Source organism: Nicotiana tomentosiformis, chromosome 6 (genome assembly GCF_000390325.3).
Source record: "Nicotiana tomentosiformis chromosome 6, ASM39032v3, whole genome shotgun sequence".
Lineage (NCBI taxonomy): Eukaryota > Viridiplantae > Streptophyta > Magnoliopsida > Solanales > Solanaceae > Nicotiana > Nicotiana tomentosiformis.
Window position 1 is genome coordinate 146,397,471 of NC_090817.1, and position 68,436 is coordinate 146,465,906.

Here is a 68,436-nt window from a genome sequence, read left to right on the forward strand (position 1 = left end):
AGAATATGATAGATTAAAGTCCGACCTCGAGTCATATCAAACCGAGATGTGAAGTTATATCGCCAAGTTCGAGACCCCGGGACCGAACAAAGTCGAGATCAGGCGAGATCGAGAGAAACTTGCTGAGTCGGATAACAGAAACATGAAATATCCGCGATCGAGCGTAGATCACGGCAAAAATCTTGGCATGTATCAAGGATAGGCCGATTAATTAGCCAATCAAGAGATTTCTTGCTTCATTTAGAACTGTATCAATAGTAGGACTCCCCTACTATATAAAGAGGGTATGATCATTTGTAAAGGGGGCACTTTTACGCAACACAAAGCAATACATTGTCTTTTTCTAGCTTTCATTATCTTGTTACTCTGTTCTTATATCAAGTTGAAACTTCTCTTGGTTCAAATGTGATCTAACTCGAGTGCCAAGGATATTCGATTCGTTTGGTTTGTATTTATTTCTTGTATCGTCAAATTCAATATTAATATATTCTCTTAATTTGTGCCAAGTTATATCACGTATCCTTAAAACCGCATATAAATTCAATTGTAATCCGTTTTAGGGTAGACAGTTTGGCGCCCACCATGGGGATAAGGATAATAGTGATTGCCTGGTACTAACTTTCATAACACACACTATTTTTCACTTGTTCTTGTGAGTATCTTTAATTCCAGGATCAAAATGTCAAACTCTCATGCAACACCCGTACACGTGGACAATGACTTCGGCCACCATGACGAAAATGACAACATAGCACCAGGGAACAACGTACCTCCAATTGGCCTCGATGGCGTTCCGCCTGTAGATCTAATCGACGTCAGCTCGCATGTAGCCGTCAATGCAAATTTGGTCATCGATCCCGAGAGTAGCGTCCGTAGGGATGTTCGATCGGACGCTCAGAGCGCACATGGCGGCGAAGAAGGCGGAATCAGCCTTCGAGTGATCTTCGAGATGTTGTTGGCTCAACAAGCTGCGATAGCCCAGCTCCAAAACCAGAATCATGCACCAAGCAGGATCGAGCCCGAGCCGTCCCAGGAAGTTGTTCACATGGTCGAATAGGTGTCAAGGAAATCGAATGGTAATGAATCGGGGACCGATCCCGCAATCATAAAGATGCTCAAAGAACTAACAAAACGAGTTGAGTCGGGGGAAAAGAAGATCGAAGCAAACGACATGAAGGTGGAAACCTATAACTCCAGAGTTTATCAAATCCCAAGGGCACCACCAATATTGAAGGGTTTGGATTCCAAAAAGTTTGTACAAAAGCCCGTCCCCAGGAGCGCGACTCCCAAACTGATCGCCAAGAAGTTTTGCATGCCCGAGATTCCTAAATATAATGGAACAACTGACCCAAACGAGCATGTCACCTCTTACACATGTGCAATTAAAGGGAATGATCTAGAGGACGACGAGATCGAATCCGTGTTACTAGAGAAATTCAATGAGACCCTGTCAGAGGGAGCTATGATATGGTACCACAATTTACCACCTAACTCTATTGATTCTTTTGCTATGCTTGCAGATTCCTTTGTAAAGGCACATGCCGGAGACATAAAGGCCGAGACTAGGAAGTCAGACTTTTTCAAGGTAAGACAGAAAGATAACGAGATGCTTAGAGAGTTTGTGTCTCGGTTCCAAATGGAACGAATGGAACTATCACCGGTCGCCGATGATTGGGCCGTTTAAGCTTTCACTCAAGGACTCAATGTACGAAGCTCAGTGGCTTCACAACAGTTGAAGCAAAACTTGATTGAATACCCGGCTGTTACCTGGGCTGATGTACATAATCGGTATCAATCAAATATTAGAGTCGAAGATGACTAGCTGGGGGCTCCTTCCGGGTCCATTTATCCTATCAGGCATGTCGACAGAATCAAGAGGGACATTGATCGAGAACCAAGGTTGAACAGGGATCGATACCAGCCATATAATGGAGATCGTAGGAACAACGAATCTAGGCAAAACCCTGTACGAAGTGAGAGGAGATATGACCGAGGTCAGAGCTCTTGAGGGCTCATGAGCAAGAATGGCTTCGACGGGCATACCGGACCTAAAGAAGCACCACGATTGTCAAAATATAACTTCAATGTTGACGCAGCCGCCATCATATCGGCTATTGGACGCATCAAAGATACTAAATAGCCTCGACCTCTGTAGACTGATCCAGCACAGAGAAATCTCAATCAAATGTATAAATATCATGGCACCCATATTCATAGAATGAAAGATTGTAGACAGTTGAGAGAAGAAGTAGCCCGGTTATTCAACGACGGGCACCTTCGGGAGTTTCTGAGTGATCGAGCTAAGAATCATTTTAGAGACAGAGATTCCAACAAACAAAATGAACAAGAAGAATCTCAACACGTCATTCACATGATTGTCGGAGGGGTCGATGTTCCCCAAGGGCCAGTGTTAAAACACAAGGGAGAAACGAACTCGGGATTATGTACCAGAAGGAACCTTGTCCTTCAACGACAAGGACGCAGAAGGAATCATGAAACCCCATAACGATGCACTGGTAATATCTGTACTCATAAATAAGACTCGATTTAAACGTGTGTTAATTGATCCAGTTAGTTCGGCCAACATCGTTCGATCAAGGGTCGTAGAATAGCTCGGCCTACAGGACCAAGTTGTGCTCGCAGTCCGAGTGCTAAACGAATTCAACATGGCTTGTTAGACTACTAAGGGCAAAACATCTTTGCTAGTGAACGTGGTCGGGACCATCCAGGAGACCAAGTTCCATGTGATCAAGGGCGATATGAGGTATAACGCCCTGTTCGGGAGACCATGGATCCACAACATGAGGGCAGTGCCCTCGACCCTTCACCAGGTTCTAAAATTCCCGACACTAGAGAGAATCAAAAATATTTACGGGGAGAAACCCGCCGCAATGGAAATGTTTTCCATTAACGAAGTGATTCCAGTATCGGCACTCTCATCGACGAAGGGGTCAAATTCGAAGGAAAATAGGAGGCCAAATAGCAATCACAGACGTAGGCCTCGACCAAACTAGAGAAGTAGGGGACTGGCGAAGATGATAATTATGGGATCCCTCGATCCTTCATAGTCCCCGATGACTCCGACGCTACCAAATCAATGGTCGAAGAGCTGAATCAAGTCATACTAATCGAACATCTGCTCGAACAAAAGGTATACCTGGGCACGGGGTTAACTCCCGAGCTCAGGAAAAAACTTATTCAATTTCATATAGCTAACATGGATTGTTTTGCTTGGTCCCATCTCGACATAATAGGGATCCCACCGAAAATCACCACCCATAAACTAAGCTTGGAACTGAAGTTCCATTCGGTGAAGCAGAAAATGAGACCCCAGTCCGAGATCAAGCATGCCTTCATCGAAGATGAGGTAACCAAGCTTCTTAAAATAGGGTTCATCTGGGAAGTAAAATACCCCGAATGGTTAGCAAACATAGTAGTAGTCCCTAAGAAAGGGAACAAACTTAGGATGTATGTAGATTACAAAGATTTAAATAAAGCATGCCCCAAGGATTCTTTTCCCTTGCCTAATATCGATCGCACACGGCCGACCACAAGACCCCTCAGTTTTCTCGATGCCTATTCCTGGTACAACTAAATACAAATGAACCCGGATGATCAGGAAAAGACCTCGTTCATCACTAAATATGGTACCTACTGCTATAACGTAATGCCATTTGGACTAAAAAATGCCGGTGCCACTTAACAATGCCTAGTAAATCGGATGTTCGAAGAACAAATAGGGAAATCTATGGAAGTTTACATTTATGATATGTTAATTAAGTCCCTGCGAACAGAGGACCATTTAAAACATTTGCAGGAAACCTTCAGTATATTGAGGAAATACAACATGAAGTTGAACGCGGACAAATACGCATTCGGGGTCGGGTCAGGAAAATTTCTCGAATTCATGGTATCCAATCGAGGAATAGAGATCAACCCCAACAAGATCAAAGATATCGAGGATATGTAACGACCCTACTTGTTATTTTAAGAATTTAAGTCCGTTCGGTGGCATAAGGCCCTTAGCAACTTCGTATTATGTGTATTGACTTGTGTGCGTGATTGAATTCAGTTATTGGATGATTCAGAGTGATTTGGGACACTTGGTCCTTAAAACGAAAGCTTAACTTTTAGGATTTTGACTGTAATCTGAACTGTGTGAAAACGACTCCGAAATAGAGTTTTGTCGGTTCCATTAGCTCACTTGGGTGATTTTGAACTTAGGAGCGTGTCCGGATTGTGAATTTGAGGTCTGTAGCTGATTTAGGCTTCAATTGGCGAAAGTCGAATTTTTGGAGTTTTGGACCGGAAGTGGACTTTTTGATATCATGGTCGGAATACGATTCCGAGAGTTAGAATAGCTCTGTTATGTTATTTGGGACTTGCCTGCAAAATTTGACGTCATTCCGGGTTATTTAGATTGGTTTCGGCACAAGTTTTCGAAGTTGGAAGTTTTGGAAGTTCATAAGTTCGATTCGTGGTGCAATTTATATTTTCGGCATTGTTTGATGTGATTTGAGACCTCTAACGAGTCCGTGTTAGGTTATAGAACTTGTTTGTGTGTTTAGATGGGGTCCCGGGGGACTCGGGTGTGTTCCGGGTGAGCTACGGGTCCTTTTCCCTATTTTTGAACTGCTGTTTCTGTCTTCTGGTGTTCTTCTTCGCGATCGCGAAGCGCCTCTCGCGTTCGCGAAGTGTTACTGCTAACCACTTCATAACTCTTCTTCGCGTTCGCGAAGGTTTGCCTTTTTCTTAATCGTGTTCGCACCCCTATCTTCGCGTTCGCGTAGCTATGCCATTTCACTCTTCGCGTTCGCATACTGCTTCATGCGTTCGCGAAGAGCAGTCGTTGGGCCATCAGACTTTTCCTCTACGCATTCGCGGACTTGTTGTCGCATTCGCGAAGCACAACTGGGCAGCTTTCATTTTTTTTCTTCTTCACGAACGCGATACTTTTTGCGCGTTCGCGATGCACAATCACCTGGGAAGAATATAAGATTTCCAAATCGAGGGTTAGGCCATTTTTATCACATTTTGACTTGTAGAGCTCGGTTTTGAGCGATTTCTTGTGGGTTTTTCAAGAAAATCGATTGGGTAAGTGTTCTTCACCTAGAATTTATTTATTTCCATGATTCTATCTTTATTTTTATCATTTAATTTGTGTTTTGAGTTGAGGAAAAGGGTGGTTTTTGAAGAAACCTTTCAAAATGAAAAATCACGATTTGAGGGATGAAATGGTATCGGAATTTGATGATTTTAGTATGGTTAGACTCGTAAGTGAATGGGTGTTCGCATTTCGTAACTTTTGCCGGATTCCGAGACGTGGGCCGCACAAGTGATTTTTGGGTTAATTTCGGATTTGTTTATTGAAAAATATAGTATTTTCTTATGGAATTGATTCTATAAATTTTGTTGACTGTATTGAATTAATTGTGACTAGATACAAGGATTTCGGAGGCCAATTCATGTTGCAAAGGCACAACAGAGTAAATAATTTCACGGTTAGAGGTAAGTGTCTTGCCTAACCTCGAGTGGGGGAGTTACCTCTTAGGCATCGATTCTTATGTTCCATTTGTGAAATATGAAAAGCCGTGTAAGCGAGGTGACGAGTACGTACTCGAACTTATATGTATAAATTTTACTGGGTTAAAGTCTTAGGCATTATTGTGTAGTAAATTGGATAATTGTTGGCATTTATTTAATCATCTATTTGCCATGCCTAAAAATCATAATTTATTGAATTTGTTTTTATATGACGATTTGATGTGAATGTTACTTGTATATTTATGTGAATTCCTTGAGTTTGTTAGTTTGATATTTCTTGGAATTTGATTCCATTATGGATTTTCCCTATGCAAATAATTCATTAATTAAGTTTAAGAAGAAGTGTTAATATAATTATCAAAATTTAGATTTATGAAGGCATTGCCCTATACTGATTATTTTCTATCTCGGTTGATTATTTTTGAGGTTTTATATATATTGTGTGGAGCATTGGGCTATTTATTGTGAAATTAATTGATTTTGTTATATCCTTGGAATTGGTTGTGGCCATTGGACAAATTGTGGTATGAATTGATTTTGTTTCGTTGTTGTGATAATATTCCGTGTTAATTGAGTTATTATTTTGAGGATATAAGGGTTGAATTTCACTGTTGATATTATGTTGGCATAAGTGAGGCATTTTACTGTTGTTATGTGTGTTGGGATATTATTTGGGCGGAGCGATTAGGGTGGCTATATGAGTGATAATGGTGGCTATTGATATTGTCAGGGTGGAGGGATAAGGGAGGCTATTATAGGAGTGATAATGGTGGCTATAGGAGAGATAAGGGTGGCTATTGTCAGGGATGATATGTGATGATGTGGGGTGATTACATTGGTGATTTTTATGTGATGTTGTGATTTTTCTTATGTTTATTTTTATACCTTGTGCAATTTATCTTGCTATTGGTAAATTGATAATAGTCTGATTTATGTTGAAATTGGGAGCCTGTGGCTATTGCCAAGCGGATTATGAAAAAAAATATGGGCACGAGGTGCCGTGAGTAAATATGATGGTTTTATTATTGGCACGTGAATTGTCCGTACAATTGAGATATGAAATGTGGGCACGAAGCATCGGAGAAAATATGATGGTTTTATTATTGGCATGTGAACTATCCATGCAGATGTGATAAGAAAAGTGGGCACGAGGTGCTGGAGAAATATGATGATTTAATTATGGGCACGAAGTGCTGTGGAAATATGGAAGTGGGCTGAGACCCGTATTTTTATGATTATGAAATGAGGTGTCGCATGGTGACTTTTAATTGAAAGAATTATATTCAAAATATTTATTTGGAAGGATTTTTATTCAAAAAGTAGTATTTGAAGGAAACTATATTTGAAAACGATTTATTGAAAGATATTTCCTTGAGGAAATTATATTTGAAAGAGAGTTATTTGGAAGAATATATGTGAAAGATATTTATTTGAAGGACTTGATTTAGTTGAGTGTAATTGTATTTATTATTTGTTGAGCGATATTAATAGTGTTTTAGTTGCCCCGCTATGCATATCATTGGTTGATTTGTATTGCCCTTATTGTTATCTGTTTCCTATTATTTTGTATATCATATTGCACATGTTATTAAACTAGTGAGTTTCTTGACTGTACCTCGTCTCTACTCCACTGAGGTTGGTCTTGATATTTACTAAGTACCGACCGTGGTGTATCCATACTACACTTCTGCACAGTTTTGTGTAGAGCCAGGTATTGGAGATATCGAAATCGGACAGAGTCAGAGCGGGATCGCAAGGATTCAAGGTAGAGCTGCTTGGACATTGCAGTTCCTTGGAGTCTTTCTATGTTATTGTACTGTTAATTATTATTCAAACAGTATTGAGTATTCGATCCTTGATATCATTTCATGTATTCAGTTAGAGTTCGTGACTCAGTACTACTAGTCTTGGGAGGTTGTTATATTTGTAATTATTTCCGCTGTTAGTTTCTATAAAATAAATGGCTTGAAATGTAATTGTAATCGACTTACTTAGTCTTAGAGACTAAGTGCCATCACACGCCTGTGGTGGGATTTTGGGTCGTGACATGACATCATGGTAGTAGATAATGTAAAGGTCGTACAGAGGTTAACTAGCGCATAGCCTCCCTGGGGCGATTCATCTCGAGGTCCTCAGATAAGAGCCATCGATTTTTCGCATTGCTGAAGAAGAAAGCTAACTTTACATGGACGTCGGAATGCCATCAAGCCTTGGAAGAACTTAAACGATACTTATCGAGCCCGCCGCTGCTTCACACGCCGAGGGCAGACGAATATTTATACTTATATTTGGGAGTATCAGAAATATCGGTAAGTGGAGTCCTAGTCCGGGAAGAAAAAGGTATGCAATTTTCGATTTATTATGTTAGCCGGACCTTGGGCGAGGCCGAAACTAGATATCCCCACCTAGAAATATTGGCGCTCGCTTTGATAAGCGCCTCTAGGAAACTAAAACTGTACTTTTAATGTCACCCCATATGTGTTGTAACAACTTATCCATTGCGAAAACTTATCCATTGCGAAATATTATGCACAAAAGCTTTCTGGATGGTTGGCCAAATGGGCCGTAGAAATCAACGGATATGATATTGAATATCGACCCCGAACAACCATTAAGTCTCAAATTTTGGCAGACTTCATGGCTGACTTCACGCCGAACCTAGTACCCGAGGTCGAAAGAGAGTTGTTAGTGAAGTAGGGTACATCCTCAAGAATCTGGACCCTTTTTACAGATGGCGCATCGAACGCAAAGGGGCCCGGACTCGGCATCGTACTAAAATCGCCCACAGGCAACGTGGTTAGACAATCTATTAGAATTGTGAAATTGACTAACAACGAGGCCGAATATGAGGCCATGATTGTAGGTCTCGAACTAGCCAAAGGCTTGGGAGCGGAGGTAATCGAAGCCAAATGCGACTCCCTCCTTGTGGTGAATCAGGTTAATGGAACCTTCAAAGTGAGAGAAGAATGAATGAAAAGATACCTAGATAAGTTACAAGTAACTTTGCATCGATTCAAAGATTGGACTTCGCAACACGTGCCTCGAGATCAAAATAGTGAAGCTGATGCCCTCGCGAACTTAGGGTCATCGGTCGAGGACAACGAGCTCAATTCGGGGGCCGTCGTGCAACTCATGAGGTTAGTAGTCGAAAAAGGCCACGCCGAGATAAACTCCATAAGCTTGACCTGGGATTAGAGAAATAAATACATACAATAATTTAAGACCGTAAAACTTCCCTCAGATCCAAAAAAATCTAGGGCCCTATGCACGAAGGCAACACGATTCACCTTGTCCGAAGACGGAACCTTGTTCAAAAGAACGTTCGATGGTCCACTAGCGATATGTCTGGGACCGGGAGATACCGAGTATGTTTTGAGGGAAGTTCACGAGGGCACTTGCAGAAATCATTCCGGTGTCGAATCATTGGTTCAAAAGGTAATCAGAGCCGGCTATTACTGGATCGTCATGCAACAAGATACGAAAGAGTTTGTTCGAAAATATGACAAATGCCAAAGACATACACCAATGATTCACCAACCCGAGGAACTACTCCATTCAGTCTTGTCACCATGGCCATTCATGAAGTGAGAAATGGACATCATTGGCCCTCTTCCATGGGCACCAAGTAAAGCTCAATTTATTTTATTTATGACTGACTATTTTTCTAAGTGGGTTGAAGCACATGCCTTTGAGAAGGTTAAGGAGAAGGAAGTCATCGACTTCATTTGGGACCACATCATATGTCGGTTCGGGATGCCATTCGAAATTGTGTGTGACAACGGGAAATAGTTCATCGGCAACAAAGTGACCAAATTTCTCAAAAATCATAAGATCAAAAGAATCCTATCAACACCTTATCATCCTAGCGGGAACGGGCAAGCCGAATCGACCAACAAAACCATCATTCATCCAAAATATTAAGAAGAGGCTAACCGACGCCAAAGGAAAGTGGAAGGGAATTCTGCCCGAAATTCTTTGGGCTTACCGCTCAGCCTCGATATCTAGTACCAGGGCTACCCCATTCTTATTGGTTTATGGCACTGAAGCTCTAATACCGGTCAAAGTCGGAGAGCCGAGTATCAGGTTCCGATATGCAACAAAGGAATTAAATTACGAGGCCATGAATAGGAGCCTAGAACTATTGGATGAAAGGCGTGAAGCCGCCCTCATCAAATTGGCCGCCCAAAATCAACGGATCGAGAGATAGTACAATCGAAGATCCAATCTTCGATATTTTAATGTCAGGGACTTAGTACCAAGGAAAGTCACCCTCAACACCCGAAATCCGAACGAAGAGAAATTGGGTCCTAATTGGGAAGGACCATATCAGATTCTCGAGGTCACCGGGAAAGGGTCCTACAAGCTCGGAATGATGAATGGAGAACAACTACCGAAAAAATGGAATATATCTCACCTAAAATGGTATTACTGCTAAGGTACGACCCCATTTCATTTCCTTTTTTCAGAGTAACACTTGCAGGAGGTCAACGAGAAACGGCAATGGATTTTTCGGTGAACGACACGAAATCTTTAGGTCTGAAAGCACGTGTTGCACTCTTTTTTCCTTAGACCGGTTTTGTCCCAAATGGGCTTTTTGGCGAGGTTTATAACAAGGCAATAATGAATCGTGCTAACTTAGAATCAAGCCCGATTACGAATCGACACCGAAGATCAATTCAACAATATCCGAGGTTCCTTTGCAATCAACCTCGAATACTGGGGGGCTACCCTCGGATATGCATTATCTCCGAATATCAACTCTAGCGATGAAACTACTTCATAAAGGAAGGGTCTCGATGGATAGGATTTATTGTAAGGGCCAAATAGTCAAAACAAACCGTGCCCATGCAGATTGCTCAAGCCCTGGCATAAAACATGTACGCATGTATGACTGTTTTGATCGAGAATAAAGAGAAGTACTTTCCCTGCAATTATCTTATGTCTTAGAAAAATTTCCTCTTTACAATTTCGTACTTTCGATCTCTTAAGGAAATGAGCTCAAGGGGAGAATAAAAATAGAGTTCGGATGATCACTCCCTTACTCGGGGACTGCCGTCCGAAAAACAAAATCGAACAGGTTGAATTATTAAACATCGGGGGCAAAAGACCTCTAAGGCAACCCCCGAATTTTAAAGGCCATGACCACATCCACTCGGGGACTGTTATCTTAGGCAAGCCTGGATAACTTGGAAAAGCAAGCTCGCTGGTCTACACCCGAATTAAAAGGCTACGACCATATTAACACGGCTCGGAGACGTCCGAGAACGATAACATAAAGTAGGCCTTCAAAATTTTCATAACCGATTTTAGAGGCTACCCTCGGCAAACTGTAGTATGAGAGAAGGTTTCCGGTAATACCGAACCTCCAAGATAACTCAAAAATAAAAATAATGTAAAGGCAAGGTTTTGTTCGAACTTACACAACCTAAGCTATTTTATTCTAAGGCATTCCGACCTTTGTGAATACAAGTAATAAAGCAGAGAAAAATATAAAGGCCTAAGTGGCCGAAACGGCCCCAAAAAGATACAAAAGAAAGAGAAAAATATATAGGCCTAAGTGGCCAGGTCTTCATCGGAGGCAGCATCTCCTTCCTCGGGATCTTCCCCGCCTTCAGACTCACTTTCGGAATCTTCCTCAGGAAAGGCCAGCTTCCAGGCCCTGGTTTCTTCTGCTTTGGCATTCTCGATTTCAGCCAGTATATCGAAGCCCTGAGAATGGACTCCCTCGAGGGCTTCTCTTCGAGCTTGCCACCTTGCATGATCCATCATGCTCTTGGCCTGCGCCTGGATGGCCTCGATGTCCACCTTGAACTGGGACACTTTAGCATAGACTTTGGTATTGGACACGACCACCTCAGATTTGGCCGCCTCGAGTTCATTGGCCAAGTTTGCCTTATCAGAAATTTCCAAGTCCAATTTGGATTGAAGCCCCTCGATTTTCTTGACCAGCACAGAGGCCTTCTCTTTTGCAGTTCGAAGCTGGGTCTCGGTCGACTATAGTTACGCTTGGGAAGCTTCCCTTTTCGAGGCTAAGATGTCCATATTTTTCTTGAACTCCTCAGCCTCGGCTTCAAATTGTATTTACATGTGCCTGAAGCTTCCCGATCTGTTCAAGCCTTTAACGGACCTGCAAGAACGGATCATTAGTCACTATCTCCAATTCGTCTTCACTATCGTGAAGCACTCGAAATACCTGCTCGGCTATCTCGACATATTCATCCCTAGCCATTACTAAATCGGCTTGAAGCTTCTCAGTGAGAAGCTTATATGTGTCACTCTTCTCAGTCAGGTCCCTAACCTCGGCCTCGTGGTGAGTTAATTCCTCCCGGTATCGGAGGAAAATCTCATGATGTAGCACCGAAGTTTGCAAGCATAAGGGAAGGTGTTATGGTTATTTAAAACATTAAATTTAGAATATATGAGAAGAAAGATACACAAAGTTACACAATTTAATGCTTGTTGGGCTTCATTGAATAGGCAGGAGGTTTCCACCTTGTCCATCACTGCCTGATCTTCTTCGGTTACCAAGTACCGAAGGTAGCTAGCAACCCCCGCATGGGCAGAGAAAACCCGGGCATCCTCCGGGATAGAGAAAGCTATTGACCGTCTTCGGTCAGGATCGACACTCGGGGCCGGGAACCGGTTCACCAATTTTGTACTCAAGGAAGACCCACTGGCTCCCGGCGATGGTACCTTATTTGGCATCGGTAAGTCTCCAAGCCTAGTGACATCCTCAAAGGCAGTGGACTCAAATCCGTCCAAAAAGTGGTGGATGTCAATCGGACCCTAAGGCCCCTTATAAGAACATCTTTCTAACATACCGGCCTCGCAAATCATGGCATCTGAAATATGAGGGGACCCGGTAATGTCGATCTCCCCAAGATCGTCTCTCGGGATACCTTCATCTACTCGAGAAACATCGCCCTCAGTCTCTCTCTCGACCCTCTTAGCTGGGGGTGGAGTGGCCTCAACTCCTTCTGGTTCGGGAGCTTCGACTAAGACTCCCTCATTGACCTCCTTATGACGGGACGGTCCGATTTCGGCATCCGTCGGTTCATCTGCCCGCACACGGGACACTAAATGGGATTTCTCTTCTTCTTCTTCTTCTTCTTTTTCTTCTTCTTCTTCTTCTTCTTCTTCTTCTTCTTCTTCTTCTTCTTCTTCTTCTTCGGACTCATCCCTTAATCAGAAGATTGAGTCCGCGGATAGAGCACCAGTGCTTCCCTTGGGCTTGCGCGACCTCTTCTTTGGTTTCTTCTTTTCCGAGTTCGGGGAACTCAGGCCTTTTTTCCTCTTCTTTTCATCACTCTGTTTCGGATCAGGAGACTTGAGAGGAACATACTTCTCACCGGATGGAAGCCTCATGGAAACATCTTTGGGGGGGCCTATAAAAGAAAATAGAACAATAAGAATTCGACTGTACGAGGAGGGAATTAAACATTATTACATCAAAAGAGAAAACTTACCATGATTACGGGCCTCCCATTGACCCTTCGATAATTCCATCCAATCACGCTCGGAATATGGTCTATGTGACACAAGGCCCTCGACCCATTCCTTGAGTTCAAGAACTACAACCGGTACCTGGGCCACAGCTGCAACACCGAAAATATTGATAAGGAAGGAGATAAGAGGTAAAACAATAAGATTGAACATTCAAGGCGAAGTACTACTTACTATTCATGTTCCATTTCTCAGAAAATGGCATGTGTTCGGTGGGGATTAGGTCCGAAGTCTTTATTCGAACAAATCTGCCCATCCAACCTTGGTCCCGAACCTCATCTATACTCGAGAACGGGGCCTTGATGGTCCAGCAAGCAAGCTTAATCAGCCCTCCTCGATATGGTCGGGGACAGTAGAGGCGCATAAGGTGTTTGAGGGTAAAGAGACATCCCTCGATTTTGCTTACGAAGAATCAAAGGAGAATCACTATTCTCCAGAAGGAAGGGTGGATCTGGCCAAGAGTCACGTCGTACCTCTTATAGAAATCAATGATGATAGGGTCTAAAGGACCCAACGTGAAGGGGTAAGTGTAAACACTTAGAAAACCCTACACGTGGGTAGTGATCGATTCCTCGGGCGAAGGTACTACCACATGCTTATCAACCCAATTGCAATCCTCTTTAACCTTGGTAAGGGGATCATCGGTAATTGTACAGATGTACCTTAAAATCGGCTCACAACGACCCAATACCAAGGAGGTCTTTTCAATCTTAAAATCGACGATAGTAGGACACCCTGACGGAACGAATTCCTCCTGATGAGGTTCCTCTGCAGCCCCATCACCGACGGGACGTGATGAAGAAGTGACCTCCTTTTGCGGTACGGTCTTAGAAGTTTTCGCCATTTAAGAACAAAAGAAAAGAGAATTAAGATGGTATGTCGTTTGATGAAAGTTCAAGGAATTTGGGTGCAAGAGTTGCAGAGCAAAGGGATTTTTCAAGAAAAAACAAGAATAGGATAGTGCTTTGAACGTAAAGTTTAAACGAAGAAAAATTGGATACTTATAGCTTGCTGGTGACGGTTCAGAGCCGGTAGTGGCCGACCAGCGACTGACAGGAATTTAATGCCTTGATAACTGGACCGATGGGGCATTTCGATATATATTATCGCTTACGTCATAGTCGGGGTCCTCGCTTACGTCATGGCCCATCAAGATGGGATTCGGAAATTCATGTCGTTTCTCATCATTTTCTCTCCCAGAAATGAGGGGGCTATCTGTATACAGCCAAAACCGGGCTCGCCTTTTGCTTGACTAATCGAGACTGGAATATGATAGATTAAGGTCCGACCTCGAGTCATATCAAACTGAGATGTGAAGTTATATCGCCAAGCTCGAGACCCCGAGACCGATCTTGCTGAGTCAGATAATAGAAAGACGAAATATTCGCAAGCGAGCATAGATCACGAAAATCTCGGTATGTATCAAGGATAGGCCGATTAATTAGCCAATCAGGATATTTATTACTTCATTTAGAACTGTATTAAGAGTTGGAATCCCTTACTATATAAACGGGGTATGATCATTTGTAAAGGGGGCACTTTTACGCAACACAAAGCAATACATTATCTTTTTCTAGCTTTCATTATCTTGTTACTCTGTTCTTATATCAAGTTGAAACTTCTCTTGGTTCAAAGGTGATCAAACTCGAGGGCCAAGGCTATTTGATTCGTTTGGTTTGCATTTTTTTCTTATATCGTCAAATTTAATATTAATATATTCTCTTATTTTGTGCTAAGTTATATCACGTATCTTTAAAACCGCGTATAAATTCAATTGTTATCCGTTTTTTGGGTAAACACTCAGATTTGTATTTTCATATTGTATATTTGGAATAGCAAAGGTCATTACCAAGTTTGGGACCAAGCAATGGTACTAATTGGAGATGATGAATTAAGAGGTGCCTTTGATGTGCTTGAAGATGCAAACATTCCCGTATTTTGGGGTATTATGTATCTATCTTTTAAGTATGGTTCAACTAAATAGTAGTAGGGCTTTAAGTACAATGTACTTATGTCCTCTTTCGCATATATACATAAAACTACCTTATTAGCACATGTTGTACATATAAATCTTTTGGTTATGGTTATCTATTTTGATTTCAATATGGATCAGTGTTTATGTTTCTTCTTGATATGGTCCATCTCATTCAAAAGCCAAAGTAATAGGCATGTGCCTTGATATGGTCCATCTCATTCAAAAGCCAAAGTAATAGGCATGTGCCTAAGGAAAATTTCTTTGGTTTGGTAGCCAACTTTGTTGAATTTCTTTGGTTTGGTAGCCAACTTTGTTAAATTGTCAACATTGAAGAAAAAGAAGGAAAGGTGTGTGCAAATTGTCAAATATAGTAGGCTTTAGAGAGTGAAGCTTCGGCTATAAAAGGAGAGCTTCAGCTCTCATTTTTGCACACTAACAAAGAGAAAAAGAAAGAGTGAGGTTTCACAGACAAGGTATAAGAAAATAGTCAATGAGAAAAATAGAGAGTTAGCGATGTTGTAGTGAGGCAGGAATATCAAAAGAGGGTTATTTCTTTCGAATGTTGTAGTGGTCTTTGGAGTATTTGACTCGGACCTACAAAGAGTACAATTCCTTGCTATAGTGATATGGTTGAAATGGTTCCTTCAAGAGCTTGGATTGTATCAAAAAGAGTATGTCGTCTATTGTGCCAGTCAAAGTGCAATAGACCTTAGCAAGAAATCTATGTACCATGTAAGAACAAAGCATATAGATGTGAGATGGAAATGGAAATGTGAGCAGGTGGAGAACGAATCTTTACAGGTCAAAAAGATTCACACGAGTGAAAATCCTGCTGATATGTTGACCAAGGTGGTACCAAGAGACAAGTTCGAGCTATGCAAAGAACTTGTCGGCATGCATTTAAACTAGAAGACAGTGCTACCCCCTTTAGATGAATGAGACTGGAAGGGAAGATTGATGGGGTCCATCTCATTCAAAAGCCAAAGTAATAGGCATGTGCCTAAGGAAAATATTTTTGATTTGGTAGCCAACTTTGTTGAATTTTTTTGGTTTTGGTAGCCAACTTTATTGAATTTCTTTGGTTTGGTAGCCAACTTTTTTGAATTGTCAACATTGAAGAAAAATTAGGAAAGGTGTGTGCAAATTGTCAAATATAGTAGGCTTTAGAGAGTGAAGCTTCGGCTATAAAAGGAGAGCTTCAGCTCTCATTTCTGCACACTAACAAAGAGAAAAAGAAAGAGTGAGGTTTCACAGAAAAGGTATAAGAAAATAGACTATGAGAAAAATAGAGAGTGAGCGATGTTGTAATGAGGTAGGAATATCAAAAGAGGGTTATTTCTTTTGAGTGTTTTAGTGGTCTTTGGAGTATTTGACTCGGACCTACAAAGTGTACAATTCCTTGCTATAGTGATATCAGTCGCTCGTCTCGGGGTCGTGGTCTATTCAAAAGGGTTTTCCACGTAAAAATCTTGGTGTCGTAGAAACTCTTTTATTCTTGTTAATTACCGTATCTAGGTGCTACGTTATTATTCCGCTTTTATTACGGTGAATATTATTTCTGTAGGGGGTTTATTCCCAATAACTGGTATCAGAGCACAGGTTCTACTCGTTCATAAAAATACTGTTCACTATCGGTAGTACTATACTCGGTGAAAAATAAAAATGTCTGGAGTAATGTACGAGGTAGCAAAATTTAACGGAGATAGCAGTTTCTCAACATGGCAAAGAAGGATGAGGGATCTGCTCATCCAACAAGGATTACACAAGGTACTAGATGCTGATGCCAAAAAGCATGATACCATAAAAGCTAAGGATTGGGCTGACTTGGATGAAAGGGCTGCTAGTGCAATCAGGCTGCACTTATCAGATGATGTGGTAAATAACATCATTGATGAAGACACCGCATGTGGCATTTGGACAAGGATGGAAATCCTATACATGTCCAAAATGCTGACAAATAAATTGTACCTGAACAAGCAGCTATACGCTCTACACATGGGTGAAGGTACGAATTTTTTTGTCACATTTAAATGTGTTTAATGGACTAATCACATAGCTATCCAATCTCGGAGTGAAAATCGAGGAAGAAGATAAAGCCATCTTGCCGCTAAACTCATTGCCATCTTTGTACAATAATTTGGCAACAACCATCTTGCACAGTAAGACTACCATTGAGTTGAAAGACGTCACATCGGATCTTCTACTCAATGAGAAGATGAGAAAGAAGCCTAAAAATCTAGGACATGCTCTCATCACATAAGGTAGAGGCAGGAGCTATCAAAGGAGTTCGAGCAACTATGGTAGATCTGGAGCTCGTGGGAAGTCTAAGAACCGATCCAAATCAAGAGCTAGAAATTGCTACAATTGTGATCAACCAGGTCACTTCAAAAGAGATTGCCCAAATCCAAGGAAGGGCAAAGGTGAAACCAGTGGCCAGAAGAATGACGACAACACAACCGCCATGGTGCAAAATAATGATAATGTTGTCCTCTTTATAAATGAGGAAGAGGAATGCATGCACCTGTCAGGTCCAGAGTCGAAATGGGTGGTTGATATAACAACATCTTACCATGCCACACCAGCAAGAGATCTTTTTTGTAGATATGTAGCAGGTGATTTCGACACTGTGAGAATGGATAACACAAGTCACTCAAAGATTACGGGGATCGGTGACATTTGTATCAAGACAACTGTCGGATGCACATTGGTTCTAAAGGACGTGCGACATGTACCTGATTTGTGGATGTACTTGATCTCGGGAATTGTTTTGACCGAGATGGATACGAGAACTATTTTGCAAATCAAAAGTGGAGACTCACTAAGGGATCATTGTCGATTGCAAAGGGAGTTGCTCGTGGCACGTTGTACAGGACAAATGCAGAAATATGCCAAGGTGAATTGAACGCGACACAAGATGAGATTTCTGCAAATTTGTGGCATAAAAGAATGGGTCATATGAGCGAGAATGGATTGTAGATTCTTGCCAAGAAATCACTCATTTCTTATGCCAAAGGTACAACGGTAAAACCTTGTGACTTCTATTTATTTGGTAAGCAGCATAAAGTCTCATTTCAGACATCTCCTGAAAGAAATTAAATATACTTGATTTAGTATATTCTCATGTTTGTGGTCCAATAGAAATTGAATCGATGGGTGGTAACATATATTTTGTTACTTTTATTGATGATGCTTCATGAAAATTATGGGTTTATATTTTGAAAATCAAAGATCAGGTATTTCAAGTTTTCCAGAAGTTTCATGCTATGGTGGAAAGGGAGAGAGGCCAAAAGTTAAAGCATCTCCGAAGTGACAATGGAGGTGAGTATACTTCAAGGGAATTTGAAGAGTACTGTTTGATCCATGGGATCAGACATGAAAAGATAATTCCTGGAACCTCACAACATAATGGCGTAGCCGAAAGGATGAACTGCACCATTGTGGAGAAGGAGAGAAGCATGCTCAGAATGGCTAAACTGCCTAAGTCATTCTGGGGTGAAGTAGTTCAGACAGCCTGTTACCTGATCAATAGGAGTCCATCAGTTTCGTTGGCCTTTGATATCCCAGAGAGAGTTTGGACCAATAAGGAGGTGTCCTACTCGCATCTGAAGGTGTTCGGTTGCAGAGCTTTTGCACATGTACCAAAGGAGCAAAGAACAAAGCTTGATGGTAAATATGTTCCCTGCATATTCATCGGATATGGAGATGAAGAGTTTGGATATAGATTATGGGATCTTGTAAAGAAGAACCGTCATCAGAAGCAGAGATGTAGTCTTCAGAAAGTGAAGTTGGAATTGCTGATGATATGCCAGAGAAGGCCAAGAATGGTATAATTCCTAACCTTGTTACTATTCCTTCTACTTCTAATAATCCCACAAGTGCAGAAAGTAGGACCGACGAGGTTGCCAAGCAGGGGGAGTAACCTGATGAGGTTATTGAGCAGGATAAGCAATTTGATGATGGTGTCGAGCAAGCAGAGCACCCCACTCAGAAAGAAGAACAACCTCAACCTCTGAGGAGATCAGAGAGGCCAAGGGTAGAGTCATGTAGGTACCCTTCCACAGAGTATGTCCTCATCAGTGATGAAGGGGAGCTAGAAAGTCTTAAGGAGGTGTTGTCCCATCCAGAAAATAACCAATGGATGAAAGCCATTCAAGAAGAGATAGAATCTCTACAGAAATGGTTTTTTAAACTCAAGAAAGATGGAAATGGCAAGTTGGTCAGACACAAAGCTCGATTGGTGGTAAAAGGCTTCGAGCAGAAGCAAGGTATTGATTTTGACAAAATTTCCTCACATGTTGTCAAAATAACTTCTATTCGAACAATCTTGAACTTAACAGTTAGCCTAGATCTTGAAGTGGAGCAGTTCGACGTGAAAACTGTATTTCTTCACGGAGATTTGGAAGAGGAGATCAATATGGAGCAGCCAGAAGGATTTGAAGTAGCTGAAAGGAAACACATGGTGTGCAAATTGAATAAGAGTCTTTATAGATTGAATCAGGCACCAAGGCAGTGATACATGAAGTTTGACTCATTCATGAAAAGTCAAACTACATAAAGACCTATTCTGATCCATGTGTATACTTCAAAAGATTTTATGAGAATAACTTTATTATTATATTGTTGTTGTATGTGGATGACGTGTTAATTGTAGGAAAAGACAGGGGGTTGATCGCAAAGTTGAAGGGAGATTTGTCCAGATCATTTGATATGAAGGACTTGGGCCCAGCACAACAAATTATGAGTATGAAGATAGTTCGAGAGCGAACAAGCAGAAAGTTGTGGCTGTCTCAGGTGAAGTACGTTGGACGTGTACTCGAACGCCTCAACATGAAGAATGCTAAGCCAGTCAGCACACCTCTTGCTAGTCATCTAAAGTTGAGCAAGAAGATGTGTCCTACAATAGTGGAGGAGAAAGGGAACATGGCTAGAGTTCCTTATTCTTCAGCAGTCGGAAGCTTGATGTATGCAATGGTATGCACCAGACCTGATATTGCTCATGCAGTTGGTGTTGTTAGCAGATTTCTTAAAAATCCTAGAAAGGAACATTCGAAAGCAGTCAAGTGGATACTCAGGTACTTGAGAGGTACCGCGAGAGATTGTTTGTGCTTTGAAGGATCTGATCCAATCTTGAAGGGCTATACAAATACTCATATGGCAGGTGACATTGATAATAGAAAATCCACTATTGTATATTTGTTCACATTTTCAGGGGGAGCTATATCATAGTAGTCGAAGTTGCAGAAGTGTGTCGCACTCTCTACAACTGAAGCGGGGTATTTTGCCGCTACTGAAGTTGGCAAGGAGATGATATGGTTGAAACGGTTCCTTCAAGAGCTTGGATTGCATCAGAAGGAGTATGTCGTCTATTGTAACAGTCAAAGTGCAATAGACCTTAGCAAGAACTCCATGTACCATGCAAGAACAAAGCATATAGATGTGAGATGGAAATGGCAATGTGAGCAGGTGGAGAACGAATCTTTACATGTCAGAAAGATTCACACGAGTGAAAATCTTGTTGATATGTTGACCAAGGTGGTACCAAGAGACAAGTTCGAGCTATGCAAAGAACTTGTCGGCATGCACTCAAACTAGAAGACAGTGCTACCTCCTCTAGATGAATGAGACTGGAAGGGGAGATTGATGGGGTCCATCTCATTCAAAAGCCAAAGTAATAGGCATGTGCCTAAGGAAAATATTTTTGGTTTGGTAGCCAACTTTGTTGAATTTCTTTGGTTTTGGTAGCCAACTTTGTTGAATTTCTTTGGTTTGGTAGCCAACTTTTTTGAATTATCAACCTTGAAGAAAAATAAGGAAAGGTGTGTGCAAATTGTCAAATATAGTAGGCTTTAGAGAGTGAAGCTTCGGCTATAAAAGGAGAGCTTCAGCTCTAATTTCTACACAACAAAGAGAAAAAGAAAGAGTGAGGTTTCAAAGACAAGGTATAAGAAAATAGTCTGTGAGAAAAATAGAGAGTGAGCGATGTTGTAGTGAGGTGAGAATTTTTAAAGAGGGTGATTTCTTTTGAGTGTTGTAGTGGTCTTTAGAGTATTTGACTCGGACCTACAAAGTGTAAAATTCCTTACTATAGTGATATTATTTGTTCGTCTCGGCCGTGGCTTTTTTCCTTATTCAAAAGGGTTTTCCACGTAAAAATCTTGGTGTCGTAATCACTCTTTTATTCTTGTTAATTACCGTATCTTGGTGCTACGTTAATATTCCGCTTTTATTTCTGTGAATATTATTTAGGTAGGGGGTTTATTCCCAACACTTATGCCTTAACACTATTGCTGAATTGACCTTCTCCATGAAACTATTTTCAGAAATTTGCCCAGATTAGTGTAAGGATCCAATGTTTATGTCTATCCATGTGAAAGGTAGATGGCTTATGTCTATCTATGATTCTGTCATTTTCATACAGAAGATTTAGTTATAGTTTCCTGTTTTGATTTCAATTTAGAGGGGTTCTCTATTGGCACAATAACATAAAGTCGAATCAAAAGTTTTCCTGTATTACTACCTCAAAAAACCTACGGAAGAAATTACATGAAACTTCTCGTGATAAATCCAGCATTATCTCGCAACAATGCTAGCTTCGATTGTGGCATAGTTGGCGAAACATATGACGAAATACTAAGAATTATTGTTGCTTCCACTTCAACAGGTACGGATTGAACTAAACCATCCATACCTTGTGTATTTTTCACATAAATAAGAGAAATTTCAATATTAAGTTTGCGATAAACTTTTTCAAGTGTTTAATTTTCACACTTTCTCTTTGTGAGTGAGTTTGCCTGAGGATTTACCATCTCATTTCCGATGAGACTGTGATATAAATACACCTACTTATCTTGATTTCCAAAACTAATTTCTCAAGAAATATTATTCTCCGATTACGTGCATATACTTATTTTTGGTACTGAGGTCCTTTCTTACTTTTACTTTTTCTGTTAACTTTAACATATAAGAAGTAGTGGTTTCCACTAACTAAGCCTATCTCTGATCTTGCTTGTGTCGAAACATATACTTAGTGGAAGTATATTACTCATTTTAACACAACTGTTAGGTGCTCATTCATGAACTACTCTTCTTCTTTGCTGAGGAAAGCAAGCAATTTAAAATCGACTTCTTTGCTGCAGCTCAGTTTTGGTTAAGATTTCTTCTTTTTATGTGTCTTGACTTTGGAACAACTAAGATTACTTCTCATGGGTACAAGAGAACAACTTGCAGAAGTTTAAGCTGCCCGAACCTGTTCTTTGCATTGGTGGAATCCTACAAATAGAGCTCTTAGGCAGAGTTCAAAGACAAGAAATTAATGGTCCATATTATATATCGCCGGCAGGAGCGGCCTCACCCTAAAGCAAGTGAAACACTTTTTAGGCCCCAAAAATTTAAGGGTCCCAAAATTATTATTTTTTTATATATAGTAGTATATTATTTATATAATTATCTCTTATTATTGATAGATTTATTTCTTTATTGTCATATTAATTTTTAATAACTCGATTTCTTCCTCTAATTAATATAACTAGAATAGTTTTCTATCAATCTTATTTTACTTTTTTACTTAATTATATTTCTCTATTCATTAGTTGGTCACGTAACTATATCTAATCTAACTTATTATTTATTTTCCTTACATAAATTATACTCTCTCCGTCTCAATTTATATGAAAGTGTTTGACTGGACATGGAGTTTATAAAATAAAGAAAGGCTTTTGAAACTTATAATCTTAAATAAATCATAAAAATTTGTGGGCTAGAAATCATCTCATTAATGGTAAAAAGAAAAATCTAAAGTTGAATTGTTACCAAATATAGAAAGGGACTTACTAAAAAAAAGGAGTCACTTAAGTTGGGACGAAGGAAGTATGTTTTCTGGGTTCTCCCATTTCAGTTGTGATGCAATCAACGTTAAATTCATTTAATTTTTTGTACTTTATAAAACTAAGTTCTCATTTTTATTAATTCCACATTCTCACTTGTCTAATTTTTTAAAAAACGATGTTTATTAAATTATATATATATATATATATATATATATATATATATATTAAGGCCTTTTATTAAGATTTTGCTTTAGTTCTCTGATGATGTTGGGCCGCCCCTGATCGTCAGTTCCCTCTTTAGATTAAGTTTTTAGTTGTTGGGTGACTATACTGATCTTTGCTTCCAAGTGCAGCGACCAGTTGGTTTATGTTTTGATTCGGATTTGTTTATTATGTCTTCTCTATTGTGGAGAAACTGTTAGAGATGCTATTTTATTATATTAGTTATTGCTAGCTCAACTTGTATGTCCATATAAGACTATGAAATCTAGAGTACCCTTATACAAAGATTCAGTATTGTAATAGAGACGGGCCAAAATAGAGTAGAGTGGTAAAGAGGCTTCATATAGCCAACCTCAAACTTGTGTGGGGTTGAGGTGATAATAGGGATAGTAGTAGTTGTTATATATTTGTTGCTAGATTACTTTCCTTGATAATTTTTTTTGTATTCTTTTTATGTTTAAGTTATTCTTCTGAATGGTTACTGGTTTTTTACGGATTAGAGGGAGTTGTGGTGTCTCCAACTTCCCCGAATCACCTGTCTTTCTGCAGAGCGAAATACCAAGTTGTTTTTTTTAAATTTCATTTTCTTTTGGTATTTTATCCCAAGTTTCTTAGAGCCTTGCTTTAACTTTCAAGGCCATTCAACCCTTGGAGCTTAAGATTCAGGGGCGGCCCGTCCGTAAAGCGGGTAAAATAATTGCTTTAGGCCCCACAATACTATAAAGTGAAACAATACGTGGGAAGTTTGCAGAACACAAATTTGAGATAGTGGACCACAACTTTCTCGAGCACAACTTTGTCTAGCAAAGTGAAAACAACGTGTGCACTAATAGCAATATGCCACTATATTATATTTTTATACATTGTTCTTCAATTAATCAATTCATGACTCCATTCTTCAATAGCCAAAGATCAAGCATTATTGTGGAGTTTCAAACTTCAGAGTTCAGTGTATTGATTCAAGAAATAGTGGGGTATTTTTTGTTTGTTATATTTTCATAATGCAAGTCTTACGACAAGCATACTCGAGCAGAAATTTTAATTTGATATCAAGCTATCCGTTCTTGAACCAGGTTCTATCATTCTATCTTTTTATTATTTTCTCATCTAAAATTTAATATTTTGCTATTTAGTGCATTTTTAGATTATTTATTAGAAGATAAGTATGTCAAATAGAAAGTGTGAATCTGGTTATAAAAATAGAAGATAAAATCTTACCTAAGATCAACAATGTCTCAAGAGAGATTAAATGAGTTAGCTATATTGTCAATTGAGAAAGACTTATTAGGAGAAATTGATTATAAGAAAATTATTAGTAACTTTGCATCTAAAAAAGCTAGAAAAATTGACTTCAAATAATAATAAAAAATTAAAACATTAAGGCCCCTCATTAAAGTTTGGCTTTATGCCCTAAAATACGTAGGGCCGCCCCTGTTAAGATTGTGTCAATACAACTTTAACTTTCAAGGCCATTCAACCCTTGGAACTTAAGATTGTGTCACTACAAGTTTACGCTAACGCTCCTTTATTTCTGTTTCTCTCTTAGATGAGAATGTGCACCGTTCAAGAAAAGCCTGATAGCTCTAACATGCGCGGGGAAATGAAAAAAACCAAAGTTGTTTAGTAGCTGGCTTGACACATAGAGAGAAACTTCAGGCAGTTCTATGATATATAGGAACTAAGATTTTGTTGGTGATCTCTTGTGCAAAGTTAAGGTTTAGATTCAGTATAGAATTGCCCTTTCTAAAATTCTTGGAATACTTTGTGATATACTTTGAGCATAAGATTGACCGGAAGGGACCTTCACAATTTTCATAATTCCTATTTCGTTCTTCTGTGAAGTTCATGAATTGAGCTTACCAAATAACTTCAGAGTTACAATATATGTTAAGGAGTACAATAACATTAAACGTTATGCTTTTGCAGAATACTTTAAATCACATGTCTTGACAAATACTTGATTCAGAAGAAAAATAAAACACCTATACTTCATTTCATAGTAGCTGAAATTAAAAAACTTTACAAGCTCTTTGCAATTTGAAATATGTGTTAAGTGCACAAATACCTCTTAATAGATTTTAATGTTGTCACGTTTTGGTTTAAACTCCGTTAAAAGTGGAGCAAACAGTTTATATTTTCTTTAGCAAAAACAGTAACAGAAATGTTAGATGTAGTTGCTGCTTTTGCTATTCGTTTTGATAATTTCAACTTAAATAAAATGTTAATGGATCTGCTAATGTGGAGTTTCATCTAGCCGTTGGGCCCGGGCTTAGCCCACGCATAACCTCACTAGTAATCACATACAAGTCAGGTACCCTGTATACTAAAAAGGGTACAGGACAGTCGGGTGCACTAAGCTCCCGCTATGCGCGGGGTCCGTGGAAGGACCAGACCACAATGGTTTATTGTACGCAATCTTACCTTACATTTCTGCAAGAGGTTGTTTCTATGGCCAAGGACCCTGTATACTATTCATTATTGTATATACAGAAATTCCAGTAAGCTTAGAGCTTGAAAAACTGAAGTACAGCTTCAAAATCGCCATTATTTGATGTATAGATGTTCAAGAACTCCTTATACTGGTAAGCTTTGTACCACCAGAAACTCGAGAATGACCCTTTTTAGCTGATTATTACTGATAATCTGCAACATGTAACAAAATATGAAGGGAAATCAATACTTCTATTCAATTACGATAATTATTAACTAATTTAAACTAATGGCATATAAAGAATCTTTACACTATTAGTAGTATTTTAACATGTGGTGATAGATAACATATCTTATTTTTAGGGTTACAAATGTTACTTTTATGGATGAATGGTTAATAACTTATAATTACCTTTTTAGTTTAAGTTTTGCATATTTATAGTGTATAGTTTTATTACACCACAAATTTAAGCTGACAGCCTGACATACAACAAGAGGTAACTTTTTCTAGTAAGTTTGAGAGTAACATGAAAATAGAGTAATAACCTGTTATACCGAGTTAGATTACACCAAGTATAAAAATTCTTTACTGTATATATAACTTAAATCTTTTTCTGAATTTCTGAGAGTTCATTGTTAGGGGAATGCCTGTAATTGGCAGCCAATAAGGACAACAAAAGCATTAGGAAGAGGTTTAACACCAACCATTTTAAATCCTTTAGAATTTGACGACCATAAACATTGCCTTGATGTAGAATGGTGAACAAGTTTGGGTACAGTGGCTTGCTATTTGGACCAACAGAGTAGTGCTCTCTCCGTTTCAATTCAGATGATGTAATTTGACTTGACACAAAGTTTAAGAAAAAAATAGAAGACTTTTAAAACATGTGGTCCTAAAAGTTTAAAGTTAAATTGTTTCCAAATATAGAAATATGTCATTCTTTTTAGAACGGATTAATAAGAAAAATATGTCATTTAAACCGAAACGGAGGGAGTAGCTTGCTTTCTCTTCAGCTGGCATGTCAAAGAAATTTTTGAAAACACCTACTGTCAATCTGTCACCTCCAGTAATGCTTCTGAAATTCCATGGTCGATCACCTGTTTTTCACAAAATTACAGTAAGTGACCTAAAAAATTCTATTTAACAGAAGTTAAACTCAGAATGGAAACTCAAAGAAAAGGGAAAAGAAAACCTGAAAATGCCTAAATTCTTGACTGGCTTTAATTATTTGCTGTATTAGTGCAGATTGGTCATTTCCTCGAGCTCAGAGACGGAGCCATTATTTAAAGCTTATGGGTTCGATGTTCTAATCCTTTTAAGTTACTAGGTTCTAAACTAATACTCCATCCGTTTCAATTTAGATGAGGTATTTTGACTCGGCACGGAGTTTAAGAAAAAAAAGAAAAAGACTTTTGAAACTTGTGACCTTAAAAGCTTAAGGGGTAAATGCTTTGTGGGGCCATGATATTTTTGTGGTTATAAAAGCTTCTCATTAAGGGTAAAATGAAGAGTTTAAAATTGAATTATTTCCAAATTTAGATATGTGTCATTCATTTTGAAACAAACTAAAAAGGAAAATATCTCATCTAATTTGAAACGGAAGGAGTAACTTTTTTGCATATTCAATAAAATTTTTAAGATAAATATAAGGTTTGAACCAAAGCTATAGTGTTCTACGGACCCGTATGCGACATTGTGGCTCCTCCCCTGCTCGAGCTTCACTGATGTCTATAATTGGACTGTTACCTCGTAAAGGAACAATAGATTTTCCAGGTCTTTGATCAGGTGGGAATAAGTAATTTTCAGGCAAAGATTGGACACTGTTGCACCAGCTTGACACAAGTTTACTTTCCATATGGAAAGTTGTACACTTTCTAATTTGCCAAAGTCTAATGTTAAAATCATGGTACTACAAACTAAAAAATGTTATAAGAAAAATCAAATTATGGTGGATGTCTACTCTTCTTTCATGATCTTCTTAAATGCTTAATGACATATTTAATGACATATTTCTATGCCTAATGACATATTCAATGACATATTTTTCTTCACTTTTCATGCCTATATAAAAGCCTTGTAATAGATAGGAAAATACACACAATTGAAGAGGAAATAAGAATCTCTCCTCTCTTTCTCTCTATATCTCTTAGCTTGTTTTTCCTTGTTCTATATTGTTACTTTGAGGTATATTTTATAACACGTTATCAGCACGAAGTCTCTAACCTCAAGGTTGAATTCCACTTCTGGTAAGGTATATCTCGATGATCTATTGTCAAAATTATCCAGATTTTATTCAGAAAGGTATGTAGTGTTACAGACATATCTTTCTGCTACAGCAACAAGTCCGAGCTTTAAACCAGATAAGTTTGTACCACTATTTAGAATAAGCAATGGTCTGGTTCTTAGAAAATCAGTATTTATGTGGCTACTAAGGATGTCATCTTGTTAAATTTTCATGAACTATAAATAATAGGTGGCATGCGGTATACTAAATAATCTACAAAATAAAAATTATACTTTATTATGTATGCTTATGGTTTTACCTTATAATACGATTTTAGTATGCCTAGTATAATGATTATACATTAGTTTACTGTCAAATATAATAATAATAATAATAATAATAATAATAATAATAATAATAATAATAATAATAATAATAATAATAATATTCGTAACTATTTTACTTTTAATAAGATAAAATATTAGTACAAGAAGTATGTACTACACCAAATTTTTGAGTTTCAAATGTATAAATCAAAGTGGTTGGCATATTCAGACTATAAATGAAAGGAATATTGAATATCTTCATATTTCTATAATCATAACGGGTAAATATGAAAGGTTACCCGATTTTATTTTCTATTTGTACTACCCAAATATAAGCATGATGATGGAATCATATGTCACAAGTAAACTACAGGTTTACTGAAACAAATATTAGTTGGCATGACCGGTTGACCATCCCGGCTCAATTATGATGCGAAAAATTAATTGAGAATTACATTAACATGTATTGAAGAAATAGAAGATTCTTCAAGAATTCTCTTGTGCTGCTTATTCTCATGATATACCAATTAAGGTTGGGATTGAATCCCTTAATTTCTGGAATAATTAAAAGGTGATAAATATATGAGCCCAGTCACCTGCCATGTTGACCGTTTACTATTATATGATTTTAATAGATGCATCTATTCTATGGTCACATGTGTATTTGTTATCAACTCGCAGTTTCGCTTTTGCAAGATTGATTGCTCAAATTATTAGAGCACAGTTCTAGAATATAAATTATGATGATTTATCTTGATAATAGTGGTTTAAATCCAAGTTGGTTTAGCAGAAATTGTATGCCTCCAATTATATCTAAATCATTGGTTATGAGAACAAAACTGCCAAAATAAAATTTAGTATGTGATGTATTATTTAATATACAACAATACGTATACGCATCTAGCCAAGTTATGATAAGTTCTCCCTATCACAATCGGTTCAGGGTCAGGAACCAAATAATTTTCATCTAGAAATATGAATGTGCTATATGATTTAATTGTTCCCCGACAATGCACAAAGAAAAAGTAGGGGAGAAAATGGGCAACTGAAAAAGTAATGCATGTAATGAATTATTATGAGTACATCTAGATTCTCGTACGAGAAAATGTGAACTTGAAACTCAAGTGATAATTCTTTTACAAAATATTCCTAGGCGCATTTGCTGATCCAAAGCTAAATATCATATTCAGCTGCTAATGCTCCAAATAAAATAAAATTCATAATGAATAGAGTCTATGGAATGCATGAAGCATAATAGACTAATTGGTTCCAAAGATAAAACTCCTTGAACAAGGAGAGGAGCAAATGTTCAAGATGGTCATAATAAGGAGGCAAGTGCTCTAGAAGTGCACCACGACATAACACTTCATAAGACCTCATGGGAGAGGCTCGGGTACCTGAAAATAATAAGATAAAGAGATATCAATAAGTTATATCTTTATTGGGTAATAGTAGAACCGATATAAAATGATCGTCGACGATATTGTTAATATAATGTAACGCTCCATATTATTAATATTGACGAGGATCTTTAGCTCAAATCTGTCATGAATTTTGGACAGATAAATGATTGGCCAAATGAAAATGACGCAATAAAAATTGATTTAACCTGAAAAATATGAAGTTGGACGGATAGTCCCAATACCTGGAAGTATAAAGCCAGTGGAGGTATAAATGTGTTCTTGTGCGAAAAAAAAAAGGTCAAGTTGATAGACATAAAGATGACTTGTGTCACAAAAAAATTTATAAATATCCTGGCATTGATTATATAGAGACATGTTCTCCTGTGGTGGATGCCGTCATTTCAGGTTTTAATCTAGCAATACAAGAAAAACGTGATATGCGTATAATGGAAATCATTGAAGGATTTAAATTATTCTGAAGCAAATTAAGGTTTCCAAGAAATTTATTAAATAAAGGTTCAAAAATCCTTATACGGATTGAAACAATCAGGGCGCATATGGTATAATCGCCTGAGTGAGTACCTGTTGAAAGAAGGGTACAAGAATGATTCAATTTGTCCTTGTATCTTTATAAAAAGATATGGATCTAAATTTGTTGTAATCGCCATGTATGTTGATGATTTAAATATCATTGGAACTCCTAGGGAGCTTCCTAAAGCAGTAGACTATTTAAAGAAAGAATTTGAAATGAAAGATCTTGGAAAGGCAAAATTTTGTCTTGGTCTACAAATTGAGTATATGAAAGATGGAATTTTTGTCCATCAATCAGCATACACTAAAAAGATTTTAAAGCGATTCTATATGGATAAAGCACATCCATTGAGTACCCCGATGGTGGTGAGATCACTCGATATAAATAAATATTCATTCCGACCTCATGAAAATAATAAAGAGTCTCTTAGTTCCGAAGTACCATATCTTAGTGCAATTGGTGCACTAATGTATCTTTCTAACATTACAAGATCTGACATAACTTTTTCAGTTAAGATCTTAACAAGATATAGCTCTGCTCCTACAAGGAGACATTGGGATGGAATCAAACATATATTATAGTATTTAAAAGGGACTACCGATATGGGATTATTTTATGGTAATGATTGCAGTCCCGATCTTGTTGGTTATGCCGATGCTGGGTATTTATCTAACCCACACAAGGCTCGATCTCAAACAGGCTATGTGTTTACATATGGAGGCACTGCCATATCTTGGCGATCGACTAAGCAATCAATCGTGGCTATTTTATCTAATCATGCTGAGATAATTACTATTCATGAAGCAAGTCGAGAATGCATATGGTTGAGATCTATAATACACCTTATTTGAGACAAATGTGATTTCAAGTGTGACAAACTACCCACAATTTTGTATGAAGACAATGCAGCATGCATAGCCCAATTGAAGGGAGGATTCATAAAAAGGGATAGGACAAAGCACATTTTACTAAAGTTATTTTTCACACATGATCTTCAAAAGAATGGTGATATTAATGTGCAACAGATCCGTTCAAGTTATAATATGGCTGATTTGTTCACCAAATCTCTACCGACGTCAACCTTCAAGAAACTAGTGTACAAGATTGGGATGCGAAGGCTCAAGGATGTGAATTGATACTCTCATCAGGGGGAGTTAATATGCGTTGTACTCTTTTTTCCTTACAAGGTTTTGTCTTACTAGGTTTTTCTTGCAAGGTTTTAACGAAGCAACCAAAAGGCGTATTTCTAAACATGTGTACTCTTTTTCCTTCACTAGGAATTTTTTTTCGATAGGGTTTTTTCTTAATAAGGTTTTAACGAGGCACATTATCTATGGACATCCAAGGGGGAGTGTTATTAGAAAAATCAAATTATGGTGGATGTCTACTCTTCCTCCATGATCTTCTCAAATGCTTAATGACATATTCAATGGCATATTTCTATGCTTAATGACATATTCAATTACATATGATTCTTCACTTTTCATGCCTATATAAAAGCCTTGTAATAGATAGAAAAATACACATAATTGAAGAAGAAATAAGAATCTCTCCTCTTTTTCTCTGTATATCTCTTAGCTTGTTTTTCCTTGTTCTATATTGTTACTTTGAACTATATTTTATAACCAAAAAAAAAAATTCTTTTCTAGTACTGTGAGGAATATTATTAGTTATTACGTTCTTTTATTCTGCGGACTCAACTTCAGGATGACGAATTGATTTGATTCCCATAATGATTTTGGAAAGAAAAAAAGAAAAGTTAACAATATAGTACTTCTTCTGGTCCCAAATATATTTTTTTGGTTTAAAAGGCTACTTTATATTATAATCAAAATGGTATTACGGGGAGCGGCTGCTCTTGGGCAGCATTACAAAAAGTGCTAGGAAGGAAGGTAACTGCATTGTGGTGCGTTGCTACACTAGGTCTAGTAGTACTAGTAGTACTACTATTATTATGGAGTGAGTGATATTGGAAAACTCTGTTGGGGACATTGCTTATAGACGGTATGTCCAACAGGTTACAAAAATTGTTCAGTGGTTCATAGACGGCGGTATTTGTTGTGCTAGCCATTCTAGGTGTTGTATGGCCCTTCTTGTCTTGCCTGAGATGGTTGAGGATGAATGGAGGAGGATCTGCCAAAAAAGTGATGTTGCTGCCCGATAATTCCATTCCAAAATGTGCTAGTCGATCTGCTACCTTATTTTGCTCCCTATTGGGGATCCATCTGCATTGCCAGTGGAGTTAGATTGTGCTCGACTACTATTTACAAACCACGTAGTAATGCCATAAGTTCTATATCTATGACATTGGATATTTGGTGTCGACCCGCATATCCCATTACCCAGTCACCGTTGTGATTTCAGAATACCCCCCTAAAGCCTGCTTGTGATTTGTTGGAATTGAATGCCCCATCTGTATTTAATGTGATGATCCCCCTTGGAGGTGGTTTCCATTTGACATACATAGGCATTTTTATACTTTTATGGATGTATGTGTTAAGTTAAAAAAAGATGTTCAGTAGTTAATTGAATAATTGTGTTGGTTGAGGGCTGGATCAGTACATTTTCAAAACAATTTTTGTTTCGAATATTCCATAAGTGACATAACGTGAAAGGAATCAACTTTTTTTAGAGGTATGTCATTTTTATGGAAAGTGCCCTTTTGAAGAATGAGTTTTTGATCCAGACATGATTGGGAGTTCTATAAGTGGTTAACGATCGTGCAAGGTGTTCTAACTTTAGATTTTTCCAACATTGATTTGCATGCATACAATGTAGTAGTATGTGTGGGATAGTCTCTTCCTCTATTTGGAAAATTGTGCGCATGTTAGATGAGGTGATTCCCAATTTATGAAGGTAGTCCTTGGTAGGCAATCTATTGTGGGTTATCAACCACAAGAAGTGTCTAATTTTTGGCAGCATTCTTAAATGCCAAATCCAATCGTGGTTATTGTCATTATGGGTTGACTTAATGATAGCTCTATAGCAAGAGCTGACTGAAAAGTTGCCCGTGGGTGTAAAGGCCCATATGATATGATCATGGTTTGTCCCATAAGCAGTGATGTGAGTATTATGAATTATGTGGGTTATTTTATAAGGTAATTCGAAGGATAGAGTGGATCCAGGGCAGTTGTTGAGTTGTAGCACATTAGCTACTGAAAAGTTCTGTTCATTTTTATTGAAAGGCCCATGTATAAGGCTTCTAATATTCATATTTGGAGCAAGCCAATTGTCATTCCAAAAATTAACAGGGGTACCCTCACGACTTGCCATTTTAATCCAATTTGGCAAATCTTCTATCCATAAGATTGAGGTACATTTAGTAGGGGGTCCAGGGGAGGTAATGTATTTAGCGATTAAAAATGATGCCCAAGGTGTGTGGGGCTGATGAAACAGCCTCCAAGCCGTACTGGCTAATATGGCATCATTTTTAGCTCGTAGTCTTTGAATACCTAGTCCACATTGTTCTTTTGTAGCAGTGATTGTTTTCCGGTTTATAAGGTGAAGCCTCTTTTTTTGCGAGGTAGAACCCCATAAAAAAAAGTTTGATAGCTTTCTAGTCTATTGTTGACATGAGTTGGGAGAGACATAATTTGCATTATGTGGTTGGGAATGGTATTCAATGTTGCTTTGATTAAAGTAGTACTACCTGCCATTGTGAGGTGATTTGTTTTCCAGTCTGCTAACCTATTTTTGAAATTGTCTATTATGAATTGGAAGTCCGTTTTTGAAGGTTTTGAGTTTGAAAATAGGAAAACCTAGATATTTACCAAAAGATCTCCCTTCCTCCATGTTGAAGGATGATAAGATGAAATTCTTGTCATTTGTTGAGCAATATTTGGAGAAGTAAACCTTCAATTTTTCAAAATTAATTTTTTTGCCCTGAGTGCTTAGTGAATTGGTTTAGTAAGTCTATAATTTTATGACAACTGGAGGTTGTTATTTTGGATGCCAATATAATATCATCTGCAAAGAAGAGATGAGATATTTGAGGTGCTTTAGCATTCAAGGAAATAGGTTTCCATTGATTGTAATCTACTGCGTTGTTTATTTTTTAAGACAATATTTCCATACAAATAATAAAGAGGTATGGTGAGAGCGGGTCACCTTGCCTAATACCTGTGGATGGTGTGAAGAAATTCATGGGTGATCCGTTGAAAAGGATAGCAGTAGAGGTGATGGACACACATGATATAATGAGAGATATTAATTGAGGAGGGAAATTGAAGAAGGTTAAAGAATGTCGTATAAAGCTCCATTCCATTCTGTCAAAAGCTTTTTCGAGGTCTATTTTTAGCAGCATGCTCGGGCATTTTGATTTATAATTCCTTAAATGATTTAGTAATTCTTGAACAATTATAGCATTATCCGATGCCCTTCACTCTTTTTGAAAAGCAGATTGAGTAGGGTTAATTAGTTTTTGGAGAAAAGGTTTAATACAATTAACAATAATTTTTGTTATTATTTTGTAAAAAGTGTTGCATTAACTAATCGGTCTAAAGTGGTTCATAGTGGAAGGGCACTTTATTTTAGGTATCAAGCAAAGGTATGTTTTGTTGAGTTCTAAGGGTATATGCCCTTGTTGGAAAATATTGTTGCAAAAGTGAATTAGAGAATTCTTTATTTAAGGCCAAAATTTTTGGTAAAATAAAGGATGTAGTCCATCTGGTCCAGAAGATTTAAGAGGTTGGAAAGATTGCACAGCTTTGAAAATGTCTTGCTCAATGAGCGGTGTTGATAGCGTAGTAGCTTCAGCTTGTGAGAGTACATTATAAATAGCGGGAGTATAAGTCTTATATGAATTTGTATGAGAGGTTGTATAAAGAGTTTGATAATAGTTAGTAACTAGGTCCTGGAGTTGTTCATTGTCAGAAATCCAATTACCCATAAAATCTATTAAAGTGATTATTCTGTTACGGTGCCTTCTTTTTATAGTAAACAGATGAAAAAATCTCGTGTTAGCGTCCCCTTGGTTAAGCCAATTTACGCGAGATTTTAATTTCCAAAACTCCTCTTCAAGGGTTAGAATATGATTATACTAGGCTATAAGGTCCTTTTCCAAATTTTGTAGAAAATTTCTAGTGGGGTAATTTTGTGACTTTTGAATACCTACTAGCCTAGCTTGAATATTATTTTTTTTATAAAAAATATTACTAAAAGAATTTTGGTTCCAAGTCTTGACTAGTGATGTAAAATTATCGATAGCCTGAAGCATAGGAGGGTTATGTTGCCAGATTTGATTAACCAATTTTGGGAACTCTTGGTGTGATAGCCAAATTGTATCAAATTTGAATATATTACTCTTTTGGTAATGCTTTTTATTGAGGGTTAACAATAACGGGTAATGATCAGAATGAGTTCTAGGTAGGTGATGAACATGGGCTTCCGGATAAAGATCTATCCATTCATAATTTGCCACGATACGATCTAGTCTTTCTAGTATCATAGCGCCCCTCTTACGTTTATTTGTCCAAGAGTATTTGCTTTCCCTAAATTCTAAATCTATTAGGTTACGGTAGTTAAAATAATTAGGCATCAAATCTGCTCTAGTGTTGTTTAATGTACATCCTCCAAAATTTTCATTGGAATATATAATATCATTGAAATCACCTCCTACTAGCCAAGGTCCTTTGTATGTGTTAGCTATATGCATTAGATTTTGCCATAAGATTTTCCTTGATGATAGAACAATGCTTGCATATATAGCCGTAAATAAAAAGGGGGGTCTTGTGGACAAACCTGGACTATGCAGTGTATTTCGTGATTTGTGACAACAATTTCAGTGACACGAACTAAATTATCATTCCATAGTACCGCTATGCCTCCTGCATGTTCCTCAGCTGGTGCTTGTGAGAGATTGGTAAAATCAAAATCTGCCTTAAGATTGTTGTGGTCCATTATGTGTGTTTCTAGAAGCACTATTAATTGTGGTTGATAATAATTTAGCATGGAACGAAAATTCCTTCGAAAATCTGGTGATTGTGCACCTCTGCAATTCTATATCACAAAATTCATGAATCTAGTGTGTGGAGGTGGTAGTGGTGGTGATGTGTCCTGCTCCACCGGTACTTGATTCACCTGGGTTGCTTGCTGAGGCGTCTCCCTGAGAGTTGGTGTGATCACCACTGCAAACTTTCCTGCTTCTGGGTTGACTGTTGGCCTCAGCTTGATCAAACACTTGGTCACTTCTGGTGGACAATTGAGCAATATTTGTTTTTTGTATTGCTACTTGAGGACGGAGATGTGGCATGCTCCGAGCCATACTGGCTCTGTTCGCATTTCTCTCATTTCTTCCATGACTGCTGCTATTTCCTGAGGAGTTAGTATTTCTTGATCTCCTGTACTTGAGGGTTGGGGACTCATTGAAGTGGAGGGTGTTAGTGGTTCGAAGGGGCTCATTGGAGACAGTGGGAGTGTTTGGGGTATGTGTATGTACTCGTGGATCCAAGGGATTTGAGACTGGGCTTGTGGGTAAAATGGTAGCTCTGCATAAGGTGTGGGATGGTAGTGGTGCTAGTATTGAGGGAAAGGGTTCCACCATGTGTTGGTGGCATGCATGGGTGTGCTCGTCTAGTTGTACTGACCGTAAAAGGTCATCGCTGCTGTCATTCCCTCTGTGACTATCTGTGCTAAGTCTTGAGGGTTTTGGAGGTGTACTATGACCTCCTGATTGTCCACTATCATGGAGAACGTTAGTGCATGGTTTTGCAATCCCATCTCCAACCATGATTGAGGAGGTTGAAACGGGTTTGGTACTTATGATGTGTATATCACTGGGTAAGTTTTGGGTGGGGGTGTGTTGTGTTGCATGGCTTCTGGGTTGAGGAAGTGTATGTTGAGTTTCCTGAATGGCATCAGAGAGGGTCGTTGGTGTTGAGTTCTCAGTGGGAAAGTTGGAGTATTGTGCTTGTGCATGGTTATAAGATGTTTGGGATGCTGAAGTATTTGCAGTAGTAGGTGTAGGAAGTTGGATTGTTGAAGATTGTTGCGTAGTTGTATTATTTGTTTTATTGGTTGGTTGAGGCGATTGTGTTTGAGTAGGAGGGGAGGTTTCATGTGTATTGGGCTTGTCACGTGGGCTGGGGTTGAGGGATGTGGTTTGCATGAAAAGAGAACTGGCATTATTTTGTGGTGAGTTGGGCTTAGGAAAGGATTGTAATGGATCATGATGGTTGTTTGTAGTAGTGTGTGGGCTTGGAACAAGGTTTGTAGCGTGCATGTCAGGTGTTTCCTGATTGGGTGTTAGAGGTGGTGGTGCCAACGTGGATGTGGTAGAAGGAGGATGAGTGTCAGCAGGGATACTATTTGCTCTAGAAGGGAGTGAAGTAGGGTAATTATTAGGGTTATTTTGTAGAGGTGGGTCGGGTAATTCAGTAGGTAAGCGGGTAGACCCCTTTTTTGAATCCATTTCCTGTAACTGGGCCAATATTTGTCTTATTGGGCTAGTAGATCGGTCCGCTAAGTTATGGGTAGAAGGTTGGCCTACTAGTTCATTAGAATAAGTTAATGAATCAAAACTATTTTTTATTGTTAATAAGTATTTAGAAGGTAGTTGCTTAGGTACACCATTAGTTAATTGATTAGTAATAGGATTAGACGAGTTCGTACCTGTGTGATAGTCGGCAGTCCTTTGCACAAATGGGTGGCATAGTCCTTTCAATGTAATTGCTGAAGCTGATGGAGTGATGTCATTGGTGCTGTGAATTGGTGCATGTTGTATAATAAATTTGGGATGCCTTTTGGAAAAGTAACCGTCTTCCATTCAGAATCTAGGTGTTATGACCCCTTGGCGTCCAGGTCGTCAGACAAAGAAATGGTGTTGGGTGGTGGTTGTATAGCTGGTGTTGCTGTTTCATAGGGCAGTAGGTCGTAATATGGCCAATTCTACCACAACGAACACATAGTATATTATGTCCTTCATAAAGGATTTGCTAGCGATGATTCCCTATAAATACATGCGATTTTAAAGGGTGTTCAAGGGGAACTTCAATACATATTCGAGCATATCTTTCTCTGGATGTAGATGACGTACATGTATCGATTTTTAGCAGTTTTTCTAGTTTATTTCCTAATTGTTGTAGGATATGAACATCATAGAATTCAGTGGGTAGTTTCGGTAGTCTAGACCAAATGGAAGTGTAAGTAAGTTTGGTCATAGATGCTAGGAACGTTGGTTCCCACCGTCTAACTGATAGGAAATTGCTTAACACAAACCACGGCCCCTCATGTAGAGCTTTATTTATATTTTCTTCCTTTTGATATTTGATTAGGAAAAAGTCGTTACCCAGATCAATGAGGGCTAGAGGTTCAGTTGGTTTCCATAAGTTTTGCAATTTTTGTTTAACGGTTAAATGACCCACTTTCCGTCCAAAAACCTTAATTATAATTGAATATTTCTAAGGAGAGTAAAGCCTCGTTTTGTCTTCTGTGGAAAGTGGAATGAAGTTATCTGAATGGTTGGCTGCCAATGTTTATTCCGACATGTCAATATGGTATTGGGTATTAGTGATGGTTAGAATTGAGGCATCATTACTGTTGAATAGTGTTTGGAGGAAAGGAGTTTGCTGGTTAGGGATTGGTTCATCAATATTCATGGAGCTTAAGTCAGGTGGATCAGTGTTGGGAATTGGAGTATTGTTTGTCATTGTGTCGTTGATTACAAGGGAGAAGAAGATAGAGTGGAGGAACGTTTAGGGAGAAGTTGGAGTTTCTCTCTCAACATCTCTTACAAGAGGCATCAAGCATGATGTCCCAAATATTAGTCGTTTTGGAAGGCTTCATTTTGTTGGAAAAAATAATAATCCCGCCCATGAATAATATTCACGACAAATAATAATAACACAAGAGAGTAACAACGACTCCAACTTTTTTAATGGGTAAAATTCAATACCCGAGCGGAGCAATATAACTACTATAATATTACAACTTAGCAGTGTCAAGAGACTACTACAATCTTGAAAGAAATAACACTCTTTATTTAAAACACTTCACTATAATATTACTCACACTCACTATTTATCTCACATACTATAGTATGTGGATTACTCTCTCTAACTTCTATTGCTTCTCTCTTATTTTGGTGTGATTGAAATAAAGAATGGAGGCCTCTATTTATAGTAAGAGATGCCATTCAACTACTACAAAGAAGATGTCTTATTGTTGATTTAGTCCTTTAATTTTTCAACAAAGTTAGGCACCTCCCATTTTCTTCAACAAAGTTAGGCACCTTCCATTTTCTTCAACAAAGTTGTCAACAAAATTAGGCAATTCCCATTTTTTTCAACAAAGTTGTCAAAAAAGTTAGGTACCTCCCATTTTCTTCTTTGTTTTTCTTTAATATGAGCCCCACAAATCTCTCCCTTAATTTTGATTTTTCTTTTTCATTCCAAGACTTGATCTCAATCTCTGAAAATCCTCAAACTTAAGAGGTTTTGTAAAGATATCTGCATCCTGATCATGAGACTTCACATATTTGAGCTTGACTTCCTTCTTGGCAATGCACTCTCTGATGAAGTGATATCTTGTATCTATATGCTTGCTTAGATCATGATACATCGGATTCTTGGCGAGTGCCTGTGCAGATTTGTTATCAATACAAATCGTTGTAGCTTCAATTTGTGGCAAATTGAGCTCCTTCAATAATTGATCACGCCCAACTATGCCTTATAAAAAGGACTAAGCGGTCGTTGCAAATATAATCCGATTTACAAGTTCGGAGTCGAATCCCACAGAGAACTAAGGCTTAGCTACAGTTGTTCAATATTATAAAGAAATACAAGTTCAAATAATTTTCTAGTTATAAAGATTATAATATTTATTTTTTTACCTAATTAACTAACAAATACTAGAAAGCAGTAAAACTATCAATTAACAAGGATAAGGATTGGAGACAAGATTAAGGAGGTATAGAGTTATGATTTTTCCAATTGTTGGAATACTTTCCGCTACGTTTTCTATAAATTTGCCTAAGTCTTCTCTACCGATCATAAGCACTCTAACTGTCGTAACTCTCTTCCGAGTAATTACCACAATTTACTAGTCATATTCTCCTGAATTACGCTAGCTGGCATTAAGTACAGCTCACTCAGATCGCACCAAGATTTCGTTATCCCTAATCCCATCTTTAAACCTCCGTATTGATCCCGCATATACGTTTAGGAGTGATGTTGTTCAACAACTACCTAAATATGCACTCTCTCCCGAGTAATACATACTAAATAGGCACAGCTAATTGAGGGTCATTCAATCAACCACAAGAATAATATAGTTGAAGAAATAGAGAAAATACTACGACAAATCTATATTAACGTAACAAAAAAATAATCCTCCAATACGTTCCATCAAAACCCTAGATAACAAATTAGCTATTCATAATCATAGTAACAATATCCCAGATATTTTTCATAATTAAAATACAGAGTAAAGATGAAAAGATATAAAAATTGATGATTCTCACTCCCAAGGGGTGATTTCACCAGCTCCTCTTGCCTCTGGCTGCCCAAGTCCTCCAAGTGATATTTTTAGGTCTATTTATATGTGTAAAAGAAACCCTAAACGTGTGGGTTGAGTCCTAGTCAAACCCGAAACGAATTAAGTCTTCAAAACTTGGATTGGACCTGGCCTCAGGCCTGGCGTCGCCAGCCTAACGCTTGGAAATTGCCTGGCCTCGCCAGGCTAAAGCCTGGTTCAACCTGGCCTTAGGCTGGCCTCGCCAGACTAAAGCCAGGTTCAGCCTGACCTTTGGGTGGCCTCGCCAGGCTAAAGCCAGGTTCAGCCTGGCCTTTGGCTGGCCTCGCCAGGTCTCTCTTTTTCACTGTTCTCGAGTACACTTTCAACGTTTAAGTATCCCTTTTGCTCTACTTTCATCTCCAATTTACCTACACATAAAATAGACTCCATTATGCACAAATAAAGTATAATTTATCATTAAAGCATGTAAAATGCAAGGCACATAATGTACAAAACTATGGAATTATAGCCACACATTAATACCCTACACTTAAACATTGCTCGTCCTCGAGCAATCAAACTACACTTATAGATACGACATTTTAAAGCAATTCTCCTAACTCATTACACCAAGAATTTTTAAAATAGTTTAAGCACACAAGTATGACATCCTCGCCTCAAGATTCGACTCACAAATACTATGCCTTATTCACAATTCACTTACTTACTCTGACATAGATGTCAACAACATTACCTTTCCTTTATGAATCACGTGCCCTCACACAACAAAAGAGATTAGTTCCACACACAATAAATTTTAAGATCGTAGGAACTCAAGATAGGAAGAATTCACTCGCTCTCATAAATAACATTCTTATGCTACAAAAGATGCACCATAGGCTTGCCCGTAGTGTAATACTCTACTAATCGAGTTCATTCAGTCTAAGATCAAGTAGGACTTTCATTGGTTGTAATGTAGGTTGCGGGTCGGGTAGGATACATTTGGTATGAGTGACTACACCTCCCTTAAGCACTTTAATACATATACTTTAACACACATCCCATACTTATGTCAAACCATAACTCCACCTTCACCTCAATATATATTAACTCCATATTTCTTTAAGCACAATTACATCAAGAGTTACCACTATCAAGGAATATATATTTTTTTCAGCAATACAACTATATATATATATATTTCTTTTTCAATTCAAGTGGCTCTTACTTTTTCAAAACAATGCACCTTTCTCCTTATTTCATTAGTTCCACGCCAAAGCCGAACCAACCACCCCACACTTTAACTTTTACAAAGTTCATAACAATTCAAGTGCTCATGAGAGGTGAAAAGGTTCAAATATATGGTCGATTAAAACAAAGGGGTACGACTTGTAATGTGGTTACCAAAGAAACATGATTATAGGCTCAACGGGGTTAACTACGGTACATAATATTTAGGTGGGCAAATTTTATATATCTGGCTTAACAAAGGAACGCCTATATCACTTCCTAGACTGAACAATACTACTATTTCGCTTTGCAAACACACGGGGCAAGTTCTAGATATCAAATGCAATGCATAGAATACATACAAAACCTCACACACACATGGCACATAACTCACTCAGGATTGGTTTCATCGCGACACTTCAGTCAAAGCAGTTAAGCAAAATTAGGATACTACGATTTAAGGTACTTATGCGAGAGTCAAAAACCGAGCCTAAGCGTCACAACCATAGTACTAACTATTCTCAAGGCATAACAAAGCTAAGAGATATTGCTTCAATTCAATTTATGGCACAATGGTTCCTATTCCTAAAAAAATAAAACTAACTACACCCGGTTCAAACAAAACCCTTGGAAAAGAACCGCGGCACAAAGAAAAACCAAGGGGGAATTGCTACACTACCTAACAAAAGAAAATCTTTTTGTATTTTTCCTTTCGACTTAAATCCCTCAAGAAAATTGTCTAATAGATCCATAATCGGGAAAAGTCCAATCTTTTCTATTTTTGTTCTCTAAAAAAAATAAATATTCAATTAAACTAATACAATTAAAATAGCATAGAAAGTCACCTAGACAATCTCCTCATCCCACACTTAAAATTATGCATTATCCCCAATGCACACCATAAATAATAAGAGGGTAAAAGAAACTCCCTGGTAGGCCAAAGGCCGAAGCACTAGCAACTCATGGGGTACTCAGACTTCTCCTAGGCTTGGTCTTTCGTGTGGGTACCTCATACTTAGTTCCAACCATCTGGTTTGTTGTTTCATCCTTCCAATAGCTTTGCTTTCCATGCTCCTAGAAATCAAAAATCGACACTACAAAAATAATTAAAAAAAATAAAAAATAAAATAAAGCAGTAAAGCTGGGTTTCCTCCCAACAAGCACTTGATTTAACGTCGCGGCACGACACGAATCACTTTCTACCTCCACTTTGAACTTATGAATTGGACCCCCAAGTTTTGATTCTGCTCTATGATCATGCTCCTGGGTGGTGGAATAAATCTGACTGGCCCAATAAAATAATGTAGTATTCTGCACTTCTTGGCCTTTAGATGAGATGTGTATTCCCGACTTTCTGGCAAGAAGAATTTCAGAATGTAGGCACCTTGTTGCTCATTCCTTGACTCCTCAAGTGGATCGGATGACTCTATTTCTATATCATCATCCAAACAAAATGTAAAAAAATGCTTGGAGTGTGGATCAATGTGTTCAACTATATGAACATTGGGATTGTCTACATCCTCAACACTAATGACACTAGAGTCAACTAAATATGTTTCATCAATGTCCTTGCTTGACTCTAGTATCTCTTCTACCACATCGGCTTCCTCAAATTCTAGTTTGATTGATTGTTGGTGTTCTACTATGGACCCCTCTATTGTTACCTCAATTTCTGCATCTAATTCATGCTCTTCTTGGATACTATTCACAATATTGGCTTGTTGAGCATTAAGATCTTCAACCAGTTGATTCACTTGAACTTTCAAGTTGTGAATAGTTTCCTCTTGCCTCTCTATGTGCAGTTGTCTTTTACTATTTTGTTCCACAAGGCACTTTAACATATCATATTGTTCCACAAGGCATTTTGCATATTCTTGATCTCTTTCAGGTCATCATCTCTGAGTTCTTTGTTCCTATTAACTTCATAAGAAAAAGAAGAACTATCAAAGTAAGGGGTTGGGGGAACATAATAAATATAAGCACAACCATGAAAGTGACCATCTTTACCACCACACATATCACACACATTCCACACATAAGATTGAGTTGGTGCACATAACTCGCTCTCAGGAATATTTTGATAATTTTGCCCAGGGCGGTTTCCTCCACTATATGCATATGGAGGATCAAAAGTAGAATTACCAACATCAAAACTCACATAATTCCAAGATTCCATGTTTTTAACATTAACAAGTAAAACAAAAATTAAAAAAAATCAAATACAAGAAAGCAAAAATAAAAGTTCAAACTTGGAACCTAGCAATATATACACCTACAGCTATAAGTATTTCTTTATCAACCTAGAAATGTATTTCTTTGCAATATAAACATCTACAACTTATGTTGCTGCTATATATTCGGCTTCATAAGTCGAGAGAGTAACTATGGGCTATTTCTTTGAACTCCAAAAAATAACAGAATCACCCAAGAAAACCACAAAACCAATTGTGCTTTTTATATCATCAATATCTCCCGCATAATCACTATCACAAAATCCCATAAGGTTGAAATCATTAGAAGAAGAATAAAATAACCCAAAGTCGATCGTACCTTTTAGGTAACGAAATATTCTTCTAGTGACTTTCAAAATAGGTGGAGGTTGGAGCTTCCATGAAGCGGCTTACTACTCCAACTGCAAAGAGTATATCTGGCCTGGTACAAGTCAAGTACCTCAAACTTCCCACAAGACTTTTGAAAAATGTGAGATCCGCATTTTCTCCTTCATCAAACTTGGACAATTTTGTCCCACTCTCCATCAGTGTGTTCACGGGGTTGCAATCGAACATGTTGAACTTCTTCAAGATCTCCTTTGTATAGCTTTCTTGAGAGATGAAAATTCCATCCTCCATCTGCTTTACTTCTAGGCCCAAGTAGTAGGACATGAGCCCTACATCTGTCATCTCGAACTCACGAGACATATCTTTCTTAAAAGTTTCAAACAAACTTGAGTTATTACCCGTGAAAATAAGATCATCAACATAAAGAAAAACAAGTAAGATATCTCCATTAGTATGAACTTTAAGGTAAAGAGCATATTCATGGAGACAACGAGTAAACCCATTGTCTTGAAAATACTTGTCGATGCAACTATTCCATGCTAGTGGGGCTTGCTTTAATCCATATAAAGCTTTCTTCAATCGCAACACTTTATCTCTATGGTTTTTGACAACAAAGCCCAATGGTTGTTCAACATAGACTTCTTCTTTAAGATAGTCATTCAAAAAGGCTGACTTGACATCTAGTTGATGGATCTTCCACTTCATTTGCGCCGCCAAAGAGATAAGCAAACGAATCGTCTTCATGCGGGCAACAGGTGCATAGACTTCTTCATAGTCAATGCCTTGCCTTTGCTTGTAGCCTTTAGCCACAAGTCGTGCCTTGTATCTCTCCACATCTCCATCAACATTCTTCTTTGCCTTGTATACCCATTTAACTCCAATTGCTCGATGACCCTTGGGAAGTGTTGTTAACTCCCAAGTTTTGTTCTTCTCTATTAACTCGATCTCCTCCTGCATGGCTTGTCTCTACCTTTTGTCTTCAACAGCTTCATCAAAGTTCATTGGTTCACTATCAGCAAAGAGACAATATAAAAAATCAAAATTAGTAACTTCTCTATGTCCTCATAGAGCTCTTGAATACTCATTGTCATTTATGGTTGTTCATTTGAACTTTCTTGAGAAGAGGGAGATGCAACATTTGTTGGAGAAGGAGATGGAGTTGTATCCTGCATAGGTTCCACGGTCTCTGGTTCTTCTTCATCATCAAAGTATGGAAGAAAATCATATGAAGTTTCTTCCTGAGCTTCCTAGTTCTATGTCAATTCTTCATCAAATTCAACATCGCGACTTACCACCATCTTGCCGCTACTTGGGTTGTATAGCTTGTAGCCTTTTGAACTCGTATCATAGCCAACAAACACATGCTTGACACTTCGATCGTCAAGCTTCGCTCTCCCTTGATGTGGCACATGAGCATAGGCTATGCTCCCAAAGATTCTCAAGTGCTTGACATTTGGCTTTCTTCCACTCTATGCTTCTTGAGGGGTTTTGTCACGCCCCAAAATCGAGGAGCGTGACTAGCGCTCAACCGAGTGAACCCGACCGAGCAAGCCTGTTAGATTCCTTCTACCCAAAACTCATTCATGAATAAAGAGAACATATGTTTTCCTTAATTAAACAATAAAGTGGTCATGTCTGCAATTACCAATTTCTTACCATAAGTTTCACCATTTTTAAAGTCTCAAATGGACAAGTAATACAACCACAACATAGCATAATTTGTCTTTCCCAGCACCAATACACAATATACATTATGTCTACGGAGCCTCTATAGATGAAGAAGAGTACAATGATAATGCCGACAACAAGGCCCCGGCTATACCTCAAACCGAATACACAAAGTACAAAAAATATACATGACCCCAGGATGAAGTTTAGGCTCATCAAATTAGCTGGGAAGAAGGTGTACTGCTATCACTGATTAATGTCTCCTGCTGTGGAACTACCTACATCCATTTAAAGATGCAGCGCCCCCGGCAAAAGGGACGTTAGTACCGTCGAATAGTACTAGTATGAAAACTAAACACCAATTTAAGAATTTAAAAATACAAGATAATTATGATGAACCAGTGTGACAATAGAATAATATAGATAACTGTCTCAACCATAGCAAGCTTATTAAAAGCTATCAACAACATTTATAGGATTTAAGATGAGATCCTCTATAACCATCTTCACACAAAGCGGCCCCGCCGCCTCACCCGATGTATGCAGGTGGAGGTTTACGTACAATACCACAACTATAATCAAGCGGCCCTGCCGCCTCACCTCAATGTATGCGGGTGGATGTATAACCACAGTACCAAGAACCTATACAAAGCGGCTATGCCGCCTCACCACAATGTATATGGGTGGTGGTGCCACAACAATACCAAAACCATACACAAAGCGGTCGTACCGCCTCACCCCACTGTAAGCGGGTGGAGGTGCAATCCCACAATATCATAATCCCTACACAAAGCGGTCATGCCGCCTCACCCCAATATATATATATATATATATATATATATATATATATATATATATATATATATATATATATATGCGGGTGGAGGTGTATCACAATCACAATATCTATACCATAATCCCCACACAAAGCGGTCATACCGCCTCACCCCAATGTATGCGGGTGGAGGTGTATCACAATTACAATCTCTACACAACTTGGCATAATAATTTTCACATAAATCACGACTAGAAATTATAACACGTGGATACGTAATCCATAGTTTGGGACACATCCTTAATTTATAATGCAATATGATAAGTGCATTTGAAATACGAATTGAACATATATCTTCATCACAAAGCTTATCGGAATACTCGATTTATAATCAACATCTCGGAACTTACAAGGATAATGAGAATTCCAATTCTTAAAGAAGAGTTTAGCCAACATACTTCAATTGAGCTTCCTTAAAGTCTAAAACGTTCCGGAATTCTTAGCAACTTCAATCTATTTTATAAATATAACAAATTAAACTAAAATTAGAAAGATGATCATGGTTCTAGCTCATTTGAGCATTTTATCAAACACTAGGTGTGCATAAGATTTCAAGATCTTTTTATGGAGGATTCCAACATCCCACAACCCAATCTTTACCATGCTTAGTTCAACAATCTTCCTACACCCCTTGATATCACATGCATGTAAAATAATCAACTCTCATGCCCAAACATTATCTTGCTAATTACCCATTTTCAGATGATTTCGAAATTAGGGTTTAGGGTGTAGAATCTTACCTCTAGGATGAAGACCTAGTGAGCTTGCCTTCATAATCTTTCAAAACTTGAGCAAGAATTGAAGAACAATTATTGAAGAACACCTTCTCACTCTAGGACACTCTGTCTCACTCTAAAATGTCAGATTATCTCTCAAAAATGGCCCAAAACATATATTTAACAAAGTAGGGTCGTATTTTAAAAACTCAAAAATGAAGGTTCGGAACAGGTTTTGCGGTCGCATATGCGACCACATAATGGTTACGCGGACCGCATATCGGTCGCATAATTGGTTGCAAAATAGCCAAAAAAATTGCCTGTGTATGCGGTCGCATAATGCACCGCATAACAGTTATGAGGTCGCATAGTCGACCGCATAGCTGCTTCCAGAATAGCCCTCTAATGCTCACTTCTGCGGCCCGCAAAGTGATTATGCGGTCGCATAATGGATCACATACGCACTTTTCCGGCAAAATTTTTCCTTTACTTTTTTGTGCATTGTTCAACCCAAAAAGTCCAAGCCGCGGCTCACAAGCTCGCAACGAAGAATTTCTATAATCCTCAAACACGTAAGCCTAGTACGACACCATGAAACATTATTTTCTTTGCAAATTTTACCAGGCCTTACACTTACGTACTTTGAATTTTCCGGGGTGTTACAGGTTTGATCTCTAATATTCTTTGTTGGAGACCTGTTGTTCAAATAAACTGCACAAGATACAGCTTCTGCCCAAAATTCCTTGGGTATATTTTTAGCTTTTAACATACAATTAGCTATATTAAGAATCGTTCGATTCTTTCTCTCTGCAACTCCATTTTGTTGGGGTGAATAAGGTATCGTTAGAGGGCAATGAATTCCATGAGATTTACAAAAGTCATTAAATTCTTTTGAAGTGAATTCGCCTCCTCTATCGGACCTTAAAACTTTTATTTCATAGCCACTTTCTTTTTCTATAAGTACTTTAAAAATTTTAAAAGTAGCAAAAGCTTCAGATTTTTGGTTCAAGAAATAAACCCAAGTCTTTCTATTAAAGTCATCAATGAAAAGTAGAAAGTATTTACTTTACCAAAGGAAGGTGGATTTATTGGTCCACACACATCAGTGTGAACAAGCTGAAGCGGCTTGGTTGATCTTGACATGGCCTCCTTTGGAAAACTCCTCCTTGCATGTTTTCCAAGAAGACGAGCTTCACACAATTAATTGGGATGGCTTATTGAAGGTATCCCATGCACCATATTCTTTTCTCCCATTGATTTGAGCGCTTCAAAATTTAAGTGCCCAAATCGCATGTGCCAACACCATGATTCATCTTGCACATTAGCCTTCACACACTTTGTATCAATTGTCTTAAAATTCAGAGAGAATAATCTATTCTTAGCCATATGCACTTTATCAATTAGAATTCCACTTGAATCTCTAAGCCAAAGATGCATATTTTTCATGTGGATGTCATATTCCTTTTCAAGAAGTTCGCCCAAACTCAAAATATTACTTTTAATTTTGGGACATAATAAACATCTTGAATAAACTTATGACTATCATCTTTACAGGAGATCAGAATCGTACATATCCCTTCAATTTGATTCTTTGAGGTATCTCCAAAGGACACATTACCTCTCAACTATTTTATTGATCTCCACAAATTTCTCTTTGCATCCACACATATGATTGCTTGCTCCATTGTCCAAATACCACGAGCTGCAATCATCCATGTCTTCTTCCTTGAGTGTCATCAACAACATTGACTCAACTTCTTCTTTCTTGTCGTTAGCAAGGTTAGCTTTTTCTTCAACATTGCTACGACATTCCCAAGAGTAATGGCCAAATTTATGACAATTATAATACTCAATTTTGGATTTGTCATACCTTTGTCCATTATTTTCTTGGTAGTAGCCACGTCCTCTTCCTCCTCTATGTCCACAACCACGACCTCTGAATGTCTGGTGGATTTTAACTTCATTGTTAAAGTTGTTAGCGTTGCTTCTTCCTCTTCCATGACTTCCACGACCTCGTCCCCGTCCATTCCCTCGATAGCTCTTTTCACCACCATAATCTTTGAAGGATGTCTGAGTTTTAAGAAGTTCCTTCAATGGCACTTCTTGTCTTCTCTTGATCTTTTCTTCATGGGCCTGTAAAGAAACCCTCCAATTGCTCTACCATCATAGAGTCTAAATCTTTAGACCCCTCAATAGCACACACCACAAAATTAAATTTAGGTGTTAAAGTGCGAAGGATCTTTTCTACCACACGGACATCTTTTATGTCCTCCCCATATCTTTTTAATTGATTTACAACAGCCTTCACTTTTGAATAATAATCTGAAATGCATTCGGATTCTTTCATTTTTAAAACTTCAAAATCAACCCTTAGAGTTTGAAGTTTTACCTTCCTCGCCTTGTCAACTCCTTGAAGAGAATTTTGTAAAATCTCCCAAGCTTCCTTTGAGGTGGTAGCATCTGCCACCTTCTCGAACATGGCATCATTCAGACATTGATGGATGAGCGTGAGGGCTTGTTGATCCTTCTTCCTTGTCTTTGCCAAGACATCTTTTTCATTTTGAGGCAGAGCTTCCTCATTATGGGATTTTGCATACCCTCTATCTGCGATTTTCCACACATCCTGAGAGCCAAGAATGGCTTTCATACATAGACACAATTTCTCATAATTATCTTTTGTGAGACGGGGGTACTGAAAAGACAGTGTACCATTATTTTCTATGGCTCTGATACCACGTTGTTGGAAAAAATAATAATCCCGCCCAGAAATAATATCCACGACAAATAATAATAACACAAGAGAGTAACAACGATATCAACTCTTTTAATGTGTAAAATACAATACCCGAGCAGAGCAATATAACTACTATAATATTATAACTTAGTAGTGTCAAGAGACTACTACAATCTTGAAAGAAATAACACTCTTTATTTAAAACACTTCACTATAATATTACTCACACTCACTATTTATCTCACATACTACAATATGTGGATTACTCTCTCTAACTTCTATTGCTTCTCTCTTATTTTGGTGTGATTGAAATGAAGAATGGGGGCCTCTATTTATAATAAGAGATGCCATTCAACTACTACAAATAAGATGTCTTGTTGTTGATTTAGTCCTATAATTTTTCAACAAAGTTAGGCACATCCCATTTTCTTCAACAAAGTTGTCAACAAAGTTAAGCACCTCCCATTTTCTTCAACAAAGTTAGGCACCTCCCATTTTCTTCTTTGTTTTTCTTTAATATGAGCTCCACACATTTCGCTCTCAATCAGTCAATTTTTGCCATATATTTATTTTTGTCTATTTGTTCTCTTGGAAGGGGAGCCTTGGCGTTAGGGGTGTTCGTCGGTCGGTACGGTATTTAGATATTTCGGTTCGGTATTTTCGGTATTCGATTTCGTAAAATGCTATACCAATACCGTAACTAATTAAATTCGGTATGGTTCGATTTTTCTCCTTTCGATTTCGATTTATTCTGTTCGGTAATTTCGGTTTATTCGATTTGAATACTAACTAATGCATAGAGTCATAGACGGTAATATTCTTAATTAAATTACTCAAAAGTACAAAACTAAAAACGTTTGTTAACAAAAATTTTGTCCAAAACCAACATATAACAACCTAGAGAGAAAACTTAGAGAAATATCTTTTTACTTGCTTAGAGTTAATTGATGAACTTAGAAAATAAAGAAAAATAAAATTTTAGATTTCTTATACTTATGTTATAATTAATAAAATGTGTATTGTGTAATATGATATATATTTCGGTACGGTATCGGTATTTCGGTATTTCATTTTAAATTACCAAATATCATACCTAACACCAATTTATTTTTAAAACTTAAACCAAATACCATACCGAATACCAAAATATCGAATAATGAATACCAAAAGTTCCGTTTTCGATACAGTAATTCGGTATTTACCAAATTATGCACAGCCCTACTTGGCGTAACTGGTAAAGTTATTGCCATGTGACCAGAAGGTCACGAGTTCAAGTTGTGAAAATAACCTCTTGCAGAAATGCAGGGTAAGGCTGCTTACAATAGACCCTTGTGGTCCGGCCCTTCCCCGAGCTGCCCCCTTTGTTTGATCTCTGTTTTCTAGTATCAAACTAATCCTTCTTAATCATGCATTTTCTTCTTTTGCTTTCTTATCAAGCAATATTTCTATTGTGTCCTTGTCTGTCCATAGCTTCAGCTACTGTTAATGAGATTAGCTTAAACATAAGCGTTTTTGCTGAGCATAATGAAATGGAAAAACATCAATGAAAACTTTAAGAAGTCACACTAGTGAAAGTGTTTAAGATTTCTTCAACCGTACAGTAAATTTAACAAAAGTATCCTCACACAATAAGAGAGAACTTCAAGCTTACCGAGCCAAATTAGCAACTACTTTATACATAAAACAGTACTCTTAACTCACAGCTTAAAATGAGGAAGAGCTGAATTACATTCTCGTACGTTCTTCTGGTAATAGGCCATATATTCAAGATTCGAGACTGACTTGTATAACAGAGGATCTTTCTCTGATAAGAGCTCTTTGATCGGTCCGTATGACTTTAACATACATTCAGAACTGGGGAAGAAGAAACATACTGCTGATACCCTTGATCCAACAGGTCTAGCTAATACTCTATGCTCCACGCTCTTGAATTTGTCGTTAGTAATAAGCTGCAAAGTACATTTTGAAATCTTGTCACTAAGTAAAAAGCTATGAAATATTTACAAACTGAAAAAAAAGTTGCAGACTTGAGAATACTCTCAAAGAATTACCTGCATAAGATCTCCAATGTTTACGACTAGAGCACCAGGAATAGGTGGCACGTCAACCCAATGATTTTGATAAAGAACCTGAAGGCCACCACTAGAATCCTGAACTACCATAGTTAGAAAGGTGGAATCGGAGTGGTTGATTGTGCCTAATGCCAGTTCTGGCTCGGGACAAGGTGGATAGTAAAGGCATGTCAAGTATTCACTTTTTAGACAATTTATCTGTGCAAGATAGTCACTGCTTAGACCTAAGGCTTCTGAAAGTATCTCTGAGATGGTTTCTCTGACCTTGATCATGTATTCCATGTAGTCTGTTATTTCCTTTCTGCAAAAGCATTTAGATTATACATCGATATGATGGCCTATCGTGTTTGGAAATAAACAAGATAACTAGAAAGTCTATTTGTGATAAAAGAAAATCGAAGCATGTGATACTTAGGAGCACTGAAAGAAAGAGCCTGACATTCATTCCGTCATGAATATTCATAACTTAACCTACTAGAAGAGGCGCATGCCATGTTGCGGAGATTAGATGACACTTCCAATCATTCACCTCGATTGTGATACATTCACTTCTAGTTATATGATCAATGAACTGATTTACAAGGCAAAGAGACAAGAAAGGGTTGTTCAGATGGTCAGCACCCCCCACCTACAATTCCAGGGTCTTGGGTTCGAGTCACCAAAGGGCCAATAGCTCCAATGTAGGGGATCAAAGGTGAATCAAAAGGGGAGGGAAATCACACACAAAAAAAGGGCAAAGATAACTCGGGTGTGTAAGACAGTATGATTTGGCCGTTTAGGTGTACAGTCGAAACTCTGGACCAAAGACACTTCAACTGAAAACCACTTAGGATATACCATGTCTCAAATTCCAAGCAAGTTGGGTCGGTTATATATGAATCCTTACCAACCATATAGCTTCATTTAAACTCATCTCAGATTAATATAACACAAAATAAGAGGTTATCTTTATTCTCTACTGGCATTATAAAAGACTCCTAGAAAACATACGACCTAATGTAAATGTACAAACTTCATCCAAACTAGGATGTTCCATATAAATCATTTATATCTATTCAATTCTGTACAGATCAATTTCATTCTAATACTGGTAAATTAGATAAAAAAATTTACCTGCAGATGAGAGGAATAGCTTCTGGGTCCAGTTTTCCATCTAGAAAAGTACAAGCTAAGGCATCTCTCCAACTGGCTACATGGGTTTCACTGAAAGATCCATTGATAGTAAAGACCCTAACTTTATGCCTATTATCAGAAGAATATAGATCCATTTTAGCTTCCTTTGGCTGTTCATGAAAATTTCTGGTGCTATCAAGAATTGCATCCAAAATACTAACAGGAACCCCATGATTAACAATCTGGAAAAAGCCCCAATCTTGAGCTGCCTTTTTAATTTCCTCAACAATTTCCTCTCTCCCACCACTAACACTTTCAATTCTTTGCAAGTCTATGACAGGGATTTTCAGCTGAATTTGGCCATTCTTGCAAAGTGATGGGGTTTTGGTCAAATTATCTGATGATGGGTAAATGAAAAATCTTGGTATTTTTGTGATGCCAGAATCTACAAGACCTTTTACACCAGCTTTTGTGGCTTCAAATTCCTCTACTTCTTTAGCCCAATCATAATTATAATCACTAGGGGTTGACATGATAAAAGCTGATTTATTTAGCAATATCTGTGTTAAGGCTCAAGATTTTGACTGCAGGAATATGCAAGAATGAAGTTGACTAAAGATAGCTTCTTCACTTTAATTAATTACTGTACTAACTTCAGATTTGAAAAAAATACGTCCCATGTGGAAGGTTGACTTGCCATTTATATTCAATGTATAACATTTTTATTAAGCAGAATTATTCATAAATTTTCGCGTAACTTAATTCGTATATTATTTAACATCATCAATCAAAGTTCATGTTAATTAATTTGGCGACTATTTCTTTTCTTATGTGTTCATACTATATTATTTTATGCGGAAACTAATATGGGCATTAATGTGTCAATTGCTCATGCGACGATTATTGATAATGAAAAATCCTTTTGATTAAAAATAGGTAGTTTAGTATACATGAATTATTAACATCAATAATATTTTTTTTATAAGCGGAATTATTCATAAATTTTGGCATAACTTAACGCGTATATTATTTAATATCATCAATCAAAATTTGCATTAATTAATTTGGCGACTATTACTTTTCTTATGCGCTCAATTAAATACTATATTATTTTACGCAGAGACTAATATGGGTATTATAATGTATGAATTGTTCATGCGATTATTATTAATAATGAAAAATCCTTTTGATTAATAAATAGTTTAGTATATATGAATTACTAACTTCAATAATATTTTAAGCAAAAATTATTCAAAAATTTTGGCATAATAAGTATAATATTTAATGAAACAAAAACCTATTTAGTCGCCACCAAAAGTATCCAAGTGGCGTCGCATATTTAGTCGCCACAAAAGCTTAATAAAGAAAAATTAAGCTTCGTGGCGAACCATTTAGTTGTCAGCAAAGGTTCCCGTAATACGTGCCACTAATTCAAGTGGCGTCCCTCCATTAAATGTATTTGTGACGCACTTGATACTTTTGTGGCAAGCAAATAAGCTTTTGTGGTGACCTTTTGAATCGCCACCAAAATTTTCGTTAATACATGTCGCCAATTCAAGTGGCACCCCTCCCCATTTGTTACTTAAAGCTAATAATGAAACAAATAAGCTTTTGTGGCGCCCCAAAAAGTTCCCGTATTGCATGTCACTAATTTAAGTGGCGCCCCTCTGTTAAATTTATTTGCGGCGCATTTGTAGCTATTTATGCGAGTATAATCGCCACAAAAGCTACTAATAAAATACATAAGCTTCTGTGGCAATCTCTTCACTCGCCACCAAAAGTATCCGTAATACATGTCACCTTTTCAAGTGGCGTCCTCCATTAAATCTTTTTGTGGTGCATTTCAGTTTTTTGTGGCGATTATGGAGGCGACCTTCGTTGTCGCCACCAAAAGTATGTCACTCTTTCAAGAGACTACCGTCATTCTATCTATTTTGGTGCTTTTTGCTATTATGGCAGGAAAATCGACACAAAAGCTAATAAATAAAATAAATGAGCTTTTCTGGCGACCTTTTGATGTCGCCACCAAGAATATATCCCTCTTTCAAGAGGCGACCTCTATTAAACTTATTTATGGCGCTTTTTTGCTTTTTGTGGTGAGATAGTCGCCGCCAAAGCTAATAAATAAATTAAATGAGCATCGGTCAGTCCGATCTGGCTTTCCTGTCTCTCTCTTCTCTAGTCGTCTAGTATCATACTCTTATTCAAATTATTATTTTCGTCGCGACTGTTATCATGGAAAAAAATTTTGTTTCCTGTCAAAGAAGCATGCTTAACACACCTATAGCATAAAGGCATTCGACCCGCGTCTAAACTAAATATTGGGCAAGGGCCCGTACTCTCTCTTCAGTGGATACACTATCTTGATTGACTATATTTGAGTCTTTGGAGTAATGTAGGACTATATTCCGTGCCGAGAATTTGTGCTTGTGGGCCTTTCTCAGATTTTACACGTGTGATAGTACGTCGCTCTTTCAAGATACAACCTTCATTAAATCTATTTTTGGCACTTTTTTCCTTTTGTGGCAGCACACTAATATTACCTTTGTGGCGACGTTTATGGGAAATGGCCATATACAAATATTATTTTTGTTGGCGACTTTTGGGGTCGCCACTGAAAATGATAACATACAAAAATACTTCTTGTGACGACATTTAAGTCGCCACTGAAAATAGCGACATTACCTTTTGTGGCGACCTTTTTGGTCGCTACCGGAAAAGCCGGCTTACAAAATTTTCTTTTTGCGGCGACTTTATGGGTCGCCATTAGAAAGATTACTTTTTGTGACGACTTTCAAGGTCACCACTGAAAATGGCGACTTGTATATAGTACCGTTAGTGGCGATATTTAGGGTCGCCACTGAAAACGGCGGCACCAAATATTACTTTTTGTGATGCTTTTTTCTTTTGTAGCGAGAAAGTCGCCACAACAGCATGTCGCTCTTTGCAATTAGCGAACTCTATTAAATCTATTTGTTGCTCACTTTTTACTTTTTGTGGTGAGTTTTGTCGCCACAAAAACTAACAATAAAACAAGTGAATTTTTGTGGCGACCTCTTTAATCGCCCAAAAGTAGAAGTTATATATTAATGCACGCCGCTGAAAGCCGATGTAATTTACTTAATGTGCTATATAAATGATCTCTTGGTATACAATATTCTCCCAATTAAGAATACTTTCTCTTTTGAATCATTGTCAAGATACTTAAGTTTTAATTCTATCTGTCAGATTTCAGCACTAGTATCTCAAGGAAACGGGAGCGGTACCAAAAATTTGTCTACAACATTCTTAGTCGGTGTCAATCACATTGTTCCGAGCTTAATAAATACAATATTTGCAATGATGATTTTCAGGATAATAAGTGGAAATTAGAACTTGCTGACTTTATAAAGGAATTATTTTTTCACGAATTCTTACTATCTTTCCCAACTAGGTTCGGATTGAGGCATATGATTAATTGCTTGAATTCCATTATGTTTTTTTTAATGCAGATTGATATAATTCCAAGGTTAAGTATTGCCTCCCTCACATGAATTAGGAATGAAATTCTTCAAACTAACTGGTAAGCAAATGTAATTTTAAGTCCTAGGATCCGCTCAATTGTTCTGTTGGGCATAATTAACAGAATCAAATTCTACAACTGGTCGCGTTAAATCTGAAACTGAGATGATGAGAACTGTTAAGATGAAACCACATATTAATTTGAAAGAAGATGAAATGGAAACAAAGAAGAAGGGGATTTCATCGGGTTTAGAAATGAAGAAGAAATTATTCAGACAAAGAAATGTGGCTTCGTATTTTTCTAGATAAAAGTCCATATCTCTCCTTTTTATATTTGACTCTTGAGCCATTTTAATATGTGACATTGATATGCAAATACAGTAGTAAAGAATGAGCATGTGAGTATGTGAATGAATAAAATATAAAAAGGAAGCTACTTTACACGTAAGATGCATGTGTGAGGGAATAAAACTAGCTTTTCTGTCATAGCATTAGGGAATATGAATTAAACAAGTATATAGTATCATTTTATTTTATATTTTCTTTTAGCTAGATTACTTGTATAAAGAGATGCAAATACTGCGAATACAGCAAGAGAAAAAGATTCTACAACTTTATTGCTTATTTGTTTCTTTACATGATATCAGAGCAAGGTTAGCTCGATCTTTCAATTCTCAGCCAAATCCTATATCTTAGTTTTATCTTATTTTCATCCATGACTGGAACATAAGCTTCCTCAGTTCTCACTGTTACTGGCTCGACCAGTCAAACAAAGAACCATGACTCCAATCACCCTTACTTCCTTCATTCTTCAGATGCACCTGGGATGAGCCTCGTCAATGCACCTTTTGATGGTAGAGGTTTCCCATGTTGGAGGAGATCCATTCTCATTGCTCTTTCAGCCAAGAACAAACTTGGCTTCATCGATGGCACTTATGTAGAACCAAAGCTGGACTCAGCAGATTATCCTTTGTGGAGTAGAGGTAATGATATGGTTACTTCATGGTTGCTTAACTCACTGTCAAAGGACATAGGTGACAGTGCCATCTATTCAAAAATGACGAGGAACCTATGGAACAGTCTAGAACACAGGTTTGGCTGGTCAAATGGGGCCAAACTATATCAGCTGTAAAAGAAAATTTCAGCATCAGTTCAAGAAAATATCAGTGTTTCAAGCTACTTCACTACACTCAAGAAACTATGGGAGGAAATGGATTTACTAAACTCTCATCTAAATTGCTTTTGTGACTATGTGTGTAGTGAAAAGGCTAAAGTGGCTAAGTTCTTAGAAGATCAAAGGATCCTCAGCTCCTCATAGGACTTAATGATGTGTATGCCCGAGCTAGAGAAACATTCTCATGATGAGTCCATTGCCTAGCATGAATTTTGCCTATTCATTGCTTCTACAAGATGAGAATCAAAGAGAGGCTTTTGTGAATCTTGTGAGTACTCAACATAACTCAGATGCATCTTCATTCATGGTAGGTGCACAAGGGAAGGGTGCACAAAGGTACAACAATCAAAGACAAAGGGGGTGAAGTGCTTCATCAAAATTTGGAAATTATCAACAAAAGAATAAAGCTAGGAAGGCCAAATATAACCCCAATGTCAGCTGCACTCATTGCATAAGAACATGACATGTTAGGGCAGATTGTTATAGGCTAATTGGCTTCCCAGATGATTTTCAGTTTACCAAATCTAATAATTATCAAGCTGCATTAAAAGGGAATACAGTAAGGGAGGACAGGACAATGAAATCAACCCAAGTCCTAGCAATGAAGGGGATGTGGGAAATCAGAATCAGTCTTTCAGCAGGGAAAAGATGTCAGAACTAGTTAACATCATCAAGCATGTTCACGTTGGTAATACATGCAATACAGGATCTGATATCAATGCCAATGCAGTAGCTGGTACTATTCTTAATTATTCAGGAACATGTTTAGCAGTTTTTTAACACTAAAACTTGGATCATTGATTCAGGGGCATTTGAACACATGTGTTTTGATTCAAGTTCCTTTCTAGAATTGTCTCCTCTTCCTATACCTGTTCATATTAACTTGCCTAATTATTTTCAATTATATGTCACATACATAGGAAGAGTTTCTATTCAAAATAACACGACTCTTGAAAGAGTCCTCTATGTTCCATCTTTAAAATATAACTTACTATCAGTTCATAAGTTATGTGTTCAATTCAAATGTTCTCTTAATTTGACCTCTAGTGGGTGTATTTTGCAGGTCCCTTTAGTGGAGAAGGGGCAAGCTTTTGGTAAAATAAGAGGAGGCTTGTACCTATTGAAACCTATTTCCATTAGTGAAGAATCTATTTTTTTCTAGTAATGATGAATTTTCAATTCCAAAAGAAATCATTCATGTCTTATTTCCAGTACTGTTTCTTGTTTAGGACCTATATCTAGGAGTATAATTTCTGATGTAATCCAATGGCATACTAGATTGGGCCATTTACCTTTTGAAGTAATGAAGACTCTTAGTTGTATCTCTTTTACCTCTTCTTTTGATTATGTGTGTGATGTTTGTCATCAAGCTAAACAAACTAGACTTCCTTTTTCTATAAGTCAAATCAAGACACGTGGTATATTTGATCTTATACACATTGATACTTGGGGACCTTTTAAGTCTAACACCTATAATGGCTATAAGTATTTTCTAACTGTTGTAGATGATTTTAGTAGAGAAACATGGACTTTCTGCTAAGTTTAAAAGCATATGCATTCACAGTTTTGAAATTATTTTTTGCCATGACAGAAAGACAGTTTAACATTAAGGTCAAGAAGGTAAGGTCTGATAATGCTTTGGAACTGAAAAAATGATCACAACAATCTAATTTCCTTCTATCACAGGGGGATCTTACATGAAACTTCTTGTGTGGGAATACCCCCAACAGAATGGGATAGTTGAGAAGAAATATAGGCACTTACTAGAGGTTGCAAGGGGTTTATTCTTTCAATCCAAGGTTCCTATCCAATACTGGGGTGAGTGCATCTTGACTGTAACCTACTTAGTTAACAGATTATTTTCCACCGTACTTAAAGGAAAGACTCCCTATCAAATTCTATTTGGCAAACCACCTGTGTATGATAATCTCAAAGTTTTTGGATGTTTGTGCTATGCTTCTACTTTAGCTCACAATAGAGGAAAATTTGATCCTAGAGCACAGGCATGTGCCTTCCTAGGACATTCACAACATCAAAAAGGATACAAGCTTTTAGAATTGAAGATAGAGACTGTCTTTATGTCTAGAGATGTGAAGTTCTATGAAAACCATTTCTCTTTTGTCACCACACCTACATCATTAAGCTATCAGGTGTTTCCTCCAACTGCATCTCTCCCAGACAACACAATACCTAATTCTATAATTTCATCTCCTTCCTATCATTCATCATCTCCTTCACCCTGGCCTATTCCTAACAACACTGCCCCTCCATATAGAAACCCCATCACACTTCCCTCTCCTAGGTCACTTGATTTCTCTTCTCCATCTCCCAATTACAATTCTCCTGGTCTTCTTTTACATATTGTTCCCAATCCTAGAACATCTTCAACCCCAGTTTCTAATCTCACTTCTCCCTTACCTGCTCCTAGTTCTAGTATCACCATCCATATACCTCCACCACCTATCAGAAAATCTGAACAAATTTCTCAATAGCCTAATTATTTAAATGACTATGTATGCAATAATATTTTTCTTTCTGACATTACTTCCTCTTGTTTTAATCATGCTTCTCACCCTACTGCCCTATCTTTTAGAGATTTATCACTCAATAATCATAATGTTTTAAGGTCAGTATGCTCTATCTCAGAACCTTACAATTATGTACAAGCTTTTCAGGATACAAGCTCGAGACAAGCTATTGAGGCAGAGCTAGCAGATCTTGAACTCAACAACACAAGGGATGTTGTAGACTTGCCACAAGGCAAGAAAGCCTTGCCTTTAAAATGGGTTTACAAGGTGAAGCACAAATCATATGGATCTGTTGAAAGATTAAAAGCACGATTGGTAGTAGGGGGGATATTCAAAGAGAAGGCATTGATTATTCTGAGACATTCACCCATGTGGTCAAAATGACCACAATCGGATGTCTCTTGACAGTGGCTGTGAAGAAGGGTTGGAATGTGTCTCAACTTGATGATAATAATGCATTTTTACATGGGGATTTACAGGAAGAGGTCTACATGAAGTTCCCCACTAGTCTATCTCCACCCAATCAAGTTTGTATTTTGAAGAAATCTCTCTACGGATTGAAGCAGGCTTCTAGACAATGGTATGCTAGACTACATGGTGCTCTTAGCTTTAAGGGCTATTCAACTTCTTTAAATGACTATTCTTTATTATTTAGACAAAATGGAGATCTCATTTCTATTCTAGTAGTTTACGTCAATAATATACTATTAACAGGCAATGACATGGCAATAATAGACCACATTACTCACTTTCTCAATTCAGAATTTAAAGTCAAGAACTTGGGTGACATTCACTATTTTTGGGAATGAAAATTATCAGAGAACCACAAGATTTCATTATCAACCAGCGGAAGTTTACCCTAGAGTTGTTAAAGGAATATGGTTGCTCAGGAGTTTTTGTTTCTTCTCCACTCGATCCTTCCTCTAAATTGCATGCTGAATTGATGCCCCCATTGTATGACCCTACACTCTATCGTCGCCTTGTTGGTAAACTTAATTATCTCACCAACACCCGACCAGACATTTGTTTTATTTTTTGTCCTTAATCTTAGCTAGTACATGCAAAAGTCCTCAATTTCACATTTTTCTACTGGGCTGCGTGTTTGAGGTATTTGCATTCCGATCCAACACAAGGCATACTTCTCTCTACAAATCCCTCTCTTGATTTGATTGCTTTCTGTGATGCCGACTGGCTTCTTGCAAGGATTCTCACCACTCTGTTAGTGGCTTCTGCAATACTCTAGGTGGAGCTCCGATTTCTTAGAAATCGAAGAAACAACTGTCTATCTCATTGTCGTCTGCTGAGGCGGAGTATCGCTCCATGCGGCGTGTCACTGTGGAGATAACTTGGCTAGTTCATCTTCTTGCTGATCTCTCTGCTCCTCCTACTTTGCCAGTCACTGTTTACTCAGACTGTCATACCCCAAACCTGAAGAGGCGTGGCCGGCACCCGATGCCATATTCGGCCCGAGTGTACCACTCTGTAACTGTGAACTCTAGAGGGGCAACCCTCAACTTAGGCCGATGAGGCCATATTATGAATTGTCTGAAAATAACGTCTCTCTTATCAGTGGGGTAAACATACTTAAAAGCTTATATATATATATAAAACTGTGCAGGCCGACGAAGCCGCCATGAACATCTACTGATATACAAAATATACAGGACTCGTCTACAAGCCTCTAGAGATAATTGTATCATTGTTGGGACAGGGCCTCGACCTACCCATCAAACCTATATATATATAAAAGGACTCCAAGGTCTAGACCTGGTAACTCCGGGGAAGTGGAGCTTACTAACCAAGCTGATGTTTGGCTCTGTCTACTGGGAATATCTATCCAGCTGTCTATCAGGACCTGCATGCATGAAATGCAGTGTCCCCAGCAAAAAAGACGTCAGTACAAAATAATGTACCGAGTATGTAAAGCAACAGAATAACTGAAATCTGAAATTGAACTGATAATATAATAACTGAAAGTAACTGGGAGTCAAAAGATAATCTGAAGATATGCTTACATGCTGATAATGACTCAACTCTCTCAATATAGTAAGTAAGATATATGTCCGGCCCTATAAGGCTCGGTATATGTAATGGCTCTGCCGTAGTAGGCTCGCTCATAGGCGCTCAGCCATACTAGGCTCTGTATCTCGGCTATCCTAGGCTTTGTATCTCAGCCATCCTAGGCTCTGCTCTCTTGACTGGAATAAAATAATACTTAAATGAATATAAAGTCCCGATAAGGGAGAATACTATAATTTTTGAGTCTAGGATAATGTGAATAAATTCATGAATACGAACTTCTCTTTATGTCTCGTTATCAAACATATGTAGTAACGGGATCATGCCAAAATGAAGGAAAGGTTTAGCCTTAACATACCTTAACTCCGTTGAGTCTTTAATACCTTCCAAGAAATTCTTCAAAAAACTCAACTCAATCTACCACAGCATAAGGAGATTCAAAATTAGTGGTGAGTAAAGGCTAAGTCCGCAACTTAAACTAGTAGCTCACTTACTTAAATTTAGGCAGCATCTCCCCTATTACTAGGCTCTCCTCCAATACCATATACCAACAACAATAAGAACACAACAATAATAACATGTAAGTATCATTTTCTAACTTTATCTCCATCACAATATACCACAAAACAGCTCATACACCCTAATCACTTCATACATAAAACGACAACCAAAATAGTGTCAAACAACCTAAAAATGTAACGACGAACGACCAGCCCACCATTCCGTCATTATGTGGTGTTTCTCCACACTATTTATCCTCCAAAAAATCTATTAAACAGCAGCAAAATAGACAGCCCAAAAGCAACATGAAACAGCCCACAAAATAGTCTACTACAAGTCAAATAACTCGAACTCACGGCTTCCGATCACCGTCCCGTGAGTTCTCACTATTAGGAAACGCATTTATCAATATTTATTGATATTTAAAAGCTTAAATACAGAAAGTCGGCATATTCTTAACTATTAAATATATTCCAAAACTCATACTACAAAGAAAAAGAGAGGCGATATAGCGATACTTACGTCGTAGGGATCATTTTAATGTTATCGCTACTTGATTTCATACCCGGGATGATAACCTTATTTGAAGTACTTGTAGATAGCTTAAGGATAAGGTTAGGGGTGTTATTTGGGCGTGCTCTCTGGAAAAATGAAGAAAGAGACGAGATGGGATGTAAATATCCCATTTTTTAAAAAGTCAAAAAGGTGCTACTTGGCACCCTATGATTAGCCCTTCTTCATATGCTTATATCTTTTTATACGGACGTCGTATGAATGAACTTTTAAGAGTGCTGGAAACTAGATTCCAAGATCTTCAATTTGGTATATAATATATCCCAAAAAGACATCATATAGCACACAAAATATATTTCTCAAAAAGCTGTGTTACAAGGCAAATCCTTAGTCGATTTTTTCGCAACTTAAATCCGATTTTTTCTAAACTTTATATTTTATATCCAAACATCATATATATAGTCATATCATGACTTTAAACTCATTTAAATCATAATTAACAAGTACGTCTGAAGTACGGGGTGTAACAACATGTCCCCTTAGAAACATTTGTCCCTGAATGATAACTCTTAAAGGCTTGCGAAAATGGGATGTGTGATGACCCAAAATGTCATCTTTAAATTTAATAAGTAATTATGTATTCTAAGGCCTCGAAAAGAACCATTTATCATTTCTCGACTTGCGTGCACAGTTCGTACAATTTTCCGGAAAGTTTTTATGTGAAAAATAGATTAAAATGGGAAATAGAGTTTTAAAACTCAACTAAGTTGACTTTGGTCAACATTTTGAGCAAACGAACCCGGATTAGTGCTTTGAAAATTTTGGTAGGTCCGTATTGTGATTTGGGACTTGGGCGTATGCCCGGAATCGAATTCCGAGGTCCCTAGCCCGAGATATGGATTTTTGATGAAACATTAAAAGCTTGAAAGCTTAATGATTTCTAAGAAATTACTGATGTTGGATTTATTGACCTCGGGTCCGTATTTTGGTTTCGAATCCCGGTATAGGTCCACTATAATATTTATGAATTGTCTGTCAAATTTGGTCAGAATCGGAGTTGATTTGACGTGATTCGGACGTCCGGTTGTAAAAAATATAAGTTTTAAAGTTTTCTTGAAAACTTTCTTTGATTTGGTGTCCGATTCGTAGTTCTAGGTGTTATTTTGGCGATTTGATCGCGCGAACAAGTTCATATGATGTTTTAGAACCTTTGTGCATGTTTGGTTTGGAGCCCCGAGGGATCGGGTCAGTTTCGGATAGGCTACGGGATGATTTCGGACTTAGGAAATCTGGTTTTCTACAGACTTCAGGCTTCTGGTGTGTTCTTCTTCGCGTTCGCGAAGGTACTCTCGCGAACGCGGAGAGCAAATTGGGCTGGCACATTTTGTGCTTCGCGTTCGAGACATAGTGACCACGTTCGCGAAGGCTTGAGGTTCAAAGCTTCGCCTTCGCGATAGAAGCCTCGCGTTCGCGAAGGGAAAGAGACTAGCCAGGAAAATTAGCCTTCGCGTTCGCGAAGGCCAAGCCAGGCATGCATCGTGTTCGCGAAGTAGCCCTCGCGTTCGCGAAGAGTAAACTTCAACAGCACATAATTGTGCTTCGCGAACGCGAGGCACTGACCGCGTTCACGAAGGGTAAAAATCCCTGAAAACAGAACTTAAGTTCTGGAAATGGGGTTTCGACCCATTTTCAATTCTTTCCCAATTTTGAGCTCGGGTAAGGAGATTTTTGGGCGATTTTCACGGAAAAATATTGGGGGTAAGTGTTCCTTATCCTATATTGATTATATTTCATGATTTCATACTCATTTATATCATGAATCCGTGAATTTATGGAAGAAAAATCAGATTTTTATAAAATCTTCTAAAAACGAAAATTTAAGATTTGAAGGTCCATTTGATATCGGAATTGGACAAATTTGATATGGTTGAACTCTTATCGGAACGGGTGTTCGGATTTAGCGAGTTTTTTTGGAATTTGAGACGTTGGTCCCACTGCGAAATATTTTAATGAATTTCGTTTTTTTATCCGGAAAATTTATAAATTCATATGGAATTAATTCCTATGATTAGTATTGAATATATTGAATTATTTTTGAATAGATTTGAAGCTTTCGGAGGCAAATTTAAAAGGAAAAGTTGTGGATGAATAATTGATTTGGAATTTGCAAAGCGAGGTAAGTGTCGGGGTTAACCTTGACTTGAGGGAATAGAACCCTTAAATTGTTTGTAATGTGAATTGCATGTAAACGACGTATAGGCGAGGTGACGAGTGTCTATACGTCGTCAAATTAATTGTTTGCCTGCTTACTTGAAAAATCATAAATTATTTTTAATCATAAATTAATTACCATAATAATTGTTTCTCTCTTATTCCTTGTCAAAATATTAATTCTTGAATTCCTGCATTAATTGTTACATGCTATTTGAATTATGTGTTTTAATTGTTATTTGACATTTAGCATATCAAATATTAAACTACCTATTTTCTTCCTGATTTCTATAATAAATTGTTAATTGTCATTGTTTGTTTCATAATTAAATTATAATTGTTGTATGCTTGTTGTCTTATGATTTTATATTAATTGTTGTGTTTATTGGGGAATTTCTTCTATAAGAATTGAGTGAACTAAAAATATTGAAGGATCGGGTTGCACGCCGCAACAGACTTGTTAAAAAGTTAATATTGGAGGATCGGGTTGCACGCCGAAACAGACTTATTAAAAGTCAATATTGGGGGATCGGATTGCACGCCGCAATGGACTTAATGAAAAGTCAATATTGGGGGATCGGATTGCACGCCGCAATAGACTTATTTAAAAGTCTATATATATACTTGATTGAAATAAATATATAACAGACTTGATTAAAATGAATATATTGGAGGAGCGGGTTGTACGCCGCAACAGAACTGAATGTGAATATATTGTGAGAGCGGGTTGCACGCTGCAACAGAATTGAATGTGAATATATTGTGAGAGCGAGTTGCACGCTGCAACAGAATTAATGGAAATGATAATTGGTTATGACTGTTGAGTTGCCTTCAATTATTATAAATGAATTACCTGATTTATTTCTATTATTGTTGTTGTTACTAATATTGCGTACAGGTTAATGTAAGTAAACCGCCTTAGCCTCGTCACTAATCCGTCGAGGTTAGGCTCAACACTTACCAGTACATGGGGTCGGTTGTACTGATACTACACTCTGCACTTCTTGTGCAGATTTTGGAGTTGGTCCGAGCGGCGTACCATAGACTTGCTCGGATTTCAGCTACCAGAGGAGACTTGAGGTATAACTGCATGGCGTCCGCAGTTCTGAAGTCTCTGTCTATTGTACTTTAGCTGTGTGTTTATTTCCAGACAGCTTTATTTTATTCAGACTTTTATTTGTATTTATTCTAGAAGCTCGTGCACTTGTGACACCAATTCTGGGATGGTATTTAGACACCGTTATTATTATGGATTATTTCAAAATTGCTTCCGCATTTGCTTCCTTGTTATTAATAAATTTTAAATTGTTTTAAAAATGGATAATGTTATTCTGTGTATTTATTTCCAGACAGCTTTATTTTATTCAGACCTTTATTTGTATTTATTCTAGAAGCTCGTGCACTTTTGACACTAATTCTGGGATGGTATTTAGACATCATTATTATTATGGATTATTTCAAAATTGCTTTCGCATTTACTTCCTTGTTATTGATAAATTTAAAATTGTTTTAAAAATGGATAATGTTATTCTAACGTTAGCTTGCCTAGCAAGTGAAATGTTAGGCGCCATCACGGTCCGAAGGTGAGAATTTCGGGTCATGACAGGATGTAACATCGTTAAATCACTTTATATACTTTCAAAGAGGATCTCATTTTCAAACTTACATCAATTAACTTATGACATACTTTCACGTACAAAAACATGGTGTGTAACATCATTCCCCCCTTTGGAACATTCGTCCACGAATCTTGACTGATGTGCTTATCAGTCTCATAACCTATAGCTCTTGCGAATACTTTAATATTGTCCTTGCCATCTAGGCAATTGTTCTGTGAATAAATTAAAAAACCAGGGAATTTCCCCTATAGGCCTCTTCTCACATCACGACTTGTGATCGAAATTCTTACAATCTTGTAACTTTGACTACCTTCTGTGATGCAGCATATATGACTCTATCCTTTTATGCACGGATCTTATCTCTTTTTTTATCCAGCTTTTTGTGAATCTCTTGGCCTCACTTTGTGAACATATACAGAACTATGACGAGATGTCCCTCGGGGCATATATACGTGTACTGAAGTTCTTTTCTTGGTACTTTGTCGAATGTACCACTATTGCTATATTTTATTTCCTAACCTTGGTTATCTCTCCTTATGGCTTTAGTGCATCTAGGTAGGTCGTACTATACTATAAAACTTACTTCAGATTATTATTACTGAAGTGTGCTACACAACTCTACGTTACTCTCTCACTGCTTATCCCATATGTATAAATCGAAGTCCTTTAATGCTTCCTTATTACTGTTCATCTAAAGAATGGCATTATAACCTCCTCTTATACTTTGGAAGTTTTATCCATCTATTGTTGATTCACCTTAATGTTGATCTATATCTACCATTGATAACTTGAGACCTCTTACGTAATACATTGTCACTAGGGCTCACGTCTCATCGGAGAACATGTGAAGTGATTTTTCTGATCCACCTAGGGGTGACATTATACCTCAATAACCGTATTTCATAGAATCCCGGTGTGATTCATCTTATATGGTTATTCTAATACCATGCAATTCATGAAATCCCTTTTCTTAAAATCATTACTCATTCAAAATTCTAAACACCATCCT

General features: G+C 37.7%; 3 protein-coding genes and 2 long non-coding RNA genes across 6 annotated transcripts in view; 2 read left to right on the top strand and 3 right to left on the bottom strand.

Moving 5' to 3' along the window:
* Positions 1-370, top strand: part of LOC104115739 (uncharacterized) — a 4,758-nt gene extending 4,388 nt beyond the window's left edge. For both annotated transcript variants that reach the window (XR_011408981.1, XR_690676.4), the window contains exon 3: positions 1-370. This exon is cut by the window's left edge and continues 86 nt beyond it. This is a non-coding gene — a long non-coding RNA (uncharacterized lncRNA).
* Positions 371-36,005: 35,635 nt separating this feature from the next.
* Positions 36,006-37,394, bottom strand: LOC138894904 (flocculation protein FLO11-like). The gene has a single exon (XM_070179639.1). It carries the CDS (start codon positions 37,392-37,394, stop codon positions 36,006-36,008), a length of 1,389 nt encoding a protein of 462 aa, XP_070035740.1.
* Positions 37,395-45,189: 7,795 nt separating this feature from the next.
* Positions 45,190-50,089, bottom strand: LOC138894905 (uncharacterized). The gene is made up of 3 exons (XM_070179640.1): positions 49,832-50,089; positions 49,061-49,575; positions 45,190-45,232 (listed from the first exon to the last, which is right to left on the bottom strand). The coding sequence occupies exons 1-3, from the start codon at positions 50,087-50,089 to the stop codon at positions 45,190-45,192; spliced, it is 816 nt and encodes a 271-aa protein (XP_070035741.1).
* Positions 50,090-51,720: 1,631 nt separating this feature from the next.
* Positions 51,721-54,024, bottom strand: LOC104088104 (1-aminocyclopropane-1-carboxylate oxidase homolog). Its single transcript, XM_009592723.4, has 3 exons — positions 53,362-54,024; positions 52,228-52,549; positions 51,721-52,125 (listed from the first exon to the last, which is right to left on the bottom strand). Exons 1-3 carry the CDS (start codon positions 53,892-53,894, stop codon positions 51,874-51,876), a joined length of 1,107 nt encoding a protein of 368 aa, XP_009591018.1. The 5' UTR covers positions 53,895-54,024; the 3' UTR covers positions 51,721-51,873.
* A 2,495-nt stretch (positions 54,025-56,519) lies between these two features.
* LOC104088105 (uncharacterized) lies at positions 56,520-59,310 on the top strand. Its single transcript, XR_684475.3, has 3 exons — positions 56,520-56,923; positions 57,678-58,772; positions 59,100-59,310. It is a non-coding gene; the product is annotated as an uncharacterized lncRNA (long non-coding RNA).
* The last annotated feature ends 9,126 nt before the right edge of the window (positions 59,311-68,436 follow it).

Excerpts from the sequence above, each read along its gene's own strand:
- LOC138894904 (XM_070179639.1), bottom strand. The coding sequence starts at position 37,394 with ATGGATTCAAAAAAGGGGTCTACCCGCTTACCTACTGAATTACCCGAC.
- LOC104088104 (XM_009592723.4), bottom strand. The coding sequence starts at position 53,894 with ATGTCAACCCCTAGTGATTATAATTATGATTGGGCTAAAGAAGTAGAG. Across the intron at positions 52,550-53,361 it reads GCTATTCCTCTCATCTGCAG|AAAGGAAATAACAGACTACA; the intron begins GTAAATTTTTTT and ends ATGCTTTTGCAG. Across the intron at positions 52,126-52,227 it reads ACATTGGAGATCTTATGCAG|CTTATTACTAACGACAAATT; the intron begins GTAATTCTTTGA and ends TGTACTTTGCAG.
- LOC138894905 (XM_070179640.1), bottom strand. The coding sequence starts at position 50,089 with ATGAAAGCCATTCTTGGCTCTCAGGATGTGTGGAAAATCGCAGATAGA. Across the intron at positions 49,576-49,831 it reads GAGTTGACAAGGCGAGGAAG|GCCCATGAAGAAAAGATCAA; the intron begins GTAAAACTTCAA and ends GTTTCTTTACAG. Across the intron at positions 45,233-49,060 it reads ATCAATAAAATAGTTGAGAG|TGAACCAATGAACTTTGATG; the intron begins GTAATGTGTCCT and ends CTTTGCTGATAG.